The sequence below is a fragment of the Clupea harengus genome, chromosome 20 (assembly GCF_900700415.2).
Source record: "Clupea harengus chromosome 20, Ch_v2.0.2, whole genome shotgun sequence".
In the NCBI taxonomy this organism is placed as follows: Eukaryota; Metazoa; Chordata; class Actinopteri; order Clupeiformes; family Clupeidae; genus Clupea; species Clupea harengus.
Window position 1 is genome coordinate 20490536 of NC_045171.1, and position 70663 is coordinate 20561198.

A 70663-nucleotide genomic window follows, 5' to 3' on the forward strand; every position below is an offset into this window, starting at 1 on the left:
TAATGTGATTCTTCTTGAAATTCGGAAGAGGGGAGATTTCATTCACTGTCTGGATCTCACAGTCGGATTGAGACAACACAGAGACATAGGGTTCACTTTACTCATGTCTGGCATGCTTGAACTTGAACTATCAGAGGTGTTCATCACACACACACGTACCACCCCTACACACAATGCTGTTTTGACATTCCACACTTTCAACAAAATGCATAAACCTGAAGGATAAATGATTTGCCACCACTCTGTATTTTGAACATTTCAACATCTAATGAAAACATAACAAGACAAATGGTGTTATTCAGGTAAACTGTTTTATCTTTCCTATCTAAACCCTCATCCCCCTACCCAACACACACACACACACACACACACACACACACACACACACACACACACACACACACACACACACACACTATCTCTATTCAAGTCCACCCACAAGTCACACATTTCCTCTTAAAAATAGTATGTGCTGTATTTCTCACAGATCAGATCAGGTAAGTAAGCAGTCAGGGTGAATGAATGGTTATAGGGGTTAGACCCCTCCTCTGCTCACAAGTCTGCTAACAGGATTAGCCTGCTCACCTTTCCCCCTTCTGCCCTTATAAGGAGAGGGGTCTGTTCTCTACCCCCTCTTTATGCCTCTCTGTGGAGGTTGTTATAGTAATACCCCCCCCCCCCCCCCGACTCATTTTGTTTCTCGCTCCAGTGCACAGAGACACATACACGCTCTTTCTTTTTAATAGACTTGCATAATTACTGCTGGAATGTGTACGACTGTTTGAATGGACCTGTTCCATTGGATGCCCTCCATTTCCGTGCTTAGACTCTCAAAACAGGACAAAAACAATTCTCACTCAGAATTTACTATAACGAGTTTGGACACGTCTGTAATGTTTCTGAGAGGAACTTTTAATGTTACAGAGACAGAAAGCTGCACACAGGGAATCATAAAAATTTCAGCGGCAAATCCATCTCTTGTAAACAATGCCAAAAAGGGATAAAGGAAAAGGGAGGGAGAGAGAGAGAGAGAAAGAGAGGGAGGAGGGGGATGTGCATAGTGCATCAAGTGACGTGAGGGGGTGTTTGATGGGAGGGGAAACATTTGGTGGGAAGAGAAAAAGAGTGTGCTTGAAATGAGCATGTCAGACTGAGAGATAAAAAGAAGGGATATCTTGAGGACAAAGTCTTTACCAGCAGAGTAAAGAGGAAGTCATACTCCAGGGGATTCAAGTTTTCAGGTAGGCTATAGTGTAAAATACTCCAAAATGGTTCCCTTTTGTTTTGCATTTAGGTGGTTGCTATGCCAATGAGAGGAACAATCATGTATAGACTGTCAGTGTGGTGAAATCATTTCCTTCCACAATGACTTAGTGAGTGACTAATTATTTCCATAGTAAGTCAAGACACTGTGTTTTTAAGTCATATGTGAAGTTATTGTTTGATTTATTTAAAAGATTCCATTACATTCCCATAGAAACATTGGCTTCAAGCCAGACAAATCCTTCTGTTACTCTCAGACGGGTGCAAAGTAACTTGAGCTTCTTTTTTGTTGTGTGGGGTCTTCTTCATTATCAGACCACAACTGCAGCTGGGGCTTCTTGTTTCAATCATTGTGCTGGAATTTTGTTATGTTTGTTTTACTCTAGAAAAATAGAAGTGAATCATATGCAAATAATCATTTCTACTGTTTGGATATTCATTTCAGGGTGGTAAAGTTATCTACCCCATAGTAGAAGAAAAGTAAATATGAGCAAAGAACTGGAAAATATAGATATACATAATTATAAATAACATTTGATCAAAACAAAACAGTTTTACACTTGTAAATACGTTTATTTGCCACCTTTCTTTTCTAACTCTTGTATTAGTCTCATATCCACAGATTGGGTCTGTTTTTTTTTACGTGATCACACCCATTTTAGCTGATGCATCAAGAAAAATGCCCACAGGCTGTTTAGAGATGTGTCCAGCTTTTCTTGGCTGTCACTCTCTCTGTTTAGAAGGGCCCACAGGTTTTCAAATGGGTTCAAATCAGGTGTGCAGGGGGGCCAAGTCACCATTTTACCACCTTTTGACTCTTTGCTGGCTAGCCAATCTGTGGCGTCTTTGGGTGCATGGGCTGGAGCACTGTCTTGCATCAGTATCATGGACCTTTTGAATGATGCTGTCTTTTTCTGGTACCACTGCTTGAGGAAGGTGGCCCCCGAAAACTGGTAGTAGTTTTTAGTGTTCATTTGCAATCCACCTTCCACTCAAAATGGTCCAACCAATTCACTTTGGACAATACCAGCCAATGTCCTCATCCCTCCCACACCATGGCCGTGCTTCAGTTGAACTGGTGTGTGATGTCGATTAGCAATCCACCCACGGGCCCTCCCTTTAGGTCCATCCTTAAAAAAAAGCCTTTGGAAAATCTGTCTTCATGTTTTGTTGAGTCCATTCTTGATACTTTTGCTTGGGTTTTAAAGAGAGGCTAGTTTTCCGCCCTCTCGGGACCTTGCCAATCATGCAAATCACTTTGCACCTTGTACTTCTGAGTCAAGGAAGGTTGCAATTGTGGAAGATGAGGGCACTTGAGGCCAAACCATTCCTGGATACTCTCTGTTTAATTTTTCACAAGTATCTTATGGTTAATTTGCAGTCCTGTGTGGTGATCACGATTCAACACGACTTTTCCAATTTAAATAGTTTTTCATCCCTCTAAAAGCCAGTTAACTATTTTTCGCCTTTTCATAATCTGTCAGGTCTCTTTTTTATCTTATTTTCCAGCAGCAAAAAGCTGCCCAATAATAATGCACACCTAAATTGAATGTGTTCTCATTTTAAGCCACATCCTCTCTCAACACAGAAATGAAGTAACCTAAAAATGTCTTTGGTGAATAATGAGGTATATATGGTTTTCAGTTGAAAGAAACGCTCTTGGAAATGCTATTTCATTATAATACGGACTTGCATAATCATTATGTACACAATGTCTTTGTGTGGGTGGTAGGGTAGAATAAGATTTTCATCTATCAAAAAAATGTAACAACACAAACAGCTAATTATTACTTTCAAAACCACACTGTGATTTCATGTTACCTATTGTAGTGAAACAGGCAAGGTTCTGTTACTGGACCTTTCATCATTCTGTTCTGTGTTCCCATAGAAGCGACAATGCTAATTTGGAATCCTACCTTGATGTTGCTGAGGCTTCCAGCCCTTCTTCTCTGTCTGTCAGGGAGCTTGTCAGCCCTTGATGTTCCAATTCATGTGGTTTATGGTGACGATGAGGAAGAGACAACGACAATGACACCCAACAACAAACACTCTGATGTCACCAGAGTCACTGTAGATTACAAGATATGTGACTACGACCTTTGTGTGGCCCAAGAGGAAAGTTGCCAGGACATTGCAGCCAAAATGGGGTGCCTGTGTCCAGGGATCACACTTGAATCTGTGCCTCCTCACCCTCCACAGGTCACAGGTGTAAGTCTGGCAGAATCTGGGGGGGTTATCGTCCAATGGTGCGCCCCCTTCTCCTCCGTGTCCCAGTATCGAGTCACTACGGCAACGAACAATAACGAAGACCAATTCCAGGTCTTTGAGAAAATGTTCCGCAATGCAACTCTTGAAGGTGTGAAAGTGGGCCAGAGGGTCTGTGTGCAGGCCATGAACAGGGCAGGCACCAGTCCGCTTTCTGAGGAGTCCTGCTCTACATACAGGCCAGAGAAGCATGCAAATACACCCTTGGTGGCAGGGGTTGTTGCTGGGGGAGTAGGCTTCATTTTGCTCCTCTCTGTGACCGCACTCGTCCTGTGGAGACGGAAGGCATGCTGCAAGGGCAGAACAGACAATGCCCAGGGCCTGAGAAATCCATCTTTCAGTACTGATGGGACGCTGTAGCCTGGATTCTTACAGGCCAAAATCACCACAGGAACGGGAAGTGGATTTTGTAAATCTGATGACTCACGAGAGCGATATGTTAATCCCTGCTTGTAATAGTCTTGATGCCTGCGGATTAGCCTGTTTTCACTTGAGGGTTAGATATTGTGGTTGTTTGAATGTTTGTATGTTTTTCAGAGGTTGCTAAATTTGAATAAGAAACTAGTGCTACTAATAATATGTACTACTAAAGGTGAGAGCCTGGAGCTCCAATGTGTTCAATTTTTGTGTATTACAGGGTATAATTTAATTGTACTGGATGTAATGTTAGTGATGAGCAAGAATAATATAAACAGGGAGGTAAGCGTGTCACATTGACAGAGCATGGGGAAATCTGATAAATGTGAGACCAGTCCTGAGGCGTTGAATGTTGCTTTTGAAGACTGTATGCAAATAGAGAATTGATTGAGTCACGGTTTCATCTACCCAACCACGATGATAAAACCATTTTTTTCAGGGGTGGGACTGCAATGCCTAGGTTACGAAGGGTGGCTTAGGCAATGGTGTTACACAACCACAATTTACTTCTTCTCAGTGATTTTCCATTTCTGATTTTAAACAGTCAAACACTGAGTGAAATTGTTTAAATAGGCATTTTATGTAAAACATGGACTTCCAACATCTTAAGAATAATGCTGCTAGATATTAAGCTCTATAATTGCATGTGTTAAACAAATGAGTCCACACTATTAAATGAACTTCTATCTCTGATCATCTGTTATATTTTTTATTGATATTTTTCCTCTAATAAAAAGAAAAATATACACAAATTGGGGTAATTTTGATACTGGATGTTGTTAACCATAATGTCATGGTAAAGTAGAAGACTGGTATTTTTGCCTTGCCCATAGCCTCAAGATCAACACAGACAAATGCAGGTATTACGTATTACTCAGATCAACTTTATTCAGTGTATGTTGTGGGAGTGTTGAGTGCTGACTCTTTGTCATCATCCGGACCAGTCCTTACTGCTTACCAGGGGCGTTTCTAGGATTCAAAGAAAGGGGGGGCTTAGCCCCAAGGGGAGTGGCATGTTTGCGCGCTGCAATTTTTTTTTTTAAGGCCCATTTGGGGCCGCGGATATCCATTGTTTCAGACAGTTCATAGATTGGTTTAATCAGAAAGAGTGTGATTTTGCTCTGTAGTTTTGCTTGCATTCAGTATAACACAAGAGACAGAATGACAGGGTCATAGTGAAATTTGACAACACAAATATACCAGCTGTGGTGAAATGACCTGTTCTGAGCACCAAAACTGTCCTGTGGGTAGCTCTTCAGCTTAACCTGTCTGGGCCCTGTGTCTTTTTCACCTAAATCATTAGTTGCTGCAGCTGCTTGGTCTGTCTCTTCCTCTCTCTGACTCTCTGCCTCAGCCTCTCCTTCTGCATGACCCTTTAAGATAAGTTCAAACATTGAAACATTAACTGATCGAAATCCAGAAGCCAATTTTATGACTTGGCATAAAAATATCATGTAATAATCTAGTTTAGGCTAACCCTTGGAGTAGCCTAGGCCTGACAACAAATGCCTATACATTTCTACCACAGTAGAAGAAAATTAAAATTTCCTTCTAGACCTGTAGACCACTAACCTCCATCACACCGGCTCCTTCAGTCCTGTCAATCTCCTGCTTCTCTCTCTCATCTGACTGGGCGGAGCTACCACCTCTCCTAAAGAATGTTCTTATATCCATCTGGTCAATGAATTGGATGATATACCGGTACAATAGCGTTATGAGGGACACTATGACATTTAGTTTTCACTAGCATTAACTGATTATAAATAACAACATTCTATAGGGACTGATAATATTGTTTTGAAATACTAGAGAGATATATCAATGCAAAGAATAGAGAGATAGTTATTTCTTGTATTTCGAATTCGCTCGTTCACACTCTTGCTAACTGGTGACAGTTTCTAACAAAGTAGCAAGCTAGCTTAGTTTTAACATAGCCCACTACAATATTCGCTTTCATTTGCCTCATATCAAGTAAACCTAAAGCAGGTAACACTCGTTAACAACTACAGATAGCCACATTCTATAACTTCTTGTACTTACAATTTCACCGTGCATAATTTACTTTGAACTCCTTGTATATAATACTGGCTGTCGTTGACGAGAGACGGTACTAGTGCCCGGGGTTTATATCGTAAAGTATGATGAAAGGCTATTGGAGTATAATTTGAAGGGGGAGTAAACATACAAACCAGAACGCACGCATATAGGTAGCATGTTAGAGTTATAATTAACTTGTCCGTGTGAGAAACAATAGTTTAATTTTTTTTATTAAAATTTTTTTTAAGCCAATAATGCCAAATGATTTGGGGGGGGCTGAAGAACATTTTAGGGGGGCTTCAGCCCCCCTAAAATAGGCCTAACGACGCCCCTGCTGCTTACTCACTTGGTCACGTGTTCATTTTCAGGTTGTAATTTCAGTGAGAACTGTGCTGGTGAGACATTACAGCCAAGCTAATTAAGGGTATGAGAGACAGGTGATGAAAGATTTGAAATTAAAAATGATTAATTAATGAAAAGGCTAAAAAACTATGATGAGAGGTCAACACAGTGGTTATCCTTGATCTGTTAAAGCAGGGAAAAAAGCCCTTCTGAGGAAACTGCCACAAGGAAATAATGCCAGCACTATTGCTATATTCAAAATCCAAAACGGAACTGATTGATTTAAAGGCTATAAACTTTAAATAAATATGATAAATCCAAACAGGGCCTAAAGACAACATCAGGACAACATCAGGACAATTGTCAGGGTGGGCCAAAGGGTCCAGATGACCCCGGCCCAGGGCAAGGTAAAGGATTATAGTTGACCAACCCTTAAATGGGATCAAATACGGCAAGGGGCCCAATTCGGAAATGTTGTCCATAATTCATAATGGCTGGCCTGGATAACTTACAACAGATCCAAATGTGCAATCACAGACTTTCACAGGCCTATGCATGTTTTCACGTGTAACTGCATGAAGCTTACACCATCTCTCTTGTTCTCTAGCATATGTAGGCTACATAATATATGCAATTATAGCTAAATTATTATAATTACGATTGGCCTATTCAAGTGCATAGGACACTGTCAGCAGTAATTTTATTGCATTTCACGCATATCCCATTGTTGCCTTTTATTTTGAAGAGCAAAATGAGCTCAACAGCGCAAGTGCCTCTCTTGAGCTAGCATAGCAGCCGAGCAAGTTGGTGGGCTCATCCACAGCCTAGTTGTGAGGCTAACCTGATAGCTAGGTTAATGGGGAGGTATCAGCGGTGACAACCCTCCTTTTCCCGTCATACCGTATGCATCTTTTATCGGCATAGAACTTACTTGGCAGAGAGATGTCGGCGCCGGGCTACACGAATTTGAACACTTCTGTCAATTACAGCTTGAACGCAACCCAGAATGGTGGATCGGCTCCTCCGTATCAGAACGGTAAAATAGCCCGTAGTTGTGGAGATTAAGGCCTTGTTAAATGCATGTTGAGATAGCTGGCGAGGGAATGTGAGCTAGATAACGAGCTAACTATGGAGCTATCTCCCTCCTGTTGTTTAGAGCATTATTACAGCGAGTCTCTAGAATAGCTGACAGTTATTTTCATACCTGAATCTGATATCACCATGGTCAATCAACCAAAAATATAACATGTTTAAAATCACTGTTTCAGTCTGTAATCCTTTAAATGGGCATATAGCCGTGCTGGATACGTAGCCATTCTCAGCTAGCATCATTGAAAAGCCAATAGATTTGACAATATTTGGCTATGAAGGTTGCTAAGCACCCTGAGTTGCTGTGTCGTTCGTTGACGGTTAGCTGCATTTGCGAATACAGGGGTACCACGACATTACAAATATGAAGTCAAATTAGGGCATCATCTTGCGATGGTTACCCCGAAAAGACTACTCACGTTAACGTTAAGTTAATTAAACACCAACTGTTAACGGTAATTGTGACAGGTGTATGTTGGCTAGGAGATGCAGTGCTAGCTAGACAGTGCCCGCTAGCTAGGCATGGCTAAGTGTCACCGCATTTTTTTTAAACCTAGCCTCGGAAAACAGTGTATAATTTGACAATCTTATCATAGATATGGGGATAACCTATTAAACGCAGTTGTTGTCAGCCTAGTTTTCTCCTAAGATAGGTAGGTTAATGTGGCTATCACCAGCTAACAGTCGGTATCCTACAGAAGTTAGCTAGCTGTACATTTATCTAGCCTTGTTATGCCAAGGGAATTAAAGCAAAGCTAATTGAGGAAGAAGTCTTCTTGAAGGGAACAAAAACGAGCATGCTTTAGATGGTATAATCTGGTATATAATGGTGCCAGCCGTGGTTCCTGCTATATTCGTGGAATAAAGATGCAAATAGTAACGTTAGTATAGCTAAGTTAACTGATTGTGTAGCCAGGCAGCTAAACTCAGCCAGTCAGTTGCCAATGTTGATTTAACCCTATTAATGTTATTTTGTGGTGTGTTGCACTGTGCAGACATGAAGTAATAATGATAATAACAATAGTATGGGAGGAACAGTGGATTATCCACAGATGTATTAAATGGCAGAACCTTCTTTTGCAGGTCCTGCGCAGTCATACCCCTCAACGTATCCAGCATCTGGCTACGGAGCTCCCCCTCAACATTACCCCTCTAGCACCGGACATTGTGTTCCAGCCTCCAGCAAGACTCCCATTATGAACAATGATTACGCTAACTACTATAGCCAACATCAACCCCTTTTGCCACCTGCTGCTGGGGCAGTTACAGCCCCCTCATCATATGGGGTTCCCCAGGGATCCCTGCCTCCCTCGCAACCCTACAACACAGCCAACCCCCCAGCCTCTGGAGCGCCACTGTATCCAGCAGCATACCAGCATCCCTACACTATGCCTTCTGCCTATTATGGACAGCAGTACCCAGTGTCCCAGGCGCAGTCGCAGCAACCAAATCTAATGGCAGTGTCCAGTGGCACAAACAACGGAGCTCCTCTATACCCCATTGTGTCATACCCCTCTGCTCCGGGGAGTAGCCAGTACGGCACACTCCGATCTTCTCAGGCCCCCATGGGACCCGGACCTGTTTCGGGGCCCAATGTGATCGTGCCCCCTGGCCAGGCTACTGGGCAGTCCATGTCCATGGGGAATGGACCTATTCCCCCCTCATCTGCCACTCCTGCTCACCAGGGCTATGGAACGGCTACTCTTTGCCAACAATCAGCAACAGTTAATGGACAAACAAATGCACGTAAGTATCTGAAGAATTGGTGAATGTGTGAGTGAATGAATGAATGAGTCACGAAGTGCTAGCTAATTCTGGGACACTTTCTGAGACGCTAAGGAAATTCTTCCTGTGATGTGCTTGTTTTCTTTGTGGCAGTTCAAACCCAAACAATGCCACACTATGACCAAAACCTCCATGGCCATATGACCTACTCATATGGAGGGGTACCCCCCACGACACAGGGCCCTGACGGGGATAGACCGCTTTCAGGGACCCCAGCCACCTCAGTACATTCGTCACCAGGCCATCAGCCAGGTAAATATAATTAAAGTGCAACCTAATTAAGTGCAATTTGTTTTAAGCTGTGCATATGTGTTCAAAATTGATCAAAGATTTCAGCAATTTCTTCACAAATGGACAAACTATGATAATGATTAGTATGTTAATGCTGTTAGGGATAGTGTGTAACCATTAATCTAGTTCCATAAATAGAGTCCATTGATGAATCATGTAGAGAGTGTGTTTGTGTGCTTGCCTGTCCATACACCTGTCCATACCTGGCCTTCAACATGTAGCATATGAGAGATACTTTCACTACTCTCTCACTCATAGTGTTTTCATACCATAATAGTGGGTCGAGTTTAGTGTGCATAATTTGTTCAGCCTTCATCCATGGTCTTGGATGTGTTTCTGGCACTATTCATGTTCACTCTCAACTTTTTTCTTGGCATACTATTAATCTTTGCCAAACTGATGATTAAACAATTACCCATGAGGTTACTGAGCTGTCCTCAGCGGGGACAGAATGGCTGGCTTCCATGTGTGTGAATATGGACCTCTTGGCCCACCTGTAACCATGCTCACTCAAAGCTCTTGCATCTTGTTCTCTCTCTACCAACCCCTCTTCTCACTGCGTAAACCCGCTCTGCTGTGACCTGTGGTCTGTTTGTACCTCTCTTTTCCCACAGGCCTGCCTTACAGATATGTTACAAATAGTGGGGTTAGCTCCGCCCCTGTCGCAGCCACCACGCCCGCTGGCCAGTCCTCTTCGAGCTCAGAGGATGAGGACGATGAAGATGAGGATGAGGAAGCAGGTCGGCTTCAGCTTTTACTCTCCTCCCCCCTCCCCCGATCCCTCTACCACCCTGCCTCATCTTTCTTTCTCCGCATTTACCCTTACCCTTCACTTACCCACCATACTTTCACACTACATAAACACGTTCTGTGTCCCATACCACCTTCGCTCTCATTACTGCACCCATTGCTTCCGTCCTCCACTGACATTGCCTTGTTTGCTTGCCTCCCTGCCACCACTCCTGTTACCATCTCACCAAGTCCCTTCCTCCATGCTGTCCATCTCATGTCTGGTTCATGCCCACGCGCGGTGGCCCTGGGCAGCTTCCCGCTCAAATCATTGCTCCATCGTTGCCAACATGACTGCTACAGCAGGCCTTCGTTTTCAGTCATTTTTCTCCCGCCTTCTGTTGTCAAAGTGTTGGAATGGGAAGTCTCTTGTGGGGCAGGGATTGTGTGTCTCAAGACAACAAAGTGCTCAAGAATGGAAAGAATCTACATCAAGAATCTGAAGGAAGAAAAACCTAGTAGTGGTTTCCCACAGCTCATTCAATGACTCACGCTGAATACACCCTCCTTTCCAGCAGAGTTTCAGCCTCACACTGGATCCAGCTGTTTTTCCTCTAGTTGAACTCGCATATTTTTAGAGCAAGAAAAGCATGAGTAGCTCATGTGGAAAGTCATCCCACAACCTCTCGTCCCCAGTGGCCCAAACAGAAACATATTAACACACAAATCGCGTGGGGTTGGCTATTCATCCCATGTCTTTTCCATCCAGTGACGTTCTTGGGCTGCACTTCGGGAGAGCGGGGGTGAAGTGTTATTGCACTGGGAGTAGGGGCAGTGGGACCTCAGTGGGGTGTGTTAAATTTAGCCTGCTGCTAATGAGGCCCTTGTTCTGAACTCATCAAGCAGCTCCCACTGGGACTAGCCTCCAAACACAGTCACGTCGCCCCGCTCACACTCACCCTAGTTTAATAGTCATAAAAAGCGTTTGTTTTTGGGTTCCTTCACACTCCATTGAGTTAAAAGCCTCCTGACCCACTGGCTATTTAATTACTGCATGTACTGCTGTAGGGCAGTTAATCCACTGAAGTGGCAGGTTTAGCCAGGGATAATCGGAGCTCAGCCAATGAGCAGTCGTCTCTCTTATGTCTAGCCTTTCTCTCTCTCTCACCCTCCCTCCCTTATTCGCTTTCTCGAACCTTCTGCTGGCCGCTCTAATGACGTAGTCTCAGCTCCTGGGATACACACATGCACACATGCGTACACATGCGCATATCCACACAAATCATCCACACACAATTATTGGATTAAGGAGCTCCACAGGTCCACAGGTGCTCTGAGCTATCAGGGAGGGGGCAGCATTGGGCTGCGATGTCAGTATAGCTGCCCTCTCTAGCCCCTCGTCAGCCTTACAGAGAGAAGGCTGACAGGGCTTCTGTGTGGAGGATGGAGGGTGGCAGCACACCACCTCACCACCTGCGTGTCTCTGCCTTAGTCCTGGATGCAACCAAGGCCCAAGGCCACTACAATGGCAGCCTGTGGTTTCCTTTTGTTAACTTTTAGTGTTCTTTATTGAAAATAATGCATGCAGGTGTTGGCGTATGTGTAAGATTGTGTCTGTTGTATAAGTGTTTGTGTAATCTGTATTTATTCATAAGATTTGGTATGGAGATTAGACAGTAGGTTCTGTGGTCAGTGGATCTGAGTATGCATTTCTAACTCACAGTGCATCACATCGGTGCTATTGTGTCTTAATGTGTTTGTTTTTTTTGTGCTTGTTTTCCATGTTTAATGTGTGTTTCTATTGGTTGGAGGGATGCATCTGATTGTATGGCTTTGGTTGGATGTGGGGTTTAATATGGTGTGTGTGTGTGTGTGTGTGTGTGTGTGTGTGTGTGTGTGTGTGTGTGTGTGTGTGTGTGTGTGTGTGTGTGTGTGTCTCCAGGTGCAGACAGCTCCTCCAGCACTACTGGCAGTGCCTCCCCAGTGCCCAACAGCTATGAGTCCCTGGAGGGTGGGAGTTACACAGGTGCCCTCACACTGCTATTTTTGGCCTTCTGTTTGTTTTGTCGGTCATGTCGCTCTTTCTCTAAAAAAATATTGCACTCATTCCATTTTATGCATAGCTGTGGGGATCACCATAGAAGACATCTGTATTTACAAGAACCCAGTGGAGATTATAATGACAGTGCAAGACAAAGATAAAATCTTACCGTGGTCTCGCATAAAAAAAGTTGTGCATAAATTGTAGGAGTGGGGATTGCTACAGAGGCAATGATACAATACTATCACGATATATGGGCCACTAAACGGTATTGTTATGATTCTTCGCATTTTACAATACAGCAAGTATTGCAATACATTGCGATTTATTGCTCCCGTATATTTTGTTCCATATGTTGGGAGCCGCTGTATCGATATAATATGGGGGCGAAAAATATTGCGACACTTTTTCTTCTGCCACCTCTAATAAATGATGCACAAACACTACCATTACTTCTGTCTTCCACTTCTTTTCTGTTCTCTGCGTCTCTCTTCTACTATCACTGTTTACATTTGTCTACAAGCAAAATAAGCTGACATTTCTGTCCGTAAGCACTTCGAGGTGCACTCAGTGCATGATTTATTCAAAAGTTGTTCTCATTATAAATATGGTTCTCTCTCTAAATGCAAAGCCACCCCTCTCTCTCTCTCTTCCTCTCTCTCTCTCTCTCTCTCCCCCCCTCTTTCTCTCATCTCTCTCTCTCTCTCTCTCTCAGACCCAGCATCTATTCCACCCCCTGGGGATCTGTCGCGGCAAGCTCCCTTTGGCTACTCGTACCCGGCCATGCAGCCCAACTACATCCAGACAGCTCCCAGGTCAAATCCCGCCCCCTCTGCTACAGGGTACCACGCGCCTGGGTACCAGGACATGTCACAGGTGAGCTGAACTAGTCACAGCTCAGGTCTGACACACACACCGCAGGTATGCATCAGATCAGTCCATTTCTACAGTCTTCACTGGTGGGTATCTTAATCAAGGGAAAAGAGGAGTTCTCGGCAAGGTTCGTTTACAGATGACAGGCCCTTGAAAGTTAGGGGTGGTTGGTGTGTTTAAAAGTCTGTAGGAACTTTGTGCCAAGTAGTTGTTCAATATTAATCAAAGACAGGCTATCAAAATGAAATGCTGCTTTTCTGATGAATAACTTTTAAAGTTTTATGTACATTTGTCTGAGAACATCCTTCAGCTTACCCATAAATAACAAGCAGCCTGGAGCTGAATGTATCATGTGTCAAAAAAATGCTAGTCATTTGACTTTTTAACGGGTTTCTAAAGGCCTTAAATCAATAGTGCCTTTATGGTCAAGTCATGTGGCCACATATAATCTCAGCAATAATGCAGTGACTATACCAGAAAGTATAAATATAAATATAAATATAGTTTAAATAAAGAGACCATGAAGCCATTCAAGTATTAATAGGCTTTAAAGTATTAAAAGGCTTTCTACAGTTTCTAAAGTTCTGTCTGTACTCGTCATGAATGCATGGCACTGTTAATGTCTGTAGTCGAGGTTTGTTGTCATACTAACCTCTTATTCTGTGTTTCAGCCTTTCCCCAGCATGTCCCAGCTGTCGGCGGCCCTGGGCGGCCTGAGTGCGCCTGAGCTGACGGTGGACAGCCTGCGGCCCGTCAACCTCCTGCAGGAACGCAACATCCTCCCCCCCACCCCCACCGCCCCTCCTGAGCCCAACCTCAGCACCGACCTCAAGAATGTCAACTGCAGCCCTGAGTAAGTGTGCCGTTCACTGTGGGCCTCTCTCTCTTGCTCGCTCTCTCTATCCTTTTCCTTTCTCTTTCTCTAATGCATGCTTGCTTTTGTATATCATTTCCAAAGAGCACTTCTACGCTCACGCTTATCTAACTGTTCCCAGTGCCTCTGCCGCTAAGCTCTGCTCTCATTTACAACATACACTACTAGTACATGGTGTAAAATACCCACACATGGTCATTTTAGAGGAATGCCATTAAGCCACTGAAACACAGGCACACACACCCCAGGTATTAATATATATGATTCACCTGCTACTTTTCCTCACACACAATGGCCCTGGTTTGGTCACCCATAGGAGCCCGTATCAGTCCATTTCACTGATGGAGTAGGACTGCAGCCGTCCATTAACAGCTTCAGGGTGCTTATTTGAGGTCTCCGCCTTTTCTTATTTTCTTCTTCCGTCTCTCTTCCTCTTGGTCTCTCAGCACGTTCAGGTGCACACTTACCAACATCCCCCAGACCCAGGCCCTGCTGAACAAAGCCCGGCTCCCGCTAGGCCTCCTGCTGCACCCCTTCAGAGACTTGAGTGTAAGTTTGCCGGCTCACTTTCACGAGAACAGTTGTGGTCCACTTTCACGACATGGCTCTAGAACAGTTGTGGTCCACTTTCACGACATGGCTCTCAAACAGTTGTGGTCCACTTTCACGACATGGCTCTCAAACAGTTGTGGTCCACTTTCACGACATGGCTCTAGAACAGTTGTGGTCCACGGTTAGCTTGATGAACAAAGATATATAATGGCAGTGAATGATCTTGTATCTTATACTGGTACATAAAGGCCTTTTGTTGTCCAATTTGGCAGCATGAATATAGGATGACAAGAAAAACGTGTGTAATCTGACTGACAGTTTCATTGTGGGGTTATCCACAAGTGTTTTTTTCCCCAAAAAACTGGGACTTGCCTAAACAGAAAAAAAAAAAAAAAACATTCGGCCATCTAAATCATCTCCTCCACTGTTGTGATATCAGTGTCCGAACTCTGAACTCTTTAAACCCTGTCCTCTGCTTCACGGTAGCAGCTACCAGTTATCACCTCCAACACCATTGTGCGCTGCCGTTCGTGCCGGACCTACATCAACCCCTTCGTCTCCTTCCTGGACCAGCGGCGGTGGAAGTGTAACCTGTGCTACAGAGTGAATGATGGTGAGCTGCTCTGAGCTTCTTTTCCTCTAATGCAGACAGACGTTTCACATCTGCTTGTGTCCTTGTTGGTGCTGGGCTGGGGATTTGGTCTTGGCTGTTTGCTGTTGAACTGGGAGTAGTTAGTATTCTGGAAGGTGAGCGTGGTGGTACCGAGAAATGACTGTTTTCTGATGTGTAATGGCTGTAGAGCACATGCGGCGGCTGTCCTCCATTAGACCATTTGTTCACCACGTTTCGAGTTTTTCTATTTAAACACTTTAAATGTGAGTAAAATAATGTTGTTGCTGTTTTAACCGCAAGGATAGTCTGCTGTCTGTTGTTGTTCTGTTCTTTCCTTTACTTATTTATTTTAGTTAAAGTATTTTTAATATATGTGGGTATTGACTACTATGTCACTGTAATTAAGGGAAGACTTAATAATGTAAAAGTCAATGTTGTACAAATCACTCAAGTGGAACCTGTTAAATCCAGTCACTGCTTTAGATGATGGCTCTCTCAGTGATTTGCCGTGTTCCTACAGTCCCAGCTCTGTAAATGGGAAACAAATCTAGCGGCTTGGACTGAGTCATGAACAATCCCAGTTAATTAACACGGTGGAGGGGTGTAATTTGATTGGCTGTTGAGCTCAAATATCAACAACGTTTTTTGCGCAACTGAATCACAGACTGCACCTTTAATTTCCGAAGCAGAGAAGTGTGACGAATGGATTGTTGATTTCTTCCAGTTCCGGATGAGTTCATGTACAACCCAGTGACACGCTCTTACGGCGAACCCCACAAGAGGCCCGAGATCCTGAACTCCACGGTTGAGTTCATCGCCTCCTCAGATTACATGGTGAGTCCTCTTCGTGTCTGGCTTGCTATAGGGGGCCCGTATGACTCAGAGCGGTGACTCATCAAGGTCCCTCGCCGCCACTCTAGTGCCACATGGTTTTTCTTGTGTTTCTCATTCATTCATTTTCATTTCATCATCATTTGTGGTCCTTTACAGCCATGAAATAATCCAGATCTGAATGTACAGACCCTTTCATATACAGCGTATCACATCAGGGTGACTGATTTAAAAACTACTCTTACGTAGCAGCCTGCTGGTTGAATGAGGTCTGCTCGCTAATGAATGTTGTAATGGTGGAAATCTCAGGCCGCAGGTCTATGTTTAATTGGGAAAAGCTCACGTTGTGGAGAGAGACTTTTTCTTCTCTCCTCACCTCCACAGTCGTTCATTTTTCAAGTTTTAATTTCTTACTCTGCCGCCCCTCCTTCCTCTAGTTGCGGCCCCCTCAGCCTGCGGCCTACCTGTTTGTGCTGGACGTGTCTCACAATGCTGTGGAGGGAGGATACCTGAATGTCTTCTGTCAGTCCCTGCTAGAGAACCTGGACAAGTGAGTACACCTCTTCTAAACCCACTCCTGAGAAGATCTCTGTCTGATGTCATTTGTTGCTGACTCCTCCTAAAGTGTACCCATGTTGGCCTAGTGGTGTGAGTAATGTCAGTAGCATGTGTCTGGGAAGGAATTTAACAGCATTTCCCCCACAAACACGTATGTGGAAATGATTATTACAATATCTGATTCTGCCAACCCCTATTTTGCAGTGCACACAAGTATATGCTATTTATTATGATCACGAAGAACTGTGTATTGTTCCCTGTGTCGTGAGATGCCTACAAAACATAAAAGTGAAATGAAATGTACTGAATGTGTTGTAGGTTGCCAGGGGATACCCGCTCGCGAGTGGGCTTCTTGACGTTTGACAGCACCATTCACTTCTACAACCTACAGGAGGGTCTTTCCCAGCCTCAAATGCTCGTGGTCTCAGATATTGACGGTATGTCACAAAAACATGGATTGTTTGTTTGTTTGTTGTTGTCCCGGCTCTTTATCTATCTTATTTTGAATGCATTTGCTCTGGCACAAGCTATAAATCTCAAGTCTTACATCGTAATATTTACAATGCCGGTTAACCTTAACCTTTGTTTTGTTTTGTAGATGTTTTTATTCCTACTGCTGACAGTCTACTAGTCAATCTGAAGGAAAGTAAGGAAGTAAGTTTATTTCAAGAGTTCCTCATATTGCAACGACCATTCATGTTCATACATGTGGATGGATGGGGGGGGGGGAAGGGACATAGTAAGAAATTAAACTTGAAAATGAATTATACTGGAGATGAGGAGAGAAGAAAAGGGCCCTAATTTTTTATTTTTTTTATTATTATTTCCTGTGGACCTGTTGAGCTTCATTCATGTGTATGTATTTTGCTGTGTTTCCCAGCTGGTGAAGGACCTGCTGAATGCTCTCCCCAGCATGTTCACCCACACGCAGGAGACCCACAGTGCCTTGGGCCCGGCACTGCAGGCCGCCTATAAGCTCATGTCCCCCACGGGCGGCCGCGTGTCCGTGTTCCAGACCCAGCTGCCCACACTGGGGGCCGGGACTCTGCAGTCGCGAGAGGACCCCAACCAGAGATCCAGCACCAAGGCAAGGCATTGTGTGCTACCACCACCACCACCACCAACACCACTACTGCTACTGCACATGTGTTTATATCACAAACATTGGCCGGCCGTGGCTTACTATGATCCTTAGTGCTTCACATGTGAGCCAGTGAAATGCTGTCATGTAACGTTTGTGTTTGTGTGTGTGTGTGTGTGTGTGTGTGTGTGTGTGTGTGTGTGTGTGTGTGTGTGTGTGTGTGTGTGTGTGTGTGTGTGTGTGTGTGTGTGTTTTGAAGGGGGTTAAGCACCTGGGACCAGCCACTGACTTCTACAAGAAGCTAGCCCTGGACTGCTCTGGCCAGCAGATTGCCGTGGACCTATTTCTACTCAGCTCTCAGTATTCCGACCTGGCATCATTAGGTACCACCCACTGTAGATAGTAGGGTATCATATAAAATGTTTAAACTGAACATTCACAATGTAAATAGTATTTACCAGAGACACACAAGGGACAAAGTGACCCGCTTTCTGTTAATTCTCAATGAGTTGATGATTTACAGCAACAAGAGTAAAGCCTGTGACGTCAAGGGTCCCAGCGAGTTTGCAGTGTTTTGTCCCAGACATCTACTTAGTTACTAGCTAACGTTAGCTGGCCAAAAGTGAACACATATCAGTAATTATAAAAATTACATTGTGATGATAAAAGATTTTGTGATGATAAGAGACTCGTAAACATTGAGCTAAACAAGTTTGCACAATAGTAACCACGACTTTCTTTTTTTTCTTCTCTCTCTCTGTAGCGTGTGTTTCCAAGTACTCTGCGGGCAGCATCTTCTACTACCCCACATTCCACCACGTGCACAATCCAGCCCAGCGGGACAAGTTCCAGAAAGATCTGCAGCGCTACCTCACCAGGAAGATTGGCTTTGAGGCCGTCATGAGGATACGCTGCACTAAAGGTGGGCTGCCCTTGTGCAGCGTCCATCCACCAGATATATTTACATATGCATATATTTATAGCCCGCATAGAAATATACAGAATGTTTGAGTCATGCAAAGATTCAGTTATAATTAAATGCATGTTCCGAGCTTGTCTAAATGTGTAGAGATTCCCACTTCGTCCGCAGTGTAGTAGCAATCATTGTGCGTCAAATATATCCCTGTGATCATAAATCTATTATTATTTTATGCTTTCCTGTTATAATTGTCTCTTAACTTGATATAAAAGTGTCCATTTCTTAGTGTTGGCTGTCTAACATGTTTGTTCATGTCCTGCTGGTTAACAGGCCTGTCCATCCACACATTCCATGGCAACTTCTTTGTGCGGTCCACTGACCTGCTGTCTCTGGCCAACGTGAACCCGGACTCGGGCTTCGCCGTGCAGATGTCCATCGAGGAGAGCCTGGCCGACACGTCGCTGGCCTGCTTCCAGGCAGCGTTGCTCTACACCTCCAGTAAAGGTGAGGAGGAGATCTGTGTAGAGCCGTTTAGATAAAGGAGCTGGTGCTGCCACCTGCTGTCAAAAGCTGCGCAGTACACTTTGCAGCTGAGTCCACATTAGGGATTGTGTCAGTAGATTGTTGCTTTTATAATGCTTGTTGCTTCTTACTTGATTTGGTATGTTTGTGTTTTGTACCCAATTGTACCCATTTGAGTGGTGCTGTAGTAATGTAGTTTTTGTCTTTCTGTTGGTTAGTTGTGTAAACATGGGAGACATAGAGTAGGAATGAACCTGCATAGCATTGTGAATAAAGGAGTCTGGGTGTGTTTGTGTGCTGTGTCCCCGGCAGGGAAGAGACGGATCAGAGTGCACACCCTCTGTCTGCCGGTGGTCAGCCAGCTGAGCGATGTGTTTGCAGGGGCGGACGTTCAGGCCATCACGTGCTTACTAGCTAACATGGGTGAGTGGAAAAACAAACAGACAGCTCTGTGTGTGTGTGTGTCTGTGTCTGTGTCTGTGTCTGTGTGTGTGTGTGTGTGTGTGTGTGTGTGTGTGTGTGTGTGTGTGTGTGTGTGTGTGTGTGTGTGTGTGTGTGTGTGTGTGTGTGTGTGCACGTGTTTGCAGGCGTTGTGTGAAGTGGACATGGCCAGACCACCCTCCGTAACTGCATATTTGCACACTTAATAGAAAAGTCAATGACCCGTCAGAGTGCAGTCTCATTCCTGCAATGGTCTGTCTGTGTGCAGACTCTCTTTGGAGCTGTATGAGCTTTGGGTTCTGGTTAATCATTCACGGAACTCAAATAACTACTCCCCCTATATGTCTGTGTGTGTGTGTGTGTGCGTGTCTGTGTGTGTCTGTGTGTGTCTGTGTGTGTCTGTGTGTGTCTGTGTGTGTGTGTGTGTGTGTGTGTGTGTTTGTTTGTCTGTCTGTGTCTGTGTGTGCACGCAGCCATTGACCGGTCGATATCGTCAAGCCTGACAGACGCGCGGGATGCGCTGTTGAACGCGGTAGTGGACTCCCTGGCGGCGTACCGCGCCAACGGCTCCAACCTGCAGCCCGCCGGCCTCATCGCCCCGGCCTCCCTGCAGCTCTTTCCCCTCTACGTGCTGGCGCTGCTCAAACAGGTGGGAGCGCTCTTGCTCACGGCCTCGCTTCTGCAAAAACATTAGATCGCATCGCATCACAAACACTGTCAGATCTGAACGTCTTGGGGCAATTGCATTGTCAGTTTGCATTTGTCTATCTTAGCTGCGCTTTAGAACGGGACTACTTCAAGCAGGAGTTTCAGGAGTATAACACAGAGCTGTTGAACGTGATTGCTGTGTAAAGCAAGCTTGGGTTCAGCTGATGCGCTGCTACACCGTCTGGAAACTGGAACTACAAAACCCAGACCATACAATGGTACAAGAATGGCATGATATTAATGATATCAATAACAAAGTTAAATCCACGCAAATATCAATACGCTATTATTAAAAGGTTGGGAAAGGATATCCCCACTAAGGATGGGCATGTCAAGCAAAAATAGTATTCCATAATAGCTGGGAACTATTAGACTATTATTTAACATGGGCTATAGGTTAAAGCATGGGTGCTCATGACACAGCAATGGGGCTCAAGAAGCCACGTACTTCCACATCATGTGAGTTTATAACCGTGTTCGACTCTAGAACGCAGCTATGCTAACGACAGAGCAATCGCTCCCCTGAGTTTTGTCTAAAAGAGTTATATCCAGAGTGTCTGTAGATTCAACTCGTCAGTCCAGTTTTAAGGTATTCAGATGGGATCTAGATGAGGGCTTAGAGGTATTCTGATGGAATGCTTTGCTCATACCTGCCTGTAATCGTCCCTCTTTGCTCGCCTGAATGTATTACTCCTAACATCAAGTGAAGTATATGTATATATGTATGTATAGGGTTAGTGTTAACTTGAGCACTTCTTAATGAAACAGGTAGCACACTCTGTGATGCACAGAGCCATTTCCAGTTGACCTGGTTTATTCACTCCCATGATTTCCCTTCCTCCTGGTTACCCTGTCTGCCACCCCTCTCCCTCCTCATCCAGAAAGCCCTGCGCACTGGCACCAGCACGCGCCTGGACGACCGCGTCTTCAACATGTGCGACTTCAAGAGCCAGCCCCTTTGGCACGTCATGCGCATGGTGCACCCCGACCTCTACCGCATAGACAGCCTATCAGAACAGGTGGGAGCTGCCAGGCCTCTGGAAGACTTCTTATGTCAATACTGTTAAATGTTTTGCATTCAAAGATGTGTTCACCCCTAAGGTAGAGAGATTGTGATTTTTAAAGTAGTCACATTTGTGAAACTAGTCAAATTGTAGCTATGTTTTATATTTTCATGCTAGCATTTAGCAGTTGCGTTCACCCTAAAGTAGAGAGGGGTGATTAATGTGTATGCTTGAGTACCTAATTTGATTCCAGGGGGGTGAAAGCGTTTAGGACTCAATTGAAATTCATTGCAATTTATACTGGCAAAGACTGCACAACATTGCTGCTTGTGGTGGTTTTCATGTATACTGTCACTAGTAACGTCATGTGTGTGTCATTTGTCAAACCACATTGTACATCTTGGGGCGTGGACAATTGCATAATTCTAGAAATGGAGTGATCGTTTCCAGAAAAACATGAGTTTTTTTTTTTTTGTACATTCGGGGGAAACCTGGTCAGTACTAGTACCAACCCCAACCGATAAAATATTTGCTTGTATCTATTTTTTTTTATATAAAATGAATTGTTAAGCTGTTCGTGTAGTAGCCTAGTCTCTTATGTGACAGACTCGATGGTAGAGCCACCCTTGAGAAATCTGTCCACAACTCACAATTGCAACATCAGTCACAACGACATTTTTAGTTCTTAAATTAGCATCCCCTGATTAACGAGTACTCAATGTCAATGTAGGAACTTGAGAATTGATGAGGCTGCTCAGGTACTCGAGTACTCTATGAAACCCCTATTGCATCTTGCATTTAAAAAGTGCAGGTCGTGTTTGAAAGACCTCGAATGTGAGCACACTTGCAAATCCTTGTAGAGTTCTGCTGCACCAGAGTATAAATCTCTTTCTATGGGACATGTAGCTGGGAATTGTGCACAGCAATCAAAACAATGCAATGTTTTTTAAGTGCTTTGGTCACAGCATAAACCAGCATGTTGCATAATAATAAGGCTGTGTTGCTCCGTGTGGTAATGTGTTTTGTTCTGAGGCTTCGATGAGGTTATAGTGAGGAGCGGTCAGCACATGCTGTTATTGAAAAGCGCTCCTCAGACACTCTCCGTAGTGGAGGCACACCCACCTCCCCTGTGCCTGAAAGACAAACACAACCTGTTTTCACATTTTTATTTATTTTGAATCACCCTCCCTCCCTTTTTTCCACCTGCAGAGGGCACTGCGCCTGAATGACACTGTGGTTCCCCAGCCTCCCCGTCTGCAGCTCACAGCAGAGAAGCTGACAAGGGATGGAGCTTTCCTCATGGACTGTGGCAATGTGAGTAACCCCCCCACCCCCCCAAATCCCTTAACTAAAATGATAAGTGAAAGTTAGACAGTGAAGTGTCAGCAAAATGGCATAGTCAAAAATGTCATGGTCATTTAGCACTGCATGAATTGTTTGCCGGTGTTGTAAGTTTGCCAAACTTGGCACATTGGCCAAAACGCGTATGATGATACCTCAAATCAGGAGTATTTAATGTCTCTCCTGTTGCCTCCTCTCACAGGTGCTTTACCTTTGGGTGGGCAAGTGTTGCAGTGAGATGTTCATTCAAGACGTGCTGGGCTGCCCAAACTATGCGTCTATTCCTCCTAACATGGTAGGTCACCGAGCACTAGGCTTGGGATCGTGCGTTTTTCATGCATAAATTGTCCCAATGATTATCGATCTTTAGTGACATTTTTTTCAGATAGAAGGATATAGGTATCTAAGCTGTGAAGGCTTACCGATTTGCAGTGTCATATTAGTGCCACTAGATGTAGCCGTATTAGCTTGTATTTAACTTGATTGGATGAAAAATATTCTGCACCGTATCACCTTTTGTGCTCAGAAGAGATGGTGTAAAATAGCTTAGTCTGTTTGAATAAACTGTCGTTTCATATAATCGATATAAGATTGAAATTTTTATTATGTATTACATGTTTGTCGACCCTTCTCAGAAGGCTTAGAAGGGGCTGACGCACGCTGCTGATATCTTCATACGTATTTGTCAGTTAACACACATTAGTGAAGTGTGAGCAACAGGGTTGCCTACCTTAAACTCCAGTTTCATTTCCTTCAGCATGTTTGGATAAAAGGGACTCTCCACCATGTTAAACGGCTGCATATCTCTACAAACACCGAATATTCATCGACCATAACCTAAGCCTAATGAACCTGAAAAAAACATCCACCATCAGCACAAAAGTAGGGGTGAGAGAGACGAGTGAGGTAACTTAAATACGATAGAAGGTCTAGATTTTATATTGCCCTCTTGTGATATCCAAAACTACATTAAACAGACGGGTGACTGAATTCATTGGAAATCACACCTCAAAAGCATATCGATACAATGATGTGCCGATCAATAGTCAATATGTTGATCTTTTACTACATTCCCTCTGATCACCCACTCTAGTGCATTCTATGTGTAAACACTGGGATCCCAGTCTCACAAGCTGTGGGTGCTGTTATTATGTCTCAGTAGCCTGTCTTCAAGGCATTTCTTTAGGATTTAGTGTCAGGGCTTTTATAGCACACTGAGGGAGATGTAATGTTTGTTTTAGTAAGGATGAGAGTCTACAATATAACACTGCAGCCTCTAGAGATAGAGTGTGTGTGTGTGTGTGTGTGTGTAGTTGGGGTGGACTCATCGTGAACCACATATTTCATCCAGCCACTGAGGAGGCCTGTGGGTTGTGTGGGCAGACGCCATAGTCGGATATTTGGGATATTTGACATTCAAGACCCACACATTTCCTCTCGTCGTACTGGGGCACGATAATCTCGAGACATGGTTGTGAAAACAGAGGGAGAAGTAGGAGAGAAAAGAAAGAGTGTGGTAGAGAGGACAGAAAAGAAAGAGTTTGGTAGAGGTTGAGTTTTTGTTTCTCTGCCTGTGGCTAGACGCAGATTCCTGAGCTGGAGAACCCGGACTCGGAACAGTTACGCACGTTCCTGTCGTGGCTTCAGGAGACGCGGAGTTTCTGTCCGGCTCTCTACGTGGTGAAGTACGTCCCCTGTGTGTTGTGTTTGGTGTGTGTTGTGTGCATGTGTGTTGTGTGTGTGTTGTGTGTGTGTGTGTGTGTGTGCGCGTGTGTGCGTGTGTGTTTGTGTGTGGTGTGTGTATTGCAGTGGCAGTGTATGTGTAGCGGCCTTTGTGTGAGGATACATGCAGGTATGCACATTTGTTGTGTGTGTGTTGAGGGTGACTGCATTATAATGCAAAATCATTTCATTATTTAAACACCTTAGTGGGGTTATGCAATTCCCACAGAGGGAGAACCTTCAACAAAAATAAAAGGCATTTTCCATTGCAATTACTTCTCACTCAAATCTCCCACAAATCTCCTTCTATTATTTTGTCACGCAAGACGGCCTGCAGAATTCCCTGTGTAAACACGCTCTGTGTATTTCCCTCTCAGGGACGAGGCCTCGGCGAAGAGCGGCTTCTTCCAGCACCTGGTGGAGGACCGCACTGAGTCGGCCTTCTCCTACTACGAGTTCCTGCTCCACATCCAGCAGCAGATGACCAAGTAGATGGCGGACTTGACCTGGAGGCAGAGGCCACCCATGCACACACCCCCTCACACAACCCCCCCACCACCCACCTGTCCTGCCCCCACCTCCCCTTCCTCTGCGGCGTTTGAAATCCTAGTTGACGAGGCACATGTTTAGCAGGAAGCCCCTTCTCACCTGAGGGAGACTTTAGAGTAGGAGATTGTTGGTGTGTGTGTGTGTGTGTGTGTGTGTGTGTGTGTGTGTGTGTGTGTGTGTGTGGTGTGTGTGTGTGTGTGTGTGTGTGTGTGTGTGTGTGTGTGGTGTGTGTGTGTGTGTGTGTGTGTGTGTGTGTGTGTGTGTGTGTGTGTGTGTGTGTGTGGGGAGGGGAGGGGAGGGGGAGACAAGAAGAAGACAAGAGACAAGAAAAACGAAACCCTGCCAATGACTTTGTTTTTACATTGTTGATGTTTTTGTTGTTGAGGGAAGTGGAGATGGAGGTGCAGCAGATGGAGCAGCGCTCTGGGCCAGTTCACTGGACCTCACCCTGCCACGCCCCCCGCCCCCCACCCCCATCATGTTTCCTTCATTCACTTCTGTTACACAAGCTCCCACCCCTGTACACTCACCTGCTACTACCCCCCCCCCCCCCCCCCCCCCCCCTTTCCAGAGGAAACCTTCCCTTACATAAAACCCCACACCTTCCCACCAGGACGTGACTGAGGAAGGAGCGATTTCCTTACACCCCCCACCTTCCAAACACTCCCGGTAGCACATACCTAAAGCACCTTGTCTCCTAGTTCTAACCCCTCTCCCCCTAAACCCTACACATGCTTTTCACTGCCCCCCACCAGACTATGCGATGTTCACATTATTTTAACACTTTCTAACTTATTTGATTTAGTTTTTGATTGTTTGTTTCTCTATTTGTTTGTTTTTCGGACACATGTTTTTGCATACACGAGGATGGGTTTTGGGGACGTAGCACATGGCACAGGGGAACATACAAAAAAGGGCCCATCTCTCCTCTAACCCACTCCAGGCCCTTTCCTCTCTCCCCCCCCCCCCCCCCCCCCCCCCCCCCCCTCTCTGCTTCACCCCAACACATGTGCGTTGGTCTCTCCAGCTACAGCACTGTCCCTGTCAACAGCTCCAGATTTTGTTTTCAGAGACAGACACCAACAGAAATTGCGACCCACTTTGTAACTCGGAACGGGAATGAGGGACAAAAAGAAGAAAAACAGAACATATTTTATGTGCTATAATTTATGACCAGCTTATTGATTAAAATGGAAGAAAATGTATATTTTTGGTTTTTATTGATGTCCACCAGTTTTGGATCCTTGGAAATTGAGGATTAATATTTGTGTTGATAGTAACAGGGGATCATGTCACTGGAAAGACATATTGCAATCAAACAGCAGTTGGCAGCAGAAATGGGCCATGGGATCAGAGCATGAACATGCCCTGTGGGCTTAACCACATATGTCAACAGGAGGTCTTGACAGGAAGACAATGACTCATGAATCATGTGGATAGTTATGGGAGGATGTGGAGGATACTTGGAAGTCATGGTGTAAGTCACTCATATGTATTAAGAGTGGGAGGGCTAATGTTGGTGATTAATGATATCGCCATGACAACATTACACTATAGATGCTTGTCTAAAAATGGCTGCAGTGGTTCCTTTTTGAGGTTTCACCACAGTATTGTGAAATTCTGACAACAGACAGACAGACGCGTACCCAAGTATCTCAGAAGTTGTGTGGGCCTGCTCATGGGAAGACCTTGAAGATCGCTTGTTGCTGGTGTCTCTCAAACTGAAATGACCTCAGCGAATCACCAGCCACAAGCTCCTACTGGAACCGTTTACTACAGGAACTTCCTCGAGAAGGCATGTCCCTTGGCAAATGGGTTTTTCGTGCGAAACCCCACCTGCGCTTAATTAAACGCTAGGATAATTACTACACCATAGCTCCCGGAGTCGAACATTAAATACTCCCATGACCGCTGTATGTGCGTTGAGGCCATAGCACTGCTTCCACAGCTTAAATAAACTGATAAGCAATACAGGGTTTTGTATATTTATATATTTATTTCCCATCTGACATGTTCAGCGGATGGTATGCCCACTGATTTCTCACAGATGGTTATCAAAGGAAAGCCTCACTTTTCTATGGGGCTGTTTGGTTGAAAGTGCTTGTGGGTAGGGGAAAGCAGTGTGTCCTGGGATTATGCCTTGTTTGCTTTGACTTGAACAAGGAAATTGAACAGATAATTTGGACTTGTCCAATGCTCTGACAAATACTTTACAATTACACCCCCTCTACCCCCAGCTGATGCTAATAATATACCGGACCCGGATCACTGTTACCCCCTCCCTCTGCAACATTAGTCTGTCTAAACGCTGACACAGCATTTAGGGGCAAAACAAATATCTCCCTTCCCCTGTGAAAGATATCAATCTGTGTAATGCAACTTAACATTGTGCTCTCAGGCAGTGAAAACAATCATGAAAATGTGGCATGTTTTTGCATTGCCACGCTACTTATTACAAAGGCCATCTCTAGAAAAACACCATTATGATCATGGTGTGGATGCTTGGAATTTGTATTTATTTATTTATTTATTTATTTATTTATTTGCTTAATCACAGGAAGTGGCTTACTTGGTAGAGAAATGAGAGAGTGCCTTTGAGCTGTGATGTACTTCATGCTTGGCATATATAAACTAATGAACTAATGAAGCGTTCAGCTTCCCTCTCTCAGACGCCAAGGGGCCTTGTGGGCCCATTTGCAAACATCTTGACTTTCCAAGTATCCAGCCTGGGCTGCTCTTTACAGGGAAAATGACTATCTGGCCCTCAGACCCAGAGCATTTGGAGCCGTCCTTCCTTATGGAAACATTTAAATCTCTGCACATAGGCCAGGCAGTGTCCATTGCTGTCAGTTTGTTCACTGTCTGGGTGTACACGACCAGAGCTCATAGTGGCTTAACCCTCATAAGATGCTGATATGATGCAGTCACTGCCAAGAAGAACGGAACAGTGGCTGTTCAGTAAAATATATCCTAAGAACTGAGTTGTGACAGTTGAGACACACACAGGCATGTTTTTCTTTCACTCACATAAAGATAAAACACCCTGACTCACTAGCTTTGATTTTATCTCTCTCTCACACACACACACACACACACACACACACACACACACACACACACACACACACACACACACACACACACACACACACACATACATATGAGTGCACATATACAGTACACACACACATGCAGTGAAGCAAAGAGGGTTTCTTGTGTGTGGTTTGTTTGGTGTAAGAGCACAATTCTTCAAGCCTGCCGCAACAAACAAACTCGCTCACATGTTAACAAGCTATGTTTAACCTTACATTCAGCAGGCCAGACTTTACACACGAACAGCTCCACAGCCCTCTTTCCACTACAAACCGTCTTTGATATTTTCATAGCCATGATGTCACTGTTTCCCTTTCCCCTAGTTGAATGACTGCATTTTCCCAGAAAGACTTTTTTTCTGTCTGTTGCGCCCAGAATGTATGAAATCAGATCTGAAGCAGTAGTTTGCTGATAAATCTTTCCTCTTCTCTGCCCTCCAACTTAGAGGAAACATGTCCTACAAGGCCTGTACACACAGAAAGCTGTCTCAAGTTTAGGATATTATTTCCTTAACATTCTGAGATTCAAGGTGTATTCTTAACTTCAGCAAAGTCAATGCATTTCCTGTGAGAAAACAATTGACTATTGTTCAACAGGAAATGTAGGAGATAGTAGTATTTGTCTCAAAAGTGAATGCTTGAATGTTTGTAGCACAAAGGAAATAGAGCAGGAGACTTTAGCTCTTTCCTTTGCCTTTCCCATGAACAGTAAGAACACTCACAGGCCTGTGAATGCAGAACATGTTATTTTTAAACAAGAGCTTATCAGGGGTTAATAGACCTTAACATCTCCCCACCATACACACACAAACACATGTACACGCACACACACACACACACACACACACGCACGTGCCCACACATGCATATACACTCACACGCATGCGCACACACATATACACTCACACAAAACATAGATGTTTTCATGGCTCTGTTTTTGCACGCAGTCTAAGACAACAATGCGCCCAAACCCGTTACAGTCTCGTGCTTTGGCGCATGACAGTTGCATGTCTGTGTCGACGCGCCACGATGCTCAGCAGGCCCCATGTTACTGCACCATCATATGCACATCATCGCTCATCACCCCTATTCATTAAGGCGCAAACCGCAGGCCAGTGCGTGAAACTCTGTATTTGTTCAGCTTTCCTGCAGCTCGACATCGCTCAAAGGCAAACAATCGGCCCCATCTGATGTTTGAGAAAAAGGGAGAGAGAGCGATAAAGAGAGGGAGAGCCGGGAGTTTATTTTTGATGAGCATTCCTCTCTGTGAGGGGAAGGACTTTTGAAAACTGGAGCCACATGTGGGGCGGGTTGAAAGGAGCTCCTGCCGAGTAGCTGGCAAGCCCCACCTCCCCGTCACACTGACAAGAGGTGTTTTAACTCCGAGGTGTCTTAACTCCGCACTCTGCTTTCTCAGAAAATATCATATTTCTCTACGGTCAGGCAGATTTAAATGCACGTCGACCAGAAGGAACAATAGTAGCACAGTTTTTCTGAGATTTATGCCCGTTTTTCTGTAGTGCATTAAACCGTGTCCTTTGAGATACTAAAGGATCCAGGAGCAGCCCTTGTGTTAACAGCGCTTTTCAGCATAGCATCGGGCCCTATGGTAATTACTCTTATTGTGGCTTGGAGCCTTGTTACGCTTGGCGAACATCACCAAACTTGGACAACAACTCATGGGGAGACAGGAAGTGCCTTCCGAAAGAGGACCCCGATCTTGACATCACAGGGAATAAATCCACTTTCTTGCCACAGACATCCTGCCTGTTCTCTTCGCAACCTATACACATGCACACACCTCCATGTGAATGCAAAGGCCTCCCCTGGCTGTATCCATTAACTCGCAGGAAGCCAGTAGCTCTGACCAGTCCTCCCTGTGAGAGTGTGTGTGTGTGTGCGTGCGCGTATGGTTAATGTTTTCCGGCACAGCCAGCATGAGAGAGTGTGCCACGGAGAGCGGGAACGGCCGTCACTTCGGTCCGATGCCTCCCTCCCCGTCCTGGCCGCATATTCAATAACCAAGGAGCCTCATTTCCTCTCCCGGGTCCAGGCGAATTTGATTTTGATTTCCAGATGTGTTTGGATTCTCTGGAGGGGAGGGGTGAATGTTGCTGGGAGAGACTGGAGATGGGGTGGAGGAGCTGGAGAGTAGGAAGACGGGGGAGAGGAGGAGGAGGACAAGGGGGAGAAAGAGGAGGAGGAGGAAGGGGAGGGCTTATATAAGATCCATGTGCTTGTTGGTCTGCCTCAAAGTCTCCTCAAATAACTGACTGTGTGCTCCTTGGAGGCAGTGAGGAGAAGAGGTGGAGTAATGAAAACAAGGCAAGGGGCAGCCCTGCTCTACAAGCCCCTGTGTGTGTGTGTGTGTGTGTGTGTGTGTGTGTGTGTGTGTGTGTGTGTGTGTGTGTGTGTGTGTGTGTGTGTGTGTCCGTGTGTGTGTCTGTGTGTGTGTGTGTGTGTGTCCGTGTGTGTGTCTGTGTGTGTGTGTGTGTGTGTCCGTGTGTGTGTCCGTGTGTGTGTGTGTGTGTGTGTGTGGTGGGGGGGGGGGGGGGGGGGGTTACTACTAGGGAAAGGGGGAAGCATATGGTCCCTTCTGCTCCTGTCTCCAAGGGGCCTAAGAAATGTATAAGTAGTACATGTCCATATCTGTACATCGCAGATGGGCTTCCTTTTCCCCTCTTCCATTGAGCGCTCACGTGGCCCAGTTGTAAAAACATCTGGGTGTGTGGCTTTGGGTCTCCAATGTTTTGGCTTCTTTTCTGGTCATTCAAACTGAGTTGTGTGTGTGTGTGTGTGTGTGTGTGTGCGTGTGAGTGAGTGTGTGTGTGTGTGTGTGTGTGTGTGTGTGTGTGTGTGTGTGTGTGTGTGTGTGTGTGTGTGTGTGTGTGTGAGTGTGTGAGTGTGGTGTGTGAGTGTGTGAGAGAGAGGGAGGAAGTTAGAAAGACATGGTTATGCCCATCTGTTTTTATGTACTGTGCAACAGTATGTTGAGCAAGAATAATGGTCATATTTAGCAGGAACAGAGATACATGGTTTCGGCAACAGCCTATGAAAAGAATGCTTTGCATCAGCAACTTTTACATCTCACACACATCTACAAGCCTTTCACAATTTCATCAGAATAAATATTTCATCATTTTTGTCATAAGCATACTATTATGAAAATGAATTTCTTCGATACAGGAGAATGTTGCATAATATCATCTGAGTGTGTAGGCCTTATCACTGATATCATATAGCTGAAATCAGTGCAAAGCAGGGATGTACACTTAAATCTGTTTTTAGAGCTGTAAACTAAATGATATGACTGTGATGGAACACATCAATGCTTTTAACAAAATGGCATGTTATGGGTTGAAAATGGCTCAACACGCCATCTACTGTTTAAAAACGTCCGATACTGGCCGATACTGATGTAGAGTCTAACGTTTTTGACCTATGTCATGATACACATGCATTAAAATCTAGTCAACTCTCAGCCCCTTACCCACCTTTTAGCATTTTTCAAAAGGATGCAGTGGATGGAGAGAGCTGGGGGTGAACCTACACATTCTAATCTCTGATTATTTTGTTCAATCTAAAGTGACACTGGAGAATATTTAGAATTCATACCTCCAATAACAACTTGTCCATGACCACTGTAGCATTATTTAAATATATATATATCGTTCTCAGGGAACCCAATAATGCTGGATGATAATGATTAACCATGTTAATTCTCAGTTGTCTTTAATCTAACGCCCTCATAAAATAACCTCATGGGACTATTCAAAATCTTACATATTACATGTGTATTGCCCACTTAATTACTGCAAAGCTGTGTGGTGTGGTTATATGGTAGGCCTACAGTGGGTAGCCTACACTGTAACATTGTTAAGAGAAGCACAAGGGTGAGTGCTGTGATCACTGTGGTGGGCCCGTCAGACACAAAATGGCAGGGCAGATTTGTTGTCCTAGTCCAGCCCTGGTGAAAGGTCAGATCAGTATATGTGGGTAAGGGTTCATGTCTACAATTACAGATGCATTTGAGACACAAAAACATGGGGTGATGAGAATTGCTTGTGCCTCTAACTCCAAATATGTTTTCTAGAGGTCCAGCAGGTGAGGTTCAGATTATTTGGTCTTCAGCATGTTTTGGATTGACATATACCCATATTTGTAGTCAGTCATTACTACAAGAGGGTGCACTTACCATGCCAAAGAGCTGTAATTGCTCTGTCAGCGGCTGTTCTGAAGATGGATAGTGCACTTTAATATTTATTGATTCTGAAAATGTATTTTCAAGTGGCAACACTGTAATAATAATAATATATATAGTTATTAAAATGTGACAACGTATATTTATTGGAATATGGTTATATCATTTCAGAGAGGTTGGATTAAATATACAAATATATAAATACAAATATACTGTAGGTACTGTGGGAAACCCAGGCTCATTGAATGCTATATGTTTATACCCAGGCTCATTGAATGGCACAATATAACATGTTAGGCTACTATCTTAATACGACTCTTCTGTTCTTTCACGTTATAACACAAATTAAGTTGGTATGTTATGGTGAGACTAATAGTGGGTCCGGTTGCAGAGAAGAAGACTAAAACGATCTTTCAGTATTTCTGAAATGAATTCAATTCACTGCAATTCACTGTAAACACCATGTCAAACATCACAAGACAAACATAAGACTGAATTGAAACAGTCGAAGTGATGCTCAATCAAATTGCATCAGAAGACATTGTCCAAATTCAATAAACATGATTGAAACTGCTCGGGTAAATGGCATGACCTTTATCTGACTGCCCTGAATAACACCGGCAATGGTTTGCCACCAACATTATTACCTTTTACATAACAAAACATTTCACTCGAGACTTGCATAACTTGTTTTATTGTATTCATCTCACATGACATTACACAATGTTGTATAACAATCTGACAATGGGTTAAGATAACTTTGCACTGCTCATACAGGCAATTATTGCCGACAGAAGCGATAAGTCCCTTTCAACCGTAGACTTCCGATATTCAAGTAATGAACTGTGGGTAGCTTGTGGGTTAAGTGAAGAATTAGCCGACTGCTTACTTAATACTGACTGACAATACGTTTCCGATTTCCGATGAATAGCTGGCACAAGAAAAAACAAGAATTGTACAGGGTGTCAGACGTCAGTATACCTATCACTGTTCATCTTTCACCGCAACACACTATTAATGTCAACAACAGCATGAGCAGTTGCGTCAGTTGACAACAGGAGGCTGACAGGTAACGTTAGAGTCAAAACGCTTATCTAATCCCTTTAAGAACATTGATTTATCTCTTCCTTGGCTGTTTTGCTTACACGCTAAAAACGGCATGTGCATATGATGTTGCGTAAAGTTTAACTGACGTTTCTGTTTAGTGGAAATGGGTGGTTACTGTGTACCCCCTCCCATACACACACCCACCAACGTTTATTTGCAGGGCTGATCTTTCACACGGTCCACGCTGAGAAGGACTCACCCTACTACTTTTCAGCTTATTTCGTACTGGCTGCTTCTGCTGGGCGACTTTCTATTTGCTCTTTTCCACATCATTTCCTCGTGGACGCTGTTGTTTACTTGCAAACTCTGGTCATCATTTGCATGTGAACTTCGACTGAGCGCGGTCTGCTTCAATCAAGTGCCGATTACAGCTTGAACCAGTAAACTTCCAGAAAGAATACGAGAGAGGGAGTATGGCTTCAGATATAGGCATTGGTTTAGGAGTTAATGGAATGCAACTCGCAGATGATCAGATCAAAGTTTTGGAGGAGAATTTCACTAAAGTCACCAAGCATCCAGATGAGACGACGCTCATGCTGATTGCAGCAGAGTGCGGCTTGTCCGAGGAGGAAACGGCGGTGAGTGAACTACCACATTTCAGTATCGTTTAGTTAGATATTTGTGTTGTTAAGGCGGAAACATGTGGGCTATATTCAGAAGATGTCGCTCTCTGATGTTTCGTTATTTTCAGAATATGTTTGCTGTAGCCTCTATTTCAAATATGCCTATGCGACACTTTCATTAGACATTTCGGTGATTGGACCGTATGGACCGAGACTTATCTGCAAGTAGCCAAGCAGTTTTTTCCTAGTTTTGGTCATGTTTGTCCACTTTTCTCACAACTAATTAACACTGATCTCCCAAATGTGGTGGTGACATATTTCGTGTCACTAATGCATTGAGAGTTCCGCAGTGCCTCACAGAAAACTCTATTCTGCACCACTGAACAAACACTATGTGTGTTTCAGAACCTCTCCTACCCTGTCAGGGAAGGCTGATGAATCGTTTGGGTATTGTAGACATATAAAGAGAATCTACCCGATAATAAAGATGAATAGAACGTATTGCAGTTAGGCAGTCAGACGAATGACAGGCTGAGCGCCTCTGTTTCTCTGCCATTCTGACGTCGATGTCAACAGAGACAGCGAGGGAGTCGCGTGCGAAAACCACTGGTCACACTTAAGCACGCACACCAAGAGGCGTCTCTTCTGCCTCGCATAGTTCTCATGCCATTCCCACCGCCATGTTTCCAAAATAACAAGGTGACAAAGTTGTCGCTGGCTAATTTGTCAACATAACCTGACATAGGACATAAACAGTGTTTGTGATGATGTGGTGACTCATCTGTAGTGTCACAGGCCTAAGTGGCGATAATGTTGGGAGTGTGCGCTCAACTGAGTCATACGCACCGCACCTTTACCAGTGGGTTATCACATCAGGACTGTCTATTTCCACAGAAGCATTAGATCATCGAGCAGCACCAACAGATGTGATGTATTCAATATAAAACATATAGTCTACAAAGGCTTATTATGAAGTGTTGACTCATGACACTATACAGTTGTAAAGGCCTATGATCTAACTCAGTGGTTAAGATGAAGTTGAAAGAAAATCTCCACATGAAGAATTGTTCAAATATTAATTTCTGCCTTGGTGGGTCTGCATATGTGCAAGTCAGAACTAGTTATTTATACATCAATATGTACTGGGTGTTACTGACAAGATGACAAACTGCAAATGATCCTGTAACAGCCACCAAAGAATAGGTATGAATTCATTTCCAAGGCAAATTCTAGCAGGGTGGTGCTGCTGTGTGTGAACAATGCATCCACCCTATGGCCTGGAGCAGTGTGTTCCACTTTGTTTGAATACTGGGGTATGGAAGCATCTGGAAACAAATGTATGAGTGAACAGGGAGGTGACACACAGGGAACAAACCGGTTTAGCCAGATCATGCTCCTCAATAGTGAGAGAGAGACCACGAGTATGTCCATTGTGAATGCACAAAGGTGGGAGATGCCTGGCCAATTTAAACTGGGCAATAGAGCTTAGGGTGAGGTAGAGTTCCTGGCCTCTGCCAAAGAGCCTGCTAGCTCCGCCTGGTAAAAGGCTTGATTCACCGCTACCGTTGTCTATGGTTACCGTTGTCTATGGTTACTAGTGTTGGATAAAAACAAGTCTGAACGGTGAGGGTTAAACCTTAAAGGTGAGGGCCTGTTTTGACTCAGATCTGTGCATCATGAGCAGTCCAACAGTGTCCAGTGACTTCATATTGTGAGTCATAAGGCTTTACTTTCCGAGAGCTTGTCATTTGGGCAGTTTTGCACGAACTACGAATCTAAGAGGATGTCCCAGATGATTCATTTCAAGCTCTCCAAAACATACTTATCACTGCTGCCTGGTGTGTGCTGGAGATCAAACAAATAATAACTGCTTCTTGTCGCAACATCTATGTTATTTATTTATGAGACAGGTTAGATGTGCCCGATACAAAGTGTTTGAGGTGTGAATCACACAGTCTCTTTCAGAAATGTTAATTTGTTTTCTCCTTGTTCTGTGCGTGTTGCAGTTTCATTTGTTCAAGAAAAGTGTAACCCAAGAATAAAGGTGCAGGAATCTGTACATTTAATTTACCATCCACACAAAAACAGTCGGAGAGGGTCATGTTATGTAAAGCACCCAGCTCTAGTTGCCCTGCCTTATGCTAAGAACACACATTAAGTGTAGGTTTGAAGAAAAAAACAAAAAACGTCATTCTCATTTTGAAGCAGTCTCTATACTGCAAAACCTTATCAGCATCAACAGGAAACCATAACCTAAATGATTTTGTCGCAAATAGTTTCAGGGACTATTAAGAGCTCTAAGTTCACTAGCACCCAGTGATGGTGCTTGGTACAGCCAACTTAGGTAACTGCCATTGGCACCAATGGGGGTCTCAAATGGGCAGGGATGTTTAATGCAGGGGTACACTCACTCGGACACCAGTTTTAAGAGCAAGGGTTGCGCAGAATTGAGGGAAACAAATGATTCAGGATGGTCAGCACAGGCACCTACACAGCAGACAGACACAGAAGCAGGACAAGAATTCTCATAGACCTTTAAGATATTCTCAGTATCATATACACACAGGCCACAACTGCAAATCTAAGGGAAAGTAGTGTGTGTGTGACATTAGCTTAAGGCTGTAGACACACCCCACTGTCACGCCCTCTCTTTGGCTTTTTCACATTTAGTCTGTTTTTCTTCTCCCTCCCTCTCCCTCTCCCCCCTCTCTCTCTCTCTTTCTTTCTTTCTTTGACAGAGTACTGCTTCTGTTTCCTAGCCACAGAGGGGCCACTGTGCCCTCACAGAGTCTTTTTTTCCCTTTGGCCGTGGCCCTTTGTTTAGCACAGAGTTCTCAAACGAGGTGTTTGGGTTGACAGCAGCCCTTAAGCAGCCTCAGGGCCTGCTGTTGCCAAGGTCTCAGTCTGATTCAATCTGCAACGATCAGCCACAAGAGATCTGCCTAAATCAGGGGTGATGTCTGCACGTCAAAAACACAAAGCGCTTACTTAATTCTTCTTCTCAGCTGCGCAATGTGGTTTCAGTCACATCAACAAAACGAGAGAGCTCCAGACTTAATACCAAAATCATTTAAACAGAGGTGCCTTTCATATATATCTTCATCTCATCAGAATTTGGGTCTGCTATTGATACCACACTCCCAGGGCATTCACTGCATGCTCTTTTTAACCAGACATTTCTTCCCACGAGACTTGCTTGTAATATGATAAAAATGTTTTAACTCTTAGCACCCGCTGGATGTAGTTTGTGTCAAGCAAACCTGCAAAACTCACAACCCTTCCTCTTGGTAGAATATCTTGTGAATATCTCGTGAATATCTCGTTGCCTCCACTTGAATCACATATCAAATTAAATCACAGGGCTAGTTTATGCATCAAGTTATCTGCTTTTGAAATAACATGAGTAGTTTCACCGCAGTCATAAACTGCTTCCATCTCTGCGTCCATCTCCACACCCATTAGTCTTGATGTAATTCCTCACCATATAATAACATATCAAATGATTGCAGTTAGATCTGTATAGCCCAGACTGTCCTAAAAACAACAGCCATAGCATGTATGGCATCCTCTTGTAATGACCAACATAGAGACCAAGTAGTAAAGGTAATGAAATGATTCTGAAGAGTTAAAACAGCTTGAGGGCCTCAACCTTTCACTGACTCCTGCCTATGGCTGTTATCTCTTGCAGAAGTGGTTCAGGCTACGCAATGCCCTGTGGAGACAGGCGGAGGGACTGCCAGCTGAACTGGGATCAGTTAAGGACTGAGGAAAAGGAATCCTCCTTCCTTTCCCAAGAAAGAGCCCCATCTCTTCTGTCTCCATCTTCTCCACCCTCTCCGGGACAGCGTCAATCTGGTCTTTGCTGCCAAGAAGCTAACCCCCCCCCCCCCCCGCCCCACCGAAATATTTTATATCAGAGTTGAATATGCTAAATGTGAAGTGTACGTTAGTCACATTTGTGTTGTGTTATTTTATTTAGATTTGTTTTGTGCTAATATTACGTTTACATAAATAAAATATATTCAGTCTTTATATTTGTTATATGGATTTCTGATGGGTTGTTTGAAATTGACACACAAGCACTTAGGTTTAGTTATCTACACAGCCTACTTAGCTGGGAGGTAATCAGGTACTATCTCTCAGTAGGGTGTGTGTGTGTGTATGTGCGTGCGTGCGTGCGTGCGTGCGTGCGTGCGTGTGTGTGTGTGTGTGTGTATCAGGGAGGGATGGGGGGGGGGGAGTCTAAAGGAGTTGAGGGATGCCTTATATTTTGACAGATAACTCTGGGATAAGTACCAAACTAGGCCAATAAGGGCAGCACTGTTCAACTGGACACTATGGGTATGATGTGGACCAATAAAAGAAGCAGTGGAAACTAACGGTGTACAAATAGAATTGAAAGATTAAGGAAAGAAGCAACAGAGGAGAGAAACAATGAAACATTGGGTGCCAAAATACACATTGACAGAAACTCCACACTGGATGAGCCCTAGACACCCAACCAACCAATATTTCTTGTTCTGAGAAATTTAAAGATGGAAAAACTTCTCACAAGCTCGTAACTGTGGTATGTACTCAACACAGGTACATGTGTGTTTTTCTTTTTCCCGTTTGACTCGGGTTTGAGGAAAAACAAACATGTTTACTTTTAAAGAAAACCCAATGAAGGGAGTGTTGTAAGAGAGGGCCCAAAAGGACTGTTGCCCAACTGGCTGGTAAATATGCTTTCAGAGTCAAAGGGGGGAAAAAAAACGTCATGTGCCCAGATGCAGCTGTGTTCCGTGCTGCAAATAAAAAAAAGAAAAATTCAAACCAGAAGCAACTGATGAAAATTCTTGAGCTTCTCTGTTGGGTGTGTCAGTGTTTGTCCCTGTGCACTTCTAGCACAGAGTGCTTGACACACTCCTTACTCACATTGATTTGCATAATGATGACAGTCATGGGAACTGCATAGCACCAACAACACATAAACAAAACAAATAACCCTTCACCCAAAAGACCTCAGTTGTCGATGCCTAGCACTTAAAAATAGAATAAATTGTTTTCAAAACATGCTTAACGTTGTGTCATTAGCCTAGTGTTATCAAGGGTGAACTGGAGTTCATTGCAGTAATGGGTCTCCAGGCTGTCAGACTCATGGTTTTGTGTACAGAATTATAATGGGCAAGGGGATTGTCTGTTGCCACGGCAAAATCCGCAGACATCCAAGGAATTTGTCACCCTGCGATTTGCGGAAGGCTGAGAGCAAATTAACTGATTTACCAGTCCGGTGGGCTATCTCTGCTCCAGTCCGTTGGGCTATCTCTGCTGCTGCTTAGAGCAGACGGTCACTATAGGCCCTTTTTCTGTTTACTTGATTCAATAGCTGAAGTGGGACTAGCAACACATGCCATACTGTGTTCACTGATTCACATTACAGTTGACGCTCATAAACTGGTAAACTTTATTGAACTTTTAGCAGCAGTGGTGACTGTTTCCGAATAGGAGGACTCCTCAGGCTAGCAAGCGCTCTCATGAGTCATGTGCCTCTGAAGAAACCAGTCAACAAAAATGCACGGAGCTCTCGTCCATAATTGAAGATGATTGTCTCCTCAACACATGAGTGGGTTTTGCTTTGAAGACATAAGGCCAGTGCAAATTCCAATTTGGTAATAGGAAATGTATTTACATGGGAATTTGCATGGATTGTGGAACACAGGAAAACCATCTGGTGCACAGATTAGATTGAAAAACAGGAACTTAGGAAATTTCCTCCCCCCTTGGATTCCGAACCATTTGTTATTATGGCCAGTTTGATCAGACGGAAGTGATGTGGAGCTTTTGAGTACCATTCACTCTACGTAAACTAAGCATTTTTACTAGCATTTATGTACATGCTAAAAACAAAGAAGTCGATAGCAATATGTTGATCATTTCCATCATGCCTGTTTGTGAATGCGCTTCCACCAAAACCAAAGCTGTGAAGGGCCTCCTTCTTGGCGCGCTGTTGATGTCACAAACTGCTGTTGCGGTAAGTGCCACATAACCAGTGAACCCCTTCATGGGCAAAAGCCCCATGGGAACACTTCCCATGGAAACACTAGTACATATCCACGCTGTGGTTACTGATTACTGAACAGCTTGTCTCTGAATATCTGACCGTGACAATGTCCAACAATACCACTGACCAGTCGGGGCATAACGTATGAACCTAGGCACAGGTCATGATCATTATTGGCTGATCCCGGATTAAATCAGGTGCGGTGCTGGATTTTTATTAAGGTCTGGCCCTTGCGGCCAATCCTTTCCTGGATCCCTCCAGCCAGCAGTTCCTCCTGCCCCCAAACAGCATAACACAACACACCCACAGTCCACCTCCTGTGGGGATCTAAATCCTATCAACCCTTTGATACACGGCCTCCGCCATTCACCTACTGTTCACATGCACTTCCAGTGAAACCTGGATTACAGTGGGATTGGAGATCAGAGTGGACAGATCATGTAACCTCCGGAGGCAAAGGCTCTTGAACTTCAGACAGCCTTTAAAGTCAGCAAGCAACAATGGGTCTAACAGAGTGAGTGAATAGGCGTTTTGGAAAATGCCGCTTTGAATCCAGTGTTGTAATGTTATCGTACGGCCTTGATCAACTGTACCAGCAACAACTGGACAAGACAGATTAAAAGGACCGCAAAGCAGATGTGGATCGTTTTATAGTATCTCGTTCACAGATTTGAGGGATTGTGTAGCAGGCTCTTTCGGAGAGGAATACTCAAAGGTAATGAATGGGAAAACATCCCTGGCGGTAAGCGCGCCCCAATTGGTTTGGCTGCAAGCTAAAGACAATGTAATACATCAGTTTCCTTTGACAAGACAGGAAGGAGAGCTCCAAGTAAAAGTCTGAGGGACCAGATTACAAAAGCAGAGAAGAAAAGAACGACGGTGTTATCCTGGAGGTCCTAATGTTTTATGGATGTGAAGGGAGACACTTCAGACTGTTCTTTGTACCCTTCTCAGAGAGCTTTTATTTCAGTCTTTAACCACGCCCTTTCTCTCTGTTTTTTTGTTGTTGTTTTTTTTGCATTTTGATAGTACAAGTGCACTTTACAAGGCTTACATTCTTCAGTCCTTTGGAGGAAGGTAGTCCGTGGAAAGCAGTTTGGGCAATGACAGCTCTGAGATCCGAGGACTGGCCTTGGCTTTCATTGCACCCTTCGACACCTGCAGATGTCGACAACACCACCCATTAGGTCTTCCAAAATGAAACATTCAAACATCGTCCATAAAGACCTAATTATTTTATGAGATTATACATATATTCAGTTAATCTTTATGTCAATCCAGGGGGAAAAAAATGAAAAAAAAATGTCCTTGACATGAATCCTCTTATTTTTGTCACTTACCAGCCAAATAGGCTGCTCTGGACGTCCTCTGTCATAGAACATCGTATCCTCTCTTTTTTTGGACAAAGCCAGCAGATCCAGCCTCGATGTGGTCTGTGCACTTTTAGCAGTCTGCGAGATGCAAGTCTCCACGATCTAAAAAAAACACCAAACACAGACAGACTCTGACGCAGTGCATGTCTCTTATGAACACACATGTTCTGTGAGTGACACTTAACCAAAGTACCTGTCACAGTAATACAAAGACTCTGTTTAAGGAAGTCACATCCTCATTGTTATCGTTGCTGTTTGCATGGTTTGCACTTCCAGGTCATAAATAGAGCTCCGGTCACAGGGAGGTTGTCTCACCTTGTTGCTCTGGAAGCTAGGATGGTTGGTTTTGGGACTGGCCAGCTGTCTAAGGCGTGGTGAGACGTAAGCAGTCTTGACTTTGGGGTCGAGGTGCCAGATCGGACAGCTGTGCTCACACCAGGTTGTGTGAGGATACCTGTGTGTGTGTGTGTGGGGGGGGGGGGGGGGGGGGATCACAAAAGAGAAGTCTGAGGAACCGGGTAGCTATGGTTGCTGTTCCAGCAACGGCCTACCACATTTCCATAGTGGGCAACATGATTCTGCTGCTGCTGCTGCTGCTGCTGCTGCTGCTGCTGCTGCTGCTGCTGAACCTCTACGGCTCCATCTGACCACAAACACAGCATCTGGTGGGCTACGAGGACCCGAGCTTGTCCCTGTGAAACCCGAGTCCAAATACGCAGAGTGGTGATTTCAGATGTATAAAAAGACTTCCGAGGCAGTCTGCAAACGTCCCCGGGGGCATGTGCTTTGGACAATGGAGCCTATTGTCTTGGCAGTCAGTCCTCACTCCCCCAACTAGCTACTGAAATAACAGATGTCAAAATATTGGCTTCCTACTCTGTTGGGGTTAAATTTAGACATGGCCCTGCCCAGTTGCTTTGAAATGATTTGGCTGCATTTTGTCAGCAGGATAAGAAGCACATTTCCACGGCACAACCCCCTGTACCTAATTTCCTGGGAGCTGGTGGATCTCCTCTTGGGTGTTGATAGGTGGACAATGTGTTCGTACTGGGCCGCCTTGCAGGAAGAACGCAACATCCTCCTAGGGGGGAGATGCTCTTCCTCTTTGCTTCTATAAAAAAGGAGAGATTGGAGCACAAGAATGTCTCAAGACTGGAGGACAGATGCCTCTACTGAATGGTTCTATTTGAATACAATTTTGAGTTCTCTAGCTGGTGGTTTGTATGACTTCTCTGAATCTTTAACACACTGTCTAGTCTGTCTGTCTAGTTCCGTTTGGCAGAACTTGCAGGATAAAACAACCTAAACATACTTCAAGCAACCTTTCAAACACATACGTGCTGGAGCTTCTGTTGATGACACATTCCTCAACTACAGGAAACTCTGAAGTAAAAGACTATAAACATCACAGCTGTTTACATATTATACTGATACTATTAATACAGAGATGCTGTCAGTTGATGCCGTTTGCATGTTAATGGTTACACTCATTATACAAAAAAGCTATGGGTACTGTACACAGCTCAGTGGCAGTGGCATTGCTATTTGAACATCTGTCTTGCTCACAGTAATGTAATACATTTCCAGAGGAGGAACGAGCAGCCTAATTATTTTCCTTCATTTATTAATACATTATTCAATGCACAAGGTAGCCTCCTTTTGTCTCACCATTCACTGATGAGGTAACAGAGAGAGAGAGAGCAAAGACGTATCTGTCTCTCTCTGGAATTGGGAACATTTCATTAAGCATTGCAATGATCATTATTTTAAAGGTTGATGTGAGGTTTGTTTCCTTATTGGCCCCAGTCCTTTTCTAATGACATATACTGACATCCACATATGGCCATTGTCATTCATGATGCATTCAATGATATAATTATATAGGTATAGTTAAGGTTTGGATAAAAGCGTCTGCTAAATGACTAAATGTAAATGTAAATGTAAGGTATTTAGCAGACACTTTTGTCCAAAGCGAGTTTCAAACTGCACTATGCAAAATATATAATGTACCATGAATATACACACTCACACATACTGCACACACATATTACCTGGTCCGATGGCATCTGTTTAATCCCGAGAAGTCTTTCTTGGGCTGTGCCAGTGCTGAGAGTCTCGCTGTAGGCGCTGCATTCAGAGCAGTAAAGGAGATTGGCCATATTGGCTCTTGGTTGCCCCATCTCACATACCTGTTAAAATAATAAAATGGCTTGCTCACTTGGGACAAATTCACACAAGATTACTTACACAAAGTCAAAATTAGGTGATTTAAAAGGCCATGGAATCCTCTACACAAATGAATATATGCACACCGGTATTTAAAGAAATCCGTAGTGTAAGCATATTTAAAGGAACATACCATGGAATGGTGATCCAAATTGTTTTAGAGTCTTTGGGTTGGGAAAGTTCCAGAACTCTACTGAAGTGAGCCATTGTTCATTTCAATACTGACACTCAAAAAGGAGGATCCTGACAGTTTACACTAGAAAGGTAGAAATGTTGTCAATCATTCCTACAAATGACTTCTGTTAAGTCTACCTGTATGTATAAAACATTATTCATTTGAAAAGGCAACATTATATGACAAAGGCCTAAGACAAACCTATATTATGCTACTTTTCATTTATATTGTATATGCACAGAACAGTTTAATATGCAAACATTCTGTGACTACATATTGTAGAAAGTGTAAAGCCGTACCTGCCTCTCCAAACCTTATAACCACAAGGCTCTGTGGTCAATGGAATACAGGACAGAGACTATGTAACAATATATTTCCTAGCGTCGCCAGGGCACCCAGCGTCCATGGCAACACATCACATGGCTTGTCTCCTTTAGAACAGCAGACTGAAACCAGAGTCTGAGGGCTATTTAAGGTGATATAGTGCTCTTCACCATATGACTTCCGACACAGGAAGTCTTGAGCAATGTGATACCTCTAACTAAGAAGAGATATAGCTCTAATGTTGCTGGAAGCTTTTCAAACACATTCAATATTTTGGACATGCTAAATGAATAGACAAGGAGGTCCTCAGGAGTGCAGTCAGACGCAGAGAAACTACCAATGTACTGAAAGTGCAGAGATGTTATGAAATAGAATGTGACCGTAGTTCAGCAAAACTAAACATTTTGTTTATTTATAAACATAACAATATAATGTACCACAAATACAAACAACATAACCCTCCACACAACATTCAGAAAGTTATATAGTTCTGGTTTAAAAATGACGAAAAATACCTTATCTTTAGGGAAACGATACAAAACTACATTTTCTACATTTTACATTTCTTCAATGTATGAATTTTTTTAACTTTGGATGACAGAGTAGTGCACAGCGGAGATGAAGCTGTTAATTAAGAAATATAACTCCATCAACCAATGCAACATAGACACGACCAATACAGAGTCTCATCCAAACAAACAACAGAGAGAAGTAACATTATCCAATGTATGTGTAAACAGTCATTGATTGTTTAAGGTGAGTGCTTTGGCATGTTTAGCTTAGAATGCTTTTTTCTAAGGTAGAATTTTTCCAAAGAATTATCTGAAGTAGGGTATTACAGTGTCATAAAGACCTCACTGAGTAAGTTCACTATGACATACTTAACATTGTACATGTCCCTTTTAAATACCAAATGTACACACATACAATTTCCCTTTACAGTACAAACCAAGCAGTTAAAAAATATGAATAATAATGATCATAAAGTGTTTATATCATAATGTACCTGTATGGCCAAATTGCAAAACCAATATCCCTCCACACACCAACAATAGGCAACAGTAACCAATATGAAAGCTTTGAAACAGAAGGCCCTTAGAAAATGAAATATTTCTGGACATACTGCTTTCCCTTGAAAACAACACCAGCCTCTCTAGGACACAGTGGCACGTGGTACCACTTCCCTTTTTAACCATTTAATGTTTTGCCACCTTTTGCATTCAGAAAAAAAAAAAAACATTCTCTTGTTTGTATGAGGATATGGTAAAACGAAAGGTTCTTTGAGTGACCAGGCAAACCCTAAGGGATTACTGTCTATGATATGACGGAAAGATGACTCATCACAAAGTGCTCAACATAGTTTTGCTGAGTCGCTGAAATCACAGTTTTGGTCCTCCTGCGACTGGGCAACATTGAAGTCAAACTGAGTCATTTTTACTTATTATAACAAACTATTATCCTGTTGTGCGGCGCAACTCTACAACTCCAAACAAAATCAAACGGCCAAACTAAATTCCTTTACAATGTCAAACTGCTTCGTCACCATTATTTGATTGCCAGGTAACACACCTATAGCCTAACAACCCGTTAATGTAGGCTTGTGGCTTACATGACTGCCAAATTTAGTCGTCAGGTGCCAACATCTGAATGACCAAGTCTCGGGCGTCCTGAACACCAGAGCTCAGCTCCTCGCCCTTCCTCACTGATGTGCCGATGAGGAAGAGTTTTCGCTCTTCACCCACTGCGGCCAGATCCAGGGCTTCATGGAGGTCAGTGATGCTGCAGGCACCAGCCAAATCCTGTGGGTACATTTCAAAAGTACTTCAGCACCTATTAAATCATTTGGCACTTTGTGGAATGAGCTTGTGATGTACCCTGACATATTACATCATCAGTGTCCAAAAGGACCAAAGGGCTACTTTTCCTCTCAGTCACAGTCAGTTAAGGTGACTGAATAGATTCTATTTTTTTTTTGTCTATTTTTCTGACACAGTCATAATATTGGGATATACTTCGTTTTTGTGGCCTGACCACACTGACATAACTAAATTAAATCTAAAAATGAAATATCACTGTTCTGATAATCCCATTAAACGTTTACTCCCAGAGAAGTCTAGAATTGCACTAGAAAATATGGAACAGATAAACCTCAGAAGTTGTTTGAAGAATGTTCTCACATTGTGATAGTAACCAACATGACTGGCTTTTCTCTGTGCATTCCGGGATGAGAGTTAAGGTCGGGGTGCTAATCCATTATAAGGCAGGACGCAGGAGGAAAACAGACTACTTAGTGTGGTAAGCAGCTATTGTACAAACCTTGTTGGGCTGTGCATAGGACACAAGCTTTTATGGGTGTGCTTTTTGAACAAATATACCTTGTGGTCTTGTGGGCTTGACAATACTAAATGGCAAATGCCAACGTGGCAAATTGTAGGAGAAAAGTTTTCTTGTCTAAAGGACAGTCAAGCACAACATGAACTGTAAACTCACTCACCTGTTTGTTGGCCAGCACCATTAAGGGCAGAAGGGGGTTTGTGGAGAGTAGCTTGTGCAGATGCTCTTTGGCAAGGGGAAAGCGGGCCTTGTCCGTGGAGTCCACCACATAAATTACCACCAGTGCCTTGGACAGGTACATCTTCCAATAGGCTCGCAGATTCTCGGTGCCCCCAACTTCACCAAAAAGAAATGTAAATATTTCTTAACACTGCTGCATCTACATTCATGATTTAAGCTGATCATTTCGAAAACCATTTCTGCAACAAATCAGTTGTACTAACTCTCTAGAAATTCTATCTGAAGGTCCTCTTTATTGATAGAGACTGCGTTGAAGCCCTCCGTTGGGGTCACATCCTGTTCCAAAGACCCGGTGGCGAAGCAGTGAAGCACACTGGTCTTCCCAGCTCCCTCCAGTCCGAGCACGAGCACCCAAGTACCCTTTGGCTTGGCTGGCTGTGTATTGAAAGAACAAACAAAGGCTTAGTTGTAAATAACTGATGAACAGAAGGCAAAAATGTGATGCCACAGTCATGGGGTTGTGAAGTTTGAAGGAGGTGGAATAGTCAGAACAGAACATGGCCATGGGCATAGAAGAACATCCACCTGCTGAGAAACCAACTACTAGACTGACATGCAACCAATGGTATTGAGAATCGGAGAAAAGAGGGAAACAATAGATTTAGCATTATTACACTTTATTTAAGCATAGCTTGATATCTTGAATCTTGGGTTCAAATAACACACATATAGGAGTGTGTTATCGCTTATAACATCATGGCAGTGATCTGGTGATCAGTGGTCACACAAAGTGGGCTTTGGGGCTTTGCAGTCTAAGACCCCAGCCGCCACCAGGAAACCGTGAGTTGCAAACGGAGTAATCCTAAGGCAACTAGAGAACATTGTTATATAGATTTGTGTAAGAAGAAAAATTGACATTTATTTCAGGGCGCCTTTACGACGTGCATTATCGGAGGTGTGGCTTGTTCGCCTGGAACACTGAATGGGTTTCCCCCATTTTCTGGGGCACATAATGTAGTGGGCACTCCATGTCCATCTCCATGGCCGATCACAAGCCAACAGCGTATGCCCCGAGATATATACATAACCTTTTAGGGAGCTCATCAGTAGGCCGCTTTCATAGAATGCGTGGCTTATTCAACTGATACACTTCAGTAGACCTACAATAAAGTAACCGGTGAAACAATGTTTCAAAGACCCCATCTGTCGTAAAATGTAGATGTCTTCCACCCCCAAAGTAAAGGAACAAATGGTCTCTTGCCATGCTGCTAATAAACACCATTAACTAAGAAACAAATACCAAACATAATGTAAAGTAGATAGTCAGTGGCACGCTTTAAACCCGATGGCAGTACAGAGGCGACGGTAAACTTTGTAACGATGCTGCTCTGCGTCTCATTGTAGCTTGCGTGCAGGTTACAATGCTTACTTGATTTGGCTTGAAACATTGCATTTAGATATATTTCACTGTATATGCTATGGAAGCTTCAACACTGACATTGATGCTAGGGGAGAACTGTTGCTTGCGGCGTGAATCCATAAACATAAACGTTACTTTAATTCCGTGCTGCTCTTGACGCTCACATAACCAATGGCAACCACGAAAACACCAATTGCGATGCCAAGTATATCACAAGGGAGGGGAGTGCTTAGATTGAGAAGTAACAGAGAAATTCAGCCAACCTCTGATAGTACTGGTGCCTGCACCGGTGCCTGGGCTGTTATATCTGTCTTTACGTCTTGTATTTTCTCTTGCTTCAGAAGGGATTCGTCTTTTTTATCTGGCTTCTTTTTTCCTGTAGACAACAAATTCCAAATGATATACACCAATCCACCAGTGAGAGCCAAAGCTGCGCCCACCATTCCGACTTCCCTCAAACCAGCCATACTCGACGAAGTAATGCGTCCTAAAAGCTATAAAACGCTTTGCATCATGCTACTCCCAAGGCATAAGTTTGGAACTGAACCGAGCTGAACTGATCCACAGGTGGATTACGGTAAAGAGATAGCATTTCCGGCCTAAATAAATACATACAGGAAGTGGACCACTGTTGGGAAACTACAGGAAATCTTGATTGTTGACCTTAATCCTGCCCTCACAGACAGTAACCTAAAGACTGCCAGATTGTTACACACATAAGGTAGGTTAGTAGCGGGGGACTAATCCCGCCCCAGGGTTTCAGGGATATGAAAAAGGAACAATCCCAATCTTCGGCTGCATTTCTGGAATGGCAGAATACAGCGAGCAGCACAATTATGATCACAGTAATGACGATAATATCGTCACGAAGTAGTGACGATAACCTTTTAATTCTTCAACCCATCAAGAATAAACTGGGTGATTTATTATGTGGACCGTTCTGTAATTTCATGTATATGCCACTGAGGGGCGCCTTTCACCTCCCTTCTCTAAATATACCCTTCTTAAGCTACAGAGAGAATTACCTCTTGGTCACTTAAACGCAAAAATGACAAATCTCAACGGAGGAAATCCGTGATGCAATAAAGGAACCAACTTTATTAAGACACTGGTCCATTTTGTAGCTTTCTGTGGTTCCTATTACAAAATGGAAAAAGTTCATCTACTGAATAAATTGTTCAGAAATTATATTTAAGCTGAGCTCTACCTGGGGGTTTAAAAATAAATATACTCTTGACGTTTGCATTAACAGCCTGAATTCTTGTTTTTTGGTTGACAATACCTTACAGTAATGTTTAGATTTACAGGCAGTCAAGCAATGAAACAAATATGATGGTCTGACAGTTTTTCTCCTGCAAATCAGTTTTAGTGGAAGATAAACAGGAACAAAGATAAATCATTTATATCCCATTCATGATCAGTATGCAGTTGACAGATATCTTGACAAAGCCCGTCAATGCAAATGACAAACAGGTTTTTCTATCCAATGATAAAATTTCAACTGAGATAGCTGGGCCTATTACACACTATGTGCACATCAACTTGTATAAGAACCAATAAAACAACGCAGCATGGATGGTTTAAAAAAAAAAAAAAAAAAGAAATAACAAAAAAAGTCAGTCAAGATGAGTTTCCAGGGTCCATCATGGCTAATGTAAGCTCCAAGATCCTCTACCCCTCCGTCTTTCTCCTCTACCATCCACCCTTTCCTCCTTTTTTCTTCTTCTGCGGCTGCTTCTTGCGGGTGGATGGGGCAGGCTTCTGCTGTCGTGGGGGAACCATGTTGCTGGCGGGCGCGCTTGGAGCCGAGCTTGAGCCTGGCCTTGGGGACGTGGGGGGACTGCTGGCTGTTTTGCTGGCATCCCTGGCACAAACAGAGGTAACAGGAGTGTTTAAATGCATCCCCGTGCTCACCTTTGTCTAAGCAGACTCAGTTGATGAACTACTGCCCTCAAGTTTAAGCTTTCCAGCCTAACAACATAAATATCTGCCCAAGATAACAGCTACAGCTCATCCCTATCAGTGAAATGGCTCCAACAGAATGCTCCCTCTGACTGGCAGGAGTGTTCACAAATAGCTCAACATTTTTATTTTTTTCTAAAGTGAAGTTAAATGCTATTTGTGTTCCTCTTTGTGCATGTATGCCATCTTTTTATTCCACATTATGGTGTTATTCAGGTGAGTTTTACTAATCTGGGTCACTTGATTTTGCAAACAATCTCTTCATTCGCTGTAGTAAATCAACATACGTTTTAAATTATGCTTTTAGTGTGCTTCATATTATGTTTCCCTTTGAGGGGGGAGTAAGGTTTGTTCACTCACAGTTCGGCAGAGGCTCCAGATGTGGCGCCCTGTGTTCCCTTTCCGACCTGCTCCTTCTTCTTGCCCTTCTTCCTGCCGCGGTAGTAAGATCGCTCCCTCATGGGCAGCCACCGCTCGGGGTCAGGGGTGGCCTTGGGGTCGCAGTTTTTGGGCAATTTACCTGAGCGGGGCAAAAGAAAGAAAGTTAGCAAAGAGAGGAATGTAATTATGGTCAGCAAAAAGAACCTGTACGACTACTGGATATTTCTATTGTCTTTTGGTAACCTCTTCAAATAAAACTGGCAGCTACTGAGTCAACAATACTATTGTTATTTAACTGTTGGCAAAAGGATAATCCTTGCTAATTTACCAGCTTCAGATAGTACTACAGCTGGCTTACTTTTTGAAAGGCTTAGACGATTAACCCAGAGTAATTAGCTATAGGTGAACAGGCCAAATAGACATTTTGCTGGACATAATTTACATTCTCTGGATGTTATTTTGTCTTTGAACCTGTCCAAGACAGATCTGGTATTGGTTGATGGCAAATGCCATGTACTTAGGTCTGTTTGGTTTCATTGGTGACTATGATATTTAAATCACCGGCAACGTCACAAAGAAATTAACACATACCCTTCTTTTTCTTCCTCTTCTTTTTCAAATCCCCTTGACTAAAAGAGGGAGAGAGACAGTGGCATTATAACAGTCACAGATGTAAAAAATTACGTGTGAAAACAGTGGAGAGCATACTGATGCTCTTCCTACCACTACATCATCATCCTCCTCCTAATGGTAATGTACAGTGGCGAGCATACTGATACTCTTCCTACGACTACATCATCATGGTAATGTACAATGGAGAGCATACTGATGCAGGTACAGATGCAGATGCATGTGCAGTGGACTATAAATGGCATGTGTGTGGAGTGAATCCCTCCAACCACTCACCCTTGCTCTTTGGGCAGGTTCTCCCCCACCACCTTGGCTGCCTTCTTCCTGACGTACGTGGCTCCATGGGAGTTCTCCAGCGCGTCCACATCCACGTTGAAGGACATGGTGTCTGGAGAGGGCAGGTGTTTGCTTAGGCTGGAGGGAACACAGTTAAGGAAAAACTGCCTATTGTCATGTTCCAGACCAGAGGTCTTCAAGGTTAGTGTACTTTACTTTTGGGGACCCAACAACCGGGCATTACAGTTGGTGTCGATGTCATTTCAGCTGAATGTGGGGAAATAACATGCAACACCCCATTGAGATAAACAAGTCAAAAGTCAAATGGGAGTACTGGAAGGATACGACTTCGCCTTGTCCTGATCCACTAAAGAGTATGCAGAGATCAGTTGTGCCAACGTGTGGACGTCATTGGTGTTTTGCCTGTAGATGAGACGTGCATTTATTTCAATTAAAATCACAGGACATTTCTTCAAAACGTACGAGTTAGGTCATGAGGTTACTAGTGAAGGAGCACTCACTTCCACAGTTGCTCCAGATCGCTGATGGCCTCCTTCTTACGGCCGTACTTCAGCTTGAAGTTCGCAGCCTCTCTGACCAGGGACAGATGGGAAGCCTGTCCAGGCTGGAGTTGATGAGGAGGGGGTGGAAAAAGAGCCAAGAGCCAAACTGAAGTTAGAACACAGCTACTAAACGCTCTCCCTCGCAACAACTTCCAACAAGGTTGGAGGAAGCATCATGCCATACCTACACACTATGATGGGTGATATTTAAGATGAGCACTATATTAATGCTAGAAGGCTTTGTAGAATTCTTGATGCACAACAGTGCAATATTTATTTATTCTATTGAAGTGAGCATAGAAACCGAAACATTTTCACAGGAGAAAGAGAGAAATCAAATAAAAAGAATACCTGTTCTGATTGGTAATACTGAATGGATTGGCTGAAAATATCAATAGCACTGTCAATATCCTCTTCATGAGAGTACATCGTGACCAGGGCAGAGACCTGGAAGAAGCAAAACGCCACAGGATTTACATGTGCATTCTAAATACTTTAATAATACTACATGAGAATGTGCTTTTCAACTGACCATTCCTGGCTTGTGCTTAAATTCTTCTATAGACCTCAAGATGTCACAGGCTTTTGTAACGTGACCTGAAGGAGGAAACAAGAAACATTTTAACAAAAGGAATAAATTCGAAGATATAGAACACAAACACTTTTCAGAGACACACCATTGAATAAGACGCTACACATCACCTTGAGTCAAGAACAGTTGTGCCATGGTCAATTTAATGCCAGAAGCACTCTCAGGGTGCTGGTCCGAAAATCGCTGCAGAGGAGGAAATCAAAATGATTAGCATTTTATATTTACAGTGTTTAATTACACACAAACAAACGGGAGGAAGAGTGAGCAGCCGCGACGCTGTCACAGACCGTACCTGCAGCAGCTCTGTGGCCTTCGAGTGCTGCTTCTCTCGGCACAGCTGGGCCACCTGAATTAGAACCGGTCTGGGATGGCCCGGATTCTGGGACTGCAAGCTGGATGACAACTTCCGGCACTGATCAGCCTGTTGGGAACAGAACACGCGTCTCAGCAACCTCAGCAATGTTCCAAAGCCTGCTAATTCAGCTAAACTGCTCTAATGCGGCACAAGGGTGCAGGTATAGCATCATGTGCTGTTCCATGTCCCATAGATACCTGATTGGTGTACATGGCCAAGAGAGCTTTGTTGAAGTCGATAGCCTGTAGCTGCTTCCTGGCCAGCTTGTACTCCACACCGTCGGCATTCGTCAATTTCACCTTCTTCTTGGAGTCAAACACGTTTTGGTCCTGCACAGAACAGAGAGCAGACCATTAGTGAAGCTATCAGCACCTCTCCTCTTTATTTCCATACGTTAGAGTATAATGGAAATCTGCATGAGTAACATAACTAACCTTGTTAATGGTGATAATATTGTTGGCAGTCACAGCCAAGAGTCCCACATCAGATGGCCTAAAAACAGAAGAAAAAATAAGAATAACAATACAATAAAATAAAAAGTTGTAAAAAAGTAAGTAAAAATTGGGAGACTGGGTTCAAATAGGCTCAAATAGACACTAATGAATTTTAGAATTCTGAATCATCATAGATCTCTCTAATCCAGCTTTAGTCTAGGGTGGCAGTGCAATGCCTCACACTCAGATTCTTACTTCAGTTTGATAACTTGGTTGTAGAGTTGGAGAGCATCCTCGGTCCTGCCCTGTAGCTGCATGATATAGGCCATCTGGGAGTGGATGATGGCCAACTCTGACTCAATCTCTTCCTCAGTCACGTCCTAACGAGCACAAAGTGGGCGAGTGAACACACACACACACACAGCTTATAATGAAGGAATCGATGCATTTTAAAAATGCAGGAACCCATTGAGGGAATACACAGATTTGATGTAGTCATTTGGGAAAGGTCTGTGTTGGTGATGTACTGCATGCATGTGAAGTAAAGTGACAAGCAAGAGAAACTTACTGAGTCCTCAGCTAGAGACCCCCGACAAAGATCTGTTAGGGAGGTAACAGCACACTCAATAGCTACTCACAGTGGAACAAGTCCTATAAGCCGTTTGACTGATTCCAGGACAATCCTTAGTCCTTTTCACATACGAAACACGTTAATGTGTAAAAGACTGCATATACTTCAAATATAATGTGGGTTTAAAAAGTCAAGGCTAGCCTCTATTCCCACCACCACATAGAAAAGCCGTTCACAATCAATCACATATAGTCTGCTTTCAATAAACCCTTCACTATGACCACAGATTATAAATTGCAGCAGCAATTTGCTGATATGATGAATATTCCTATGTCTTGCTGAGTCATTTCCTCATCAGTTTCAAGATGGGAAGAGGCCATCCACAGATCTCTTGAAACACAATACTGTCAGAGCCCTCTTACCCTCAGCTTGACGGAGCTTGTTTATGGCTTCTGTGAGCTGGCCTTGGCCAATCAGGGTGCAGGCAGCATTGTAGCACAGCTCATATGTGGATTCGGGCAAGCCCAAGTCTTCCTGCAGGAACAAGGCATAGCAGCATCACAGCACAGTCTCACAATGCAAGCAATATTAAACTAAAACCATGCAATCAAATGTGTCAGGCTTAGGTGGGAAATCAGCTATGTGTGCAGAACTGTGTGTTCTGCAAGCTTCATAGAATACGTATAATTCACAGCAATGACAAAATCTATAGACATCAATTATACAACACAAAAACATTCATGATTTGTATCGAATTACCACATCTTCATAAAAATGCTCTTCAGAAGTTAAGGTCTACTGCATCGCAGAAAACACTGAACTGCTTCGAGTCCTACAAAAACGACTTCATGGTACATGTTCTACGAAAGGTCTTCAGAGGCCGGAGGCCAGAACCCCTGGACTCACCGGAGCAACTTTCTCCCAGGTGCTCTGTGCTGCCACCACAGCAGAGAGGTTGGTCTTCCTCTCCTCCTCATACTCGTCCACCGAGTTCCTGATTAGATCATTGTACACCTCTTGGCATTCATCGTAGCGCTCCAAACGGTACAGCTGAAGCAGTTGAGGACAGAAGGACAAAAACATTCAGGGATCTGACACAGCAGTTCCTATAAGTAGAATATCCAATGTCCATCATATCAATCACCACAGAAGACTGTCTCAATGATGCAAGTTAACAATTAAACCAAACTCAATAATCAGATAGAAGTCTGCGGTTACCACTTGGCCGTAGAGTTCTTTCAGCTTGTTGGACTGTTCTGCAGCACTCTCGATGGTTTTCAAGGCACTCTCTACTCTGTTCAGGCGATACTCACAGTATGCCTTTTCAAATACTATTGCATCACTATGGAGAAGACAAAGTAGCCATGTGACAAAGTGTTATTACCACTGTTTGTTGATAGAACAAAAAACACATCAAATTCACTGAAATTTGCAATGTGGTACCTACCTGGGGAGAGTCTTAGTGTGAGTGTTTATGACATTCAAGGCTTCCTTGAAACCGCCATTCTGAATGAGGCAAACTATTTTACAATGCAGGGCTGTCACGTCATCTTTCACTTCGTTAAGTACTGTTGGAGAAAATCACAAGTTGTTTAATAGAGATTGGGCTTTTAATAAAAAAAACTGCCATAAGTGTATTGGACTTCCTTCATACAGACTACATTTAAACCCACTGGCATAAGACGTTCCAACTCTGGTCAGAGTCATGTTAGCCTGACTCTAAAACACAAGCAAAATAGGTTAGCTAAATGCCCACTAGGACACGTAATCATTTACTAATGGAACACTGTATCTTTACAGCCTTGCTTTAGGATACAACAAAACGGACATGGATTATGACATTCGTAGCTTGCTCCACCGACATATTAAGAGAAACACTCAAACCTACCAAGTCCCCGAAAACATTAACACAGAAAACCTACAGCCACTTCAAAAGGTAGCCAGCTGGCTGGATAGCTCAGTTAGCTACAACTAGCTGCTAGAAACTTAGCATGCAGCAACTGAGAGGCATTGTAGCTACTATTACTGAGCTAGCAAGACATCCTGTTACAGCTGATTTCTCCATCCCGCAAATACTAAAGGAAGCAGCAAAACGACAACAGAACACCAAACAAACTATTTACTTTTGTTGACAGCTTTGAGGGCTCTTGTAAAGTCGCCGTTTTGACCACATCGATTCACTTCGGTCCATAGCGACGCAACCGTCCCAGTGCCACTCGCCATCTTTGGCAGCGTGAATTTTGGGCCTTTGAGACACTGGAAGTGATAAGACAAACTGGTATTGAAACCCCGGATATTTCCCACCCAAATAAAAGTCTTTTTGTATATACGTGGTTGATTTGAAAGTTGTGATGAGTTTTTTAACAATCGAAACTGAACAATCTTAAAAAGAAATTAAATATCTGTCAAATCTAAGTCAAGGTAATAACTACAAATAATAATACAAAATCTGGAACACAACATCAAATTTAAAAATAGTAAAATAAAAATACTTAAATACATTTAAAAATATGGATATCTCTTTGGAAACAAATCTGAAACGTCAGTAATAAAATGTGAACTATATCTGACATTAATATCCTGACCAATGTTTTTAAAGAATACAAAAAAAATCAGTATTGCTCCTCCTGACATCTGTACTCTCTTTTTCCTCCTCTCTATATTCTTCTCCGTTTTCTTCAGTTGTCTGTAGCAGCGTTACAGCGCCATCAACAGACCTGGCAGATATAGTACAGCGTTTTCAGCCGCTCCAGCGTTTGTATGTGTACGCAGACATTTCTTGACACAACGCCGTGATTATGAGATTTTAAAAAGTAGGCTACCGTTTTCGAAAAAGACCGTATTAGTTGTGTTGATAAGTTAACTATAGCACATAATCACTTGCTTGCTAAGAGACTGTCGCCACAGGCTTGTGTTGAAATTACTTGATAGTAATGAATGAACACGATTGTATTTTATATTCATGTGCGGTTTTCATGTCATGAGGTTAAATCATCTTGACACCATGAATCTGACTTATGTATTGATAACTCGTCAGCAACGCTAGTTTGGTAAGCGACTACAGCTATTGACAGATTACAGTCTGTCTGACCAATTATAGATTGATTGCACTGACCAAAAGAGCTTGACTACTAAAGTCTAATTTATGGTCGGGCTCTGTAAAGTGCCTTGAGACAATTTTATTGCCAGACAGATTAAGGACGACCCCACTCTGCAGAACGAGTCTACTCCTATGATACAACTGCTCAACTGCAGGCATCATCAGTTGATGGTAAAAACACTGTTATCCTGTTTATGTAATGAAATGTGTTAATTTCAGTGACATAAAAATAATAACTGGTTTATTTACTTTTACCATAGCTCCAGCTTAACCAGGTGTGAAGAGTTTAGCAGTGCACCAGCAGAGAGCGGATGGCCTCTGAATTGTTCCAGGCCCAGGCCATGACCGGGGTGGCACAGTGGAACTACCAACGGCTGGTGGACCGTAAGGAGCCAGGTGTCATCCTCCCTGCTGTGTTTGATCCAGCTGTAATGGCTGAGTTGAAGTCTGCCTCCAACAATCCATTGGCCAGCCGCTCTCTGCTGGTGCACTGCTAAAGCAGGAGATGCCAACAGACGACCACCAGGAACCTCCAGCAGCAATGGGTAAGTTAACATAAAGTTTTGGACGTACATTTTTACATTATATCGTAAAGTTACAACTTCATTGACTCAGGAACAATTATTGCTTTTTTGTGTTCCAGAACTCTCACATGCCCTGCCCCTGCTGCTGAGGTCCTCGGCGAGGAGTGCCCGCACCCAAGACAGCTGGACGGGTTTTTTGTGTTGGACAAAACACGCTGGACGCCACCCATGAAAGATGCTATTGACTGCATGCTGCACATGGTCCATCGGTCTGCCACAGATCCCAACAGCTTGCTGCACCCCTCGACCAGGTTGCACATATCCTGCTATGTGAAGCACCTGGCAAAATTCCTTAACACGTTCGTCTTTAAACACAAGCAAGGAAAAACTTCTGGAGACTCAGCAGCTGTGGCACTCTATAACAGAGGGGAGTGAGACGGCTACTGTTCCTGTGGTCACTATGGTGCCGGCTATTGTCAATTCACCTGCACCTCCCCTGTCCACACCTCTGACACAAGGCTCAATTGAGAAAATTGTGGAAGGCATCTTTGAGAAGCAGCAGCACCAGCCAGAACAGAACAGAACAGAAGACAGACAAAGACCTGTCTTGCCTGTGGACAGCCCGTCTTGATATGAGACTGATGAAGGAGCTATTATTGCTTTATTGTGTTCCAGAAATCTCACATGCTCTGTCCCTGCTGTTGAGGTCCTCGCCATGGCGAGAGTGCACATTCACATTTGTTGTACACACACGCACACAGTACTCCCTTGATTACAGTCATTTGGAGCACAGGGATATACGTCTATGCTTGCCATTTTCATTTAGTCATTGTGAAAAGGTATATTTAAATGCTGGCCTTAAATGTTCCATATCATTTCTGAAATGCTTATCTTTCTGATTACAATCCACACGTTTACATTTGTATAAAGCGTGCGGTCTTATTTGATACATGTCATTTGATACATATATTTTTTTCTGTTATAAATGTGCCTTTATTTTATCTGTGTGATTCAGACTGTATGTTAAACTGACCTCAATGCATCAGGCCCGCCAGGCAGATGCCCCCTTTTGATCAAGTTTCATTCTTTTTAAAGGAAAGTTGGTCGTTGTTAATAGGTGTTTGTTTGGCAGTTTCCTTTGTCATTGTAAGCAGTTATATTTAATTGTTGGCCTTAAATTATCCATATTATTTCTAAAACATTTATCTTTAATTACAGTCCTCGCTATTCCATTTGTGTAAATACTGAGGTATGTATAAATGATTTCACATGATTTCACAACTATGATCATAAATAAAAATGGAACTTTCTTTGAAATATTACACACTGGCTTTTTTTCTAGTGTTATCTATAAATTAAAATATATATATTCTAATGTATTTTTATTTAGTTACTTAGAATGGTTTAAGTAATGGACAAATGGAAATACTTTGGATATTTTTTTAAAAGGAGGTAGTTGGTAAGTTGTTGTCATGTGGCAGGTGTCAAGGGTGAAATTCAGGTGAAATGAAGATTTTCCGTAAAAACCTATTTTTGTTTCATTACAAATATTTAAAAAATACAGCATAAAAGGCTGGCTAAGTCTGTATAAATGTTACTCTACTGCCTACTATAATGGGTGTCCTCATAATGAACAAAGCAATGTGCCAACAGGAAAAAACTAGAACTTGTCAGAGGACACCATGTAAATCATCCCAGTAACATTCAGTTTCCAAGGCCTGAATCGTCTTGACAGTAGAAAAATAGAGAAGAGATGACAGTACCACTATTGACCACATGAGGGCGAGCGCTACACAAGAAACTTCACAAACCTCAATCATCTGCGCAGTCAAAATGACACCAAAAGTAATTAACAGTCATATAACATTATTTGTTGTTAGTAGAGGAAGGTAGAATCATGTGTTTTCAATACTGTAGACCTGTCCAAAAAATAAGCATATGCTATGGAGAGCAAAAGAGACTGAGTAACCACAAGGAGCTGTGACAAGGCAATCCAGGCCATTATTTGGCTCTATGACCCGTGCTGCACTCGATGTAGGTTGGATGTGGAGGATTAAAAGAATAATAACATCAGATCACAAGATGATCTCCAAGGCTGGGGTCATCTGTACCCTTTGACCTCCTCCTCCGAACAGCGAAATGTAACGAGTTCTGCTTTGGATCAAAATAGAATTTGTTATAATAAAATAATACTAATATTCACTTCTCTTTCATTCTTATACTTTATGTGTGGGTTTCCTCATCTAATCCATATGAAAACCAGTGCCTGCAGTTATGCTTTCCTGTCCACCATTACATTAGAATTAAACACCAAGGAAAGTCCTCTCCTCGTGTCACATCTAGAATATTTTGTATTCCTTAATTAAAAAAAAAAAAAAAAAAACCTTCCTTCACTTCAGTATCTCCAGTTTGTATTTTGGAACCTCTAGTAGATCAGTGAGCAGCTTCTCTCCGGAGTCTCCTGGGTCGTTCCCTCTCTGATCTGTGTATCTAAGGTAATAGGCTGTGTTCACACTTCCCAATGTATCAGGAAATATAAATACAGATCGCCTGATTAAGATAAAAGCGAAATGTAACGAGTTCTGCTTTGGATCAAAATAGAACTTGACATTTGACAAAAATATTCTTTCACTTCCGTATCTCCAGTTTATATTTTGGAACCTCTTATACATGGGTTTTCAACTGGTTTTGTCCCAGGGACCACCATTCTGACTAGAAAGTAATTTGCGGCCCACTGATGTGCCTGCGCGTGCGTGTTTAACCGCCGCCGCCACGCCCCCTCCCCCCGCACATATTCCGCCTGTAGCACTTGTCGGTGTAATTTCTTCGCTGAATATGGGTTCACATTAGCCAGACGATAATTCTAGTCAGAATATGAGTCTGATACCGGTCCATTGGGCTGTGATTATGGGGCGTGTTTCAACCGAAACAGGAGAAAAAATGCCTCTTCGCTCAATTAGTTACCTACAACCAATCAGAACAACGTAGTATGTGACCAGGGCCAGCTGATAAATTAAACTTTTACCGGATCCCGTAGGAAGGAAGGCAAAAACATCTTTTCAATTGACAAATGCCTTGATCGCGTTTCTCTGTTCCTCTTTCAAAATGAATGCACTGTCAATGTCTAAATGGACTCGAATCTATACATTTCAGCTCTCCAGCGGCAGCCATGTTTGTTGAAAACGAATTCAACCCGTGTGTTGATTACGTTACTGTTGACCATCTGTCCATCATCGTATAAAGCCCGCCTTGACAATTTGATTGGCCCGGACATTTCTGTCCGGAGATAATTTCTCCCCAACGGAGCGAATCTTATTAGGATAACCTATTGTTATTGTAGGCTTTATTATTCTTGTACCATGGGAGTCAATGGCAGCCCCTAGAACCGTATGGTAACTTTTTCTGAAATTTGGCACACTCATTAAGGACAGTCCCTTCTTTACTCACACCCAGTTTCATGTCTCCCACTAGACCACGCTAGCGCCACCAACGGGTCAAAGTTGGACTTTTGTTAACATACACAACTTTTGAACCGTTTGACCGATTTTCAAAAATGAGGTACCATTGGATTCCTTGGATCAAGACGAATTCGACGTTCAATGGTGCCAATTTTCGGTTGTATAGATTTTCCGCTATTACCGGTTTTATCAAACTGCTTTAAAAGCCTACTCTTCCTACAATTTTTCTCAAATCCCATATGGTAACTTTTTCTGAAATTTGGCACACTCATTAAGGACAGTCCCTTCTTCACTCACACCAAGTTTCATGTCTCCCACTAGACCACACTAGCGCCACCAACGGGTCAAAGTTGGACTTTTGTTAACACTGTAACTTTTGAACCGTTTGACCGATTTTCAAAACTGAGGTACCATTGGATTCCTTGGATCAAGACGAATTCGACGTTCAATGGTGCCAATTTTCGGTTGTATAGATTTTCCGCTATTACCGGTTTTATCAAACTGCTTTAAAAGCCTACTCTTCCTACAATTTTTCTCAAATCCCATATGGTAACTTTTTCTGAAATTTGGCACACTCATTAAGGACAGTCCCTTCTTCACTCACACCAAGTTTCATGTCTCCCACTAGACCACACTAGCGCCACCAACGGGTCAAAGTTGGACTTTTGTTAACACTGTAACTTTTGAACCGTTTGACCGATTTTCAAAAATGAGGTACCATTGGATTCCTTGGATCAAGATGAATTCGACGTTCAATGGTGCCAATTTTCGGTTGTATAGATTTTCCGCTATTACCGGTTTTATCAAACTGCTTTAAAAGCCTACTCTTCCTACAATTTTTCTCAAATCCCATATGGTAACTTTTTCTGAAATTTGGCACACTCATTAAGGACAGTCCCTTCTTCACTCACACCAAGTTTCATGTCTCCCACTAGACCACACTAGCGCCACCAACGGGTCAAAGTTGGACTTTTGTTAACACTGTAACTTTTGAACCGTTTGACCGATTTTCAAAAATGAGGTACCATTGGATTCCTTGGATCAAGACGAAATCGACGTTCAATGGTGCCAATTTTTGGTTGTATAGATTTTCCGCTATTACCGGTTTTATCAAACTGCTTTAAAAGCCTACTCTTCCTACAATTTTTCTCAAATCCCATATGGTAACTTTTTCTGAAATTTGGCACACTCATTAAGGACAGTCCCTTCTTCACTCACACCAAGTTTCATGTCTCCCACTAGACCACACTAGCGCCACCAACGGGACAAAGTTGGACTTTTGTTAACACTGTAACTTTTGAACCGTTTGACCGATTTTCAAAAATGAGGTACCATTGGATTCCTTGGATCAAGACGAATTCGACGTTCAATGGTGCCAATTTTCGGTTGTATAGATTTTCCGCTATTACCGGTTTTATCAAACTGCTTTAAAAGCCTACTCTTCCTACAATTTTTCTCAAATCCCATATGGTAACTTTTTCTGAAATTTGGCACACTCATTAAGGACAGTCCCTTCTTCACTCACACCAAGTTTCATGTCTCCCACTAGACCACACTAGCGCCACCAACGGGTCAAAGTTGGACTTTTGTTAACACTGTAACTTTTGAACCGTTTGACCGATTTTCAAAAATGAGGTACCATTGGATTCCTTGGATCAAGACGAATTCGACGTTCAATAGTGCCAATTTTTGGTTGTATAGATTTTCCGCTATTACCGGTTTTATCAAACTGCTTTAAAAGCCTACTCTTCCTACAATTTTTCTCAAATCCCATATGGTAACTTTTTCTGAAATTTGGCACACTCATTAAGGACAGTCCCTTCTTCACTCACACCAAGTTTCATGTCTCCCACTAGACCACACTAGCGCCACCAACGGGTCAAAGTTGGACTTTTGTTAACACTGTAACTTTTGAACCGTTTGACCGATTTTCAAAAATGAGGTACCATTGGATTCCTTGGATCAAGACGAATTCGACGTTCAATGGTGCCAATTTTCGGTTGTATAGATTTTCCGCTATTACCGGTTTTATCAAACTGCTTTAAAAGCCTACTCTTCCTACAATTTTTCTCAAATCCCATATGGTAACTTTTTCTGAAATTTGGCACACTCATTAAGGACAGTCCCTTCTTCACTCACACCAAGTTTCATGTCTCCCACTAGACCACACTAGCGCCACCAACGGGTCAAAGTTGGACTTTTGTTAACACTGTAACTTTTGAACCGTTTGACCGATTTTCAAAAATGAGGTACCATTGGATTCCTTGGATCAAGACGAATTCGACGTTCAATGGTGCCAATTTTCGGTTGTATAGATTTTCCGCTATTACCGGTTTTATCAAACTGCTTTAAAAGCCTACTCTTCCTACAATTTTTCTCAAATCCCATATGGTAACTTTTTCTGAAATTTGGCACACTCATTAAGGACAGTCCCTTCTTCACTCACACCAAGTTTCATGTCTCCCACTAGACCACACTAGCGCCACCAACGGGTCAAAGTTGGACTTTTGTTAACACTGTAACTTTTGAACCGTTTGACCGATTTTCAAAAATGAGGTACCATTGGATTCCTTGGATCAAGACGAATTCGACGTTCAATGGCGCCAATTTTCGGTTGTATAGATTTTCTGTTATTCCCGGTTTTATCAAAAAACCTTTGAAAGCCTACTCCTCCTACAATTTTGGTCAAATCTTCTTCAAAATCACCAGAGATGATCTTCAGACCAAGCCTCACAAAAAATATGGAATAGAATTTTGATCCTCACAACCGTTTGTCCGGTATAGCCACTCAAATTCAGCAGGCAAGCCGCCAACAAGGAAGTGAAGTATTATCTAAGCAAAACTTTGAGATATAAACCTGGGTGACATTGGTACAGGGGTAGAGAAGTCGTTTGGTATTCAGAAGGTTGTTAGTTCAATTCCCTGTCAAAGCGTCCTTTGGCAAGACACATCTTTCCTCTATTCTTTCCTTCTTCCACTCTTCTTTCCTCTATTCTTTCCTTCTTCCACTCTTCTTTCCTTCTTTTACTCTTCTTTCCAAAATTGTAAAGAATATACATTTTCTCCTGGTTTCGCAATCTTAGGAGGAATCCGCATCGCTGCTTGCAGCTATATTTTTAGATATTTTTCACGATATTCAAGAGTAATCTGGAAATGTGTTGAAATATCAAAGCAAATTTATAAAAATAAAAAAATTCAATGGTGAACTGATCAACATAGGCTTATGTCGCGGACCCCCTGCAATGCCGTTGCGGACCACCAGGGGGCTGCTCTAATAGATCAGTGAGCAGCTCCTGTCCGGATTCTCCTGGGTCGTTCCCTCTCAGATCCAACTTTTTCAGGTGTGAGGGGTTTGATTACAGAGCTGAGGCCAGAGTAGAATATCCTTCTGTTGTAATACCACAGTCAGCATGTCCAGAGAAGACTCCGTCATTGCTGTGGCAAAAACACATCACTGAAAAAAAATCCCAGTTGCTCATTACACGAGAAATTATCATTTTTCATTTAGGCCTTACTGTGCTTAGGAGGGAGTTTAACAGTAACATGATACATCTAAAACATGTATTCACTTAATTAAGATTGCACTTTTTTATCAACTTGAGTCTGTGAAATATGTTAATAGTAATGCTGACTTCCATGTATTGTAAATGTGAAACTTCCTATCGATTACACTTACATGTAATTCACCATATGAGTGAGTGCATCAATCAAGCTCCCACCTCTGGTCTGCCTTAAAGTCACTGACAGCTCATTTCATAATGCCTGTTTGAACTTAATCAACACTACTTTTATTCTCAGTTCTTTGAAAGGATAACACTGCAACTGGAAGCTGCCGGTCAGTGTTTGTCCTGTGTTTATTTCCGTGACACTGGAAGCTGCTGGTCAGTGTTTGTCCTGTCTGTGTGGAGTGACACAGTTTATTCATTGTTTAATTTATTGGTTCATGGATTCCTTCCTTTGCCTGAAAAACTGTCAGGCCACATCTATTTTGTGATCTGGATAGATCCCCTCCTTGCATTGGCACAGCATTGCAGATGCATTTGGACAGCAACATTATCCAGTGCTTGGAATCATATCAGATTCCAGAAGAGATTCTTGTCTCTCACAAGGACAGGGGAAAAAAAGAGATTCTTGTCTCTCACAGGGACAGAGGGGACCACCAGATGCAGGAAGTTCATTCCACAGGTACTAGCATTTCAGCAGAGATTATGAGGAAGTGATTAACTCTTATTCTCTTATTAAAATACACAATGCACAAAACTCTTTATTTCTCACACACACACACACTGAGCTGGGATTTTCATACTTCTGCACAATCTATGTCAGTGGTTCCCAAAGTGTGGTTTGGGTGTGATTGTAGCCTACTTTGTACTTATATAATATGGTCATGGCCTACTGTTTAGCCTATACAAGAGATAGCTAGTCTAATTATTAATATAGCGGACATGCGCCTACATGAACCGATCCAAAGAAAATAATGATACATACCCAATCACAAAACTGTATTTGATCTGGCCAGATTTGATCTGTTTTAAATAAGACCTCTCAAATAAAGTGTTCGAATAGTACAATAACTCTTTGTTAAATTGTATAACATTTGTGTTAAATTGTCAATTGTGCAGACGTTTGTGTGACGCAACATGTTTTCACTTTGCACAAGTTATGTTACATATATATATATACACACACACACACACACACACACACACACACACACACACACACACACACACACACACACACACACTGACTATACATTCACTCATGAACTGAAACTGAAACTGTGTAGGTGGGGTCTGGCTGCCGAGTGCATCCTATTTCTCAGAAATGACACCACGTCCTTTGTTTCTCAGAAATGAAGCCGTTTGTGTCTGAGGTTTGTGGTCAAGTGTACGTGCTTCGCTGGTGTGTACGTGAGTAGTCTCTCACCCTCTACGTGTGTGTGGGTGTGTGCACTGCACGTCTACTGTCAGGGCTCTTCTTACAAATATAATCGCTGTATACATTCTTCCTCATGTTATCTTCATGTAGATACACGCATGATAAATCTCAAACATGTATTCACTTAATTAAGATTGCACTGTTATATCAACTTAAGTCTGTGAAATATGTTAATAGTAATGCTGACTTCCATGTCTTGTAAATGTGAAACTTCCTATCGATGACACTTATGTGCAATTCGCCAGGTTTGTGAGTGAGTGCATCATTCAAGTTCCCACCTCTGGTCTGCCTTAAAGTCACTGACAGCTCATAATGCCTGTTTGAACTTAATCAACATCCTTTGTTTCTCAGAAATGAAGCCGTTTGTTTCTGTGGTTTGTGGTCAAGTCTACGTGCTTCGCTGGTGTGTACGTGACTAGTGTGTACTATGACCACCTCTACGAGTGTGTGGGTGTGTGCGCTGCACGTCTACTGTCAGGGCTCTTCCTCTTTGTAGTCCTTACAAATATAATATATGTATACATTCTTCCTCATGTTATCTTCATATACATACACAGACACACAGACACACACACACACAAACACACACACAGTCACTCATGCACACACACGTAGACTAGAGAGACATAGACAAACACACACGTTCATATTCTTACTCACACACACAGACACACACACATATCACACACACACACACACACACACACACACACACACACACACACACACACACAAAGACTCTCTCTCGCACGTTCAGAACCATATTATTGTGTCCAGAACTCTCAGAAGCATTTACTTGTATCTAGGCCTTTTATAACCACAGCAGTGTGTCCAGGACCGTCAGAACTGAACAGCAGGTGTATCCCATGCCCCTGACACATCAGCTGATGCAATTCCCAGCACTCATAGGTGGGGTTTACATCTCATGATATGTCATGTGTTTTTTATATTTTATAATCATTTTGAAATGGAAAATGAAATGTGTAACTCAAAGCAGAGCCCTTGTGAACCATGTGTAGATTTGAAACTAATCTTCCTCCATCCCTGAGCCTGACCCATGAGTCCAGACATGCCCAGCATTCCTAGGGGAAATCACCAGAGTGAGTCGCTATGGTAAGCGTCACTAAGGGGAGGTTCACTAAGGTGATTATCATGGAACTGTAACCGTAGCCAACAGGTTCAGAGCTGTGCAGCAAGAAAGCCATTAGTGTGAGTGCAGTTTACTAGTGTACTGATGTAGTAGTGTATCTGGAAAGGTACTCAATGCCTGTGCCAACCAACTCGCTGGGGTCTTCACTAAGATATTGATTCTTTCTCTGACTCTAGCCACCATCCCACCCTTCCTAAAATCAGCTACCATCATCCCCGTCCCTAAGGAAACCAGCCATCAACAGCTTGAATGACTACAGACCGATTAAACTTACACCTGTAATCATGAAGTGCTTTGAGAAACTGGTTTCACAGCACATCAAATCCACCCTTCTCCCCACATTTGACCCGTATCAGTTTGCTTACAGAGCAAACAGGTCCACGGAAGATGCCATCGACGTAGCCCCCCACACCGCACTGAACCACCTGGAACTCCGAGGAACCTTTGTAAGAATGCTCTTCACAGACTACAGCTCAGCATTCAATACCATCATCCCAGACATACTAGTCAGCAAGCTAGCTGCTCTAGGCCTCTCCCCCTCCATCTGCACCTGGATAAAGGACTTCCTCACAAACCGCCCACAAACTAAAAAAACTCGGCCCCCACCTCTCTTCCACCATCACACTCAGCACTGGCTCTCCACAAGGCTGTGTGCTGAGCCCACTACTCTATACTCCTTGTACACTCATGACTGTACTCCGACCCATCCAACCAACATCATCATTAAATTAGCTGATGACACAACTGTGATTGGACTCATATCAGGAGACAACGAATCAGCTTACAGAGATGAAGTAAAGAAACTGACAGTGTGGTGCTCAGACAACAATCTGTCACTGAACACCACAAAAACAAAATAATGAATTCTGGACTACAGAAGGCAAAGTGCAGATCCGGCCCCACTCCACATCAATGGGGACTGTGTGGAAAAGGTCCACACCTTCAAGTTCCTAGGAGCCCACTTATCAGATGACCTCTCTTGGTCTGCCAACACCTCAGAAACAGTGAAAAAGGCAAAGCAGCGACTACACTTCCTGAGAATACTCAGGAAAAACAACCTAGAGTGTAATCTGATGGTGGCCTTCTACCGCACCACTATCGAAAGTGTACTGACCTATTGCATCTCGGCGTGGTACTCCAGTTGCACTGCAGCAGACAAAAGAGCCCTTCAAAGGGTTATCAACACAGCCCCAAAAAAATCACTGGCTGCTCACTGCCCTCCCTCGAATCTATTGCCTGCTCCCGCTACCTTGGCAGGTCCAATAACATATTCATTCACCCAGGCCACCACCTGTTTGCTCTCCTGCCCTCAGGCAGACGGTGCAGATCCTTTAGAGCAAGGACCACGTGTCTAGAGAACTGTTTTGTGCCGCCAGCCATCAGATCACTAAATACAGACATGCACTAAACATAGAATTTCATTTTGCAATATTAATACACTAATCGCTTTATTGACTGCAAGTCACATATGCCATCTCAATCCCCTTACACATGTGTATAAACAAAACTGTATTTATTGTAAAGCACCTCAGGGAGGTACTGTTGCTGTATGTACTGCTCCTCAGGGAAGTACTTTGATCTATACCACCGCACTTTGTTGAACTCTTAATATATATATATATATTTTAAGCTATTCGTACTGTTTTTAGATATTCTGGTTTTAGAATATTGTTGTGTTATATGTTGTTGTTGTGTTATATGTTGTCCCTCGTCGCACCAACAGGAGCAGCACGCCAAATTCTGTTGTATGCGAATACAATGACAATAAAGGCTTTTCTATTTCTATTTCTATTACTTCCCTATCTGAAATCTCTATCTATTCTGTGTCATTCCCCACTGGGCCGGCTAGCTGCTCCTAGACGGCTTCCAGTGTGTTCCATGGCTTCTAATACTAGCTCCGTCTGCAGCCTGGCATGTAATATGTTTAGCGACTCCCCTGCCTCCTTTAGCGATCCTAATACTTGTAACGAATGTAGGCTATTAGCAAGTCTGGAAGTGAGGATATACATACTTGAATCGCCTCTCCTCAATGTAGAGCATATTAGCCCGTTAGCTTTAACTAGCGAAACCTACGCAGTGGATGCGACTTCATGAACCGGTGAAACCCAATCAGTTGCATTAGCCAATGCTACTCAGCCTATTGGCAAACCTGCCTGAATTTCAACACAAATGGGTTACGTTCAGATGTAGTCTAAATAAATTGATGTCCATGACACACTCAAAGCCGTCTCCATTTCGAATTGATTCTACCCCATTAACAACACCGGTGATGATGTTAAAGTTCTGGTAATTGGTGATTTTACTCTGAAAAACATTAAGTTATCACCATCCACGGCCACCATGAGCTGTGTCTATACACACACACACACACTCACACACACAAGTTCTGGTTCAATTAAATTCTGGTAATTGGTGATTCTATTTTGTGAAAAGTTAAGCAACACCCACTCTGGAGCTGGAGCACATGGCATGGAATCCAGGGGCGGAGATCCCAGGAGGGACACAGTGGACATGTCTCCCCTTTCCATAAAGTTGCTCCCCCCCCCAAAAAAAAATTATAAAATATTTGTAAACACAAATAAATAATTTTGAATAATATAGTAATATTAAATAAAAGCACAACACAAGTGGTGCCTAATTATAAGCGTCAAACAATAAACAATCATGATTCCTCAAAGTGGTTTGGTCCACATTTCTGTTTCCAACTGACGGGCTACCGGCAGCCAGCTCCTTGTTACAGTCAATCAGCCTAGCAGTACACAGTTCGATTGTGAGGAAACCAACCACACCAGTAAAACTTCAACAAGTAAAAGCCAGTAAGTAATTTATCCCACCACTTGTTCAACAAGCACAAGCTTGTAACATGAAAAGTGACATTTCTCCTGGTTTGTCCAAAAGCTCAAATTTGAGCTTGTTAACAATCATTAGCTATTAGCTTAACCAGCATGCTGATAAAAAAAATAGGCTGATTTTGGACAAAGCACACACACACACACACACACACTCCTCTTTTTCCTCCTCTCTCCCCTGTCACTGTCTGCCGCTATGCTACACGATTTGTAAAGAGGTTGACAGACATTGGACCTCATTCTCGAACGCAGTTAAGAACATGTTAAGAAGAAATTTCCCGGGAACTCCACTTACGAAGTTCCCGTGATAATTGAGGCATTCATGAAAGTTTTCTCATCTGGGATTCCTTAATACCTTTGAACAGAATTTTAGAACACTAAATAGCAGTCGTAAATCAGCCAGATTTGAGTGCGCCCATGTTCTTAAGGGCTGAATTTGTGAGAAATCATTGGTGATTGCGTTCACATCAATTCTACAGACATCCTCGGATTTGAATAATTATAAAATCAATAAATACGAGAATATTTGTATCATAAAATCACATTTCATGATTCTACGAGGCATCATGATGTCCTAACATACGATCACATCGTCACACACTGCAAATGGCATTGAATACATAAATAAGCACTAAACTCAATTGCGTGGATAAAGCCATGGTGGAATAGAATGGACACATCTACATTCTGCAACAGTACCTCCACCTCTGCACCGATGAAGTTAGGTTACATGTTGAAATTCGGTCCAGTAAAGTTCGAGCAAAACCCACGCTGACCGTGACAGAGTAGTATTTTTAAATGCTCTACACGGCATAACAGACCGGTGTTCGCTTTCTGCTTTGACATGATGTAAGGCAAGTTGCAAATGAGCATAAGGGAGAGAGAGAGGGAGATAGGGCAAGACAGCAATATTTTTAATGACCCCCCCCCCCTCCAGGAATTACTCGGATCTCCGCCCCTGCCTGTAACATGCTCTGCATTAATGAACAGTTTTC

The 70663-nt window shown here is 43.1% G+C and overlaps 3 protein-coding genes and 2 long non-coding RNA genes across 10 annotated transcripts; 3 read left to right on the forward strand and 2 right to left on the reverse strand.

The window, feature by feature from the left end:
• The first annotated feature begins 767 nt into the window (after window positions 1-767).
• Window positions 768-4697, forward strand: LOC116217962. Its single transcript, XR_004162622.2, has 2 exons — window positions 768-1241; window positions 3152-4697. It is a non-coding gene; the product is annotated as an uncharacterized LOC116217962 (long non-coding RNA).
• Window positions 4698-7088: 2391 nt separating this feature from the next.
• Window positions 7089-25041, forward strand: sec24b (SEC24 homolog B, COPII coat complex component). Of its 3 annotated transcripts, none has more exons than XM_031587265.2 (24): window positions 7089-7360; window positions 8497-9159; window positions 9292-9450; window positions 10104-10229; window positions 12161-12244; window positions 12975-13135; window positions 13804-13985; window positions 14453-14555; window positions 15045-15171; window positions 15896-16005; window positions 16440-16552; window positions 16879-16997; window positions 17159-17214; window positions 17441-17647; window positions 17901-18024; window positions 18405-18563; window positions 18891-19064; window positions 19395-19505; window positions 19997-20172; window positions 21113-21250; window positions 22445-22549; window positions 22779-22871; window positions 24158-24261; window positions 24676-25041. In XM_031587265.2, the coding sequence occupies exons 1-24, from the start codon at window positions 7267-7269 to the stop codon at window positions 24788-24790; spliced, it is 3603 nt and encodes a 1200-aa protein (XP_031443125.1). In that variant the 5' UTR covers window positions 7089-7266; the 3' UTR covers window positions 24791-25041. The 3 variants fall into 3 exon arrangements, with proteins under 3 accessions (XP_031443125.1, XP_031443126.1, XP_012689384.2); XM_031587266.2 differs by having other exon boundaries at window positions 15048-15171; XM_012833930.3 differs by lacking the exon at window positions 10104-10229.
• A 15751-nt stretch (window positions 25042-40792) lies between these two features.
• On the reverse strand, window positions 40793-48713 carry arl9 (ADP-ribosylation factor-like 9). Of its 4 annotated transcripts, XR_006153015.1 has the most exons (9): window positions 48146-48713; window positions 46726-46897; window positions 46443-46618; window positions 45558-45747; window positions 43275-43412; window positions 42209-42334; window positions 41539-41677; window positions 41191-41325; window positions 40793-41008 (listed from the first exon to the last, which is right to left on the reverse strand). XR_006153015.1 is itself a non-coding variant. In XM_042710769.1 (7 exons), the coding sequence occupies exons 2-7, from the start codon at window positions 43654-43656 to the stop codon at window positions 40910-40912; spliced, it is 711 nt and encodes a 236-aa protein (XP_042566703.1). In that variant the 5' UTR covers window positions 43657-43705; window positions 43924-45548; the 3' UTR covers window positions 40793-40909. The 4 variants fall into 4 exon arrangements, 3 of the variants coding, with proteins under 3 accessions (XP_042566703.1, XP_042566702.1, XP_012689364.2); XM_042710769.1 differs by lacking the exons at window positions 45558-45747; window positions 46443-46618; window positions 46726-46897; window positions 48146-48713 and adding exons at window positions 43583-43705; window positions 43924-45548; XM_042710768.1 differs by lacking the exons at window positions 45558-45747; window positions 46443-46618; window positions 46726-46897; window positions 48146-48713 and adding an exon at window positions 43583-45548.
• A 247-nt stretch (window positions 48714-48960) lies between these two features.
• srp72 (signal recognition particle 72) lies at window positions 48961-55916 on the reverse strand. Its single transcript, XM_012833927.3, has 19 exons — window positions 55770-55916; window positions 55094-55214; window positions 54865-54988; window positions 54553-54696; window positions 54069-54180; window positions 53644-53675; window positions 53331-53455; window positions 53076-53133; window positions 52839-52970; window positions 52579-52707; window positions 52397-52469; window positions 52227-52291; window positions 52046-52141; window positions 51653-51756; window positions 51477-51554; window positions 51132-51269; window positions 50817-50854; window positions 50205-50364; window positions 48961-49746 (listed from the first exon to the last, which is right to left on the reverse strand). Exons 1-19 carry the CDS (start codon window positions 55867-55869, stop codon window positions 49575-49577), a joined length of 2001 nt encoding a protein of 666 aa, XP_012689381.1. The 5' UTR covers window positions 55870-55916; the 3' UTR covers window positions 48961-49574.
• Window positions 55917-56371: 455 nt separating this feature from the next.
• Window positions 56372-58420, forward strand: LOC116225270. The gene is made up of 3 exons (XR_006151428.1): window positions 56372-56917; window positions 57007-57291; window positions 57390-58420. It is a non-coding gene; the product is annotated as an uncharacterized LOC116225270 (long non-coding RNA).
• The last annotated feature ends 12243 nt before the right edge of the window (window positions 58421-70663 follow it).

Excerpts from the sequence above, each read along its gene's own strand:
- sec24b (XM_031587265.2), top strand. The coding sequence starts at position 7,267 with ATGTCGGCGCCGGGCTACACGAATTTGAACACTTCTGTCAATTACAGC. Across the intron at positions 10,230-12,160 it reads AGATGAGGATGAGGAAGCAG|GTGCAGACAGCTCCTCCAGC; the intron begins GTCGGCTTCAGC and ends GTGTGTCTCCAG. Across the intron at positions 22,872-24,157 it reads CGTCTATTCCTCCTAACATG|ACGCAGATTCCTGAGCTGGA; the intron begins GTAGGTCACCGA and ends GCCTGTGGCTAG.
- arl9 (XM_012833910.3), bottom strand. The coding sequence starts at position 48,349 with ATGGCTGGTTTGAGGGAAGTCGGAATGGTGGGCGCAGCTTTGGCTCTC. Across the intron at positions 46,619-46,725 it reads TCAGATAGAATTTCTAGAGA|TTGGGGGCACCGAGAATCTG; the intron begins GTTAGTACAACT and ends TTTTTGGTGAAG. Across the intron at positions 45,748-46,442 it reads TGGTGCTGGCCAACAAACAG|GATTTGGCTGGTGCCTGCAG; the intron begins GTGAGTGAGTTT and ends ATGTACCCACAG.
- srp72 (XM_012833927.3), bottom strand. The coding sequence starts at position 55,869 with ATGGCGAGTGGCACTGGGACGGTTGCGTCGCTATGGACCGAAGTGAAT. Across the intron at positions 53,456-53,643 it reads GGTCTCTAGCTGAGGACTCA|GACGTGACTGAGGAAGAGAT; the intron begins GTAAGTTTCTCT and ends TGTGCTCGTTAG. Across the intron at positions 52,292-52,396 it reads ACAACTGTTCTTGACTCAAG|GTCACGTTACAAAAGCCTGT; the intron begins GTGATGTGTAGC and ends TTCCTCCTTCAG.